The following is a 72,089-nucleotide window of genomic DNA, read 5'->3' as shown; positions in this document are numbered from 1 at the left end:
GTATTGCCTATCACCCTGATGTTTGTTTAAGTGTTTACTATTCCAGTAAATCACGGTTGAACTAGATTTAGCAAATGGTTGATATTATTAATATAGGGGTTAGGGTTAGGGTTAGGTACCGCGGCTCCATAGAAAGTACAAATTACTTTGTAAAGTAGGTTTGAGACTGCTCTGATTTGGTAGAGCAGTCACTTCCTTTAAGGGCTTATGAGTAATGCCTTTGGTCATACAAGGTGGGACACTATTGGTGACAATGACCAGGGCAGGTCAGCAATGTCCATTCACACCATTATAAACCAGCAGAAGATTCATGGCCATGTAGGGCAGAGACTAAAGAGCTCTTGTATCCATCTTGGCCTCCCCTGCCACCAATCAGTCCCACCATGTGGCCAATGGACATTGAAGTTGAAGGGCTATCGAATGCATCAACCAGTTGGCACCATTGACCCATCGATGGCCTGATGTCCACTTTGTGTGAAAACCCCCAACCGTGGAAAAAGTGGAAGCAGAGAAAAGCCTCAGATGACACATGCCATTCTGTGGGATTAATAGGGCGTAAAGAGAAGGAACAGTGGTATGCTGTTAGTCTATGTGACTCTCACCTCACCATCCATTGTACAGGTGATGCTAGCCAGGAGACTAGTACACTCATCTGTATCTGAATGGTGGGACTGGCTCCCTGGTGATTATTCAGTCCATGGACCTCACTGGCTGGGGAATAGTAATAGACAAATTTGGTGTGTGTGGAAATGATGTGTGGTAAAAGAGAATTGCCACTGGGAATAGAACCAAATCCTTCCACTTTAGCTTACTGACACTTAGACAATAGAGACTACAGTAGACGTGTGTATATTACCAAAGTGAAATAGCTCGACCCGTTTTTAACTGAATTGTCAAAAGCCAATTATCTTGTGGTGAAATCATGAAAAAACAGACATGGGTTTATATTTGAATCACACACTCTGCCTTTAAGGTTAAAGAAGGACACAATAACAATAATTTGTCTACGAAAAAGCAAAAAGGTCAAACATGAGGAATCAGAGACATCAGCTGTTGCTGGGATTGTTGTTGTGATGTCTACACTGTCACTCTTGTAGCACATTGAATTACAAAGACTCTCTGCCTTTCAGCAACGAAGAGATTAAGCACTTAAAGTGACACGCAAGGGCATATGGGTGTCGGTGTTTAAACAGTAATGTGTGTCTGTGTGGAAATACCCATTTGCTGTAGTAGGAATTTATACGACTTATTGCTGCACTGCACATGTATTTTAAGTGTACATGTATGCATGCACTGTCATGATAAATGACAAAATGGACCAATCATAAAGTTACTTCCTATAAAGCATGTGCAAGAGTGTTTTTTGCTGTGATAGAATATAAACAGGAGTTGGCAACAAATATAGGGAGAAGCTGTGCGAACCAGTTTAGTATTATTCTTGTTATAATCATCATTTTTATGGGGCATTTATTTTTGCGGCTTTAAAAAAATCTAAAATCCCAGTTCTTCAGTTTTCTTTAAAGATTTCTCAGTTTGTGTTTACTGGTTCGGGCCTCCTCGGGGGCACTAATGATTTCCGAACAGCGGATACCGATGCATGTGTAATCATGTCAGAAAAATTAGCGTTTATACATGAAAGTTAAGCAGGAGAACACATTAAAGATTTTTTAAACAGCTCCCTAGTAAGGAGTTTGGTGATGCGATCAATACTAGTGGGAAAGCGATGAATTATGGAAAGTATCGACGTGGCTGGGATGTGTTTTGTAGCATACATATCGGCTGGCTTATAGACCCAACTTTCTAATAGATTTAGCAGAAGATCCAGATTTGTAGCAGGGTTAGGGTTTCAGTTTCACATTTACAGATCTGTGATGTGGATGAATAATGGCGCTGTGCTGCGTGTGCTTGGAAAACACTCCAAGGAGACGCACACCATTTTCAAAGTAAACAAAGTAGTCACAAAAGAAGTGCATCGACACCTTTAATATGCAATGGATGGAGATGTCCTCTTAAAGCCTAATAAGCACAGAGTTTTGACACATTTATTATTATTATACATTGTATTAGGATTGGTAACAATCCTAATACAATTTTTTCTGTTTCCTCTTCATGTCAAACCTTCACTGTCACCTCGTTTCCAGTCTCTGTCAAAGTCTAGTTCGCCTGATACACTGGCAGGAAGTAGACTCTCATCCAGTGTGATATGAGAGCGCTGACCCCAGCCCACCTTGGGGCCCATCCTTAGGGCAAACCTCACCCTCACTACTCCCACACATAGTGAGTGTCTGGGCAGTGCCCAGAATCACAACATCATGTCATCCGGTGCCAAGTCCCCTCTCTCGCCACCTCTCTCGCCAGCCTTCCGCTCTTGCTTTGTTTTCTTTCACTATTTTTTATCAGTCTCCTGTTTTTTTTGTCTCCACACAACTTTGAGTCTTTTATAGAGTGTTTTTACAGTAATAGCATAAAGTTCACGCACATCTGTACTCTTAACTGAGTATTTACAGTTTACACATATTGTGGATTTCACAAAATCTGTATTGACCATTAGTGGACTTAATAAAAAAAACATAACAAATCGCTTTCAAAATAATGCTTGATCTATCAATATTTTTGTAATTTTTCCCAAAACCTTTATGAGAAAACCTTCTGTGGATTCATATTTTTCTTTGTGAAATGAAGAATTCATTATTGCTTACATTATTCGGTTGAGGATAGTAGTGTTTTTTCTAAAGTCAACTCGTCATATTTGAAGTAAGAGTGCACAGATCTTGTTTACTGGGCTGTAAGATATATTTCCTAATGCCGTTTATTTTTATTTTGGATTTGCAAGCTAAGGATACAATTAATCACCTGCAATGAGCTGAAGGTGCCAGATATGCCATCATCTAGGCTGAGTTTAGAGATCTCGACAATAGTGTACTTTGTAAACTTTTTTTAACTCATGACGCTGAGAATGGGACCTTTGGGGCACACACAATCCCTGTGTAATCCTATATGAGACCTCCTCAATCTCTTAGATTAGGTGGCTGTGAAATCTGCCGCCCATCAGATTTAATTTTAGTTCACAGTAGTGCAACATTTGATATAAACTGAATTTCTCCTGAAATTTTAAAGGCGTTGCATCATGCATCTCTGCAGTGTTGCTGCTGACCAGGTAGGGTGAAGCAAGACCAGCACCTGAGACAGAACAGAATATGATCCAGAGACGCTAATCAGGGCCTTGAATCATTTGGCCTGAGGAATCCGTGGCAGCATGTATGTCCCTACATTCTACAGTCATGAGAGCCAGTAATTGCTTTTCCATTCCAAGCACTCCTCCAGCTTTTGCACTCTTGAACACAAGACTTAGAGCCCAATCTCTTGGGACTACGAAAGTAAATGGCAATTTGAGCCCCACCACTTTGCCAGTAGATAGTGTGGATTATAGTGTTCTTTCTGCTTTGTTGCAGTTCTGAACGGGCCAAAGAGACAGACAGACAGATTGACTACAGAGTAGATGACTGAATCACATACCTGCCGACCAACTGGCAAATGGATGTAACTCTGGCTAGCTAAGTAAAGAGGCTGATAGCTTGGCTGACTCGTCAAAGGAAGGAAGCGTTTGAACAGAAAGATTCATTAGTGCAAGCACAGGGTGGGTAGTTTGCTCAGTAGCAGTAGAACGTGTTTTAAAATGATAGTTTTCTTTTGAGTCACCTGACTGACACTCACTACAAGGGGCTGATCAAGTTTAAGCGAGATGGCAGGAAAACATGAGAGTGGAAGTTAGCTCACAACCTTTTTCCTGTTTGCGACAGTGATTGGCCGAGCAGCTTCTTCATGCTCGTGTCATCACGATGTCGCCTACCGGCTGTAACTCACTGCTTCTCACTCGCAGACACACACTCACACAAAACACACAGAATCTCAGAGATGAATATGAAAATTAAGCATATTTTGGGGAAGAAAAGCTGAAAGCATCAGCACTTTCAGAGTAATTGCCCCCATTGAGTCAATCTGCTTTTCTTTTCCCGTAAACACTTTACATTGCACCTTTACAACTGAACAACTTAGTGCCTTACCTCTTCCACATTTTGCCTCCCTCTGCTCTTTACGTTTAAAGTTTGAGTGAATGTGTCTTTATAAAATATATTTACTCTCTTGTCAGTCAACTCAAAATTTCAAGAACCAATCTTGAACTCAAACAGTGTACAATATAAGCTTTAACTTGCACAGTTTAAAAGAGCTTAAAAGAACGAATGACTGAAATTAATTTGTATTTGTGCGTGCGTGTGTATGTGCAGTTTAGCATTCAATGTGTCGATAGGATACACACAGTTACAAAACAAAGTGGCTGGGGAAAGCAGTTAAAAAAAATAAAGGATGAAGGTACTTATTTCATTTTAGTTTCAGATCTGTGCAGATACTAAGTGCCAACATTTACACAGCAGTTAGTGCAGCCAGCTGCAGAAGCATTTTCATTAAAGCATAAGTGAAAATATGGCTCTTAAAATATTTAGCACTTTGCCTTCCCCTGCTCTTCGTGTTAAGAATGGTGAATTCACTGTTTCCTCTTCGTGTATCTATCTTTTATAACAGTGTTTTTACATGCAATATCCCACTTGAGTTAAAACACCGGCTACAAACTGCTGCCTGTGCTTATCTGACATGCTGATTGTTGGGCTGTGGTTTGTTCAAGTGCTGTGGGAATCTGTAAAATCCAAGACTTTCGGTTCTGTGGATTATTGTTACATCCTCTGGGTATGATTGTTGAGATGCTATACAAGCAGTGTTACCACTGCTGCTGCTGGATAATGCTGTACTGCATTATACTGTCCACTGGCATCTGAAAGCATCATCAGTACAGACGCAGCCAGGCGTTACATTTTTATTTGTCTCAAAATCTTGTTATGCTGGTGGAATCTACTGTGCACAGTCCTAAACACCAGAATATAAGTGCTGTCTAAGAATGAGTAGGAGAAAAATATCGCACCTTCCAAACCTCTGCCACGCAAAGACACACAAACACACAAACACACACACATACACTGCTGAGCCTGAAATAGTGAGGACAATATGACTCATGCAGTAATGTGTGAATCTTGGGTGTGTGGGTGTCATCTTATATTAGAAGACACAGCCAGCATAATCTCCCCGGACACAATTGCACAGAACACACTAATGAACATAACTATCCAGGTTTAGTGCTGACGCCAGGGACCAGTGTTTAATGCATTACAGTACATTACTGATTACATGCACTGTGTTTAATAACTGTCTGCTGCTCTTCAGCTTGCTTTTGTTGCCTGTTTGTATTGCATATTTAATGAACATAGTGCGTCGGAAAACAAAACATCAGCATTGATTAGCATCATAGGTGTGATGATTCATAAGTGAACAAAACGAATGTAAGGATTTGATATGAAATAATCTTGGATACTGAATGGATAAGGTTTGGATGATAACATATATATTTGTGAAGTCTGTAATTAGTTTTATTGACAATTGGAAATAGCAGATGGTTGAGGCTTTACTGAGGAGATTCTTAATTTTAATGTAAATGGAGTGTATTCTTTTATATATATATATATATATATATAAAGCACCTTTCTAGAATTACCACCTCTCAAAGTACTTTCCTGTACAAATCACATTCATCTCTTCATGAAAACATTCACACAGCGCTTCTTTAGCAGCGCTTTGTCTATCATGTATACACTTTCGGTACATCCATCATCAGATCCACCATTTGGAGTCCAGTGTCTTGCCCTAGGACCCTTTAAAAGGCAGACAGAAGGAGCCGGGGATTGATCTACTGAGCCTCTGATTATAGGACCATCCTCTTTACCATTACTGTGCACCGCAAAATGTTCTCCGATCACTAAATTGGGGAAACAGAGATAACCTGAAACGAAAAGGTAGTTCAAACAGACCGCCAAGGCCCAGAAGTCCCCTTAAATTCAATCAAGCTGCACCAAATTGCACACATATAGGCATCGGCCCAATGAGTGAATCCCTGAGAAATGTCACAAAGACAACTATCTCAAAGTGCTAAAGAAAGTGAGGAAAATCCTGGAATCCACCTCTGCACCCACCTTTGACTGAATCCATGTCAAAATTGAATAGGTTTTTAATGAGTTCTTTATTGGCCCATGTGCCATCAATCCACTGAGTTTTGTGCTGATCATTTTTTTTCATAATCCTGCTGAAACACACACACAAACCAACCAAAAATCATACCATCCAACCAGCCAACCAACCATCCAACCAGTCATCCAGCATTGGCGCAGGTAATGCAAATCCCATTCAGATACAGTCAACAACACCTGCTGTGATTTATGGCTCTACCGATTGTTTCTCTAAAATATGCAGCTTAGCCTAATAGTCACATATACACAGCCACTCCCAAAGCATGGCTGGTCTGAGTGTTCCCCGTCGACAGCCACCTATCCTGTGAATACTGATTCATACAGGCGCTGGGACGGGTTCTCTGTTGAGGAGAATGCCAATTTGTCTGTCAGTGTGACTGACACCAAAGTGGTTAGAGTTTGAATAGACCATCAACTGGGTTTGGGTATAGTTACCATTCCATGAAATTATTGCTGTAACTTCTCTTTTAATACCCACCCTAAATGTTGCAGTGTGTATTGACATTTTAAGAAATTACTACATCTAATCCTGCAAGTAATTGATTTTTTGGTTTGTCTGATGCATGCCAGGCTTTCGGTTTCTTTTGAAAGACAACAGTATTTGATTCTCTCCCACATCTGGGCAGCCTGCTCCACCGTCAAAAATACATTTCCAGGAGAAGCTTTTTCATACTACACAGCTTTTCGATATCTTTCATCATGTAGAGCAGGCTTAAAACACCCATTTTATATAACATTTACTAGTTCATTTATCAGTAACATTTATCAGTAGACGCCGTAGTTACAGTGGTTAGATCTGTATTTGGCTAGTTAGCAGTAATTCAGATTCCTGCAGGTTGAATATCTATCAACCTAAATCTATTTCTCTCAGTCGACTGCATCTCTCTGTCTGTGCCCATGTGCGATTCATTTGAACTCATTATTTCTTCGGGACAGACAGTTTGACTTTGTGTGTGTGCGTGTGCGTGAGTATACAATCGCTGATATATCATGACAAACCTTTTGAAAAAGTCTTTATAGTCAACCAGCCAACCTGAGCATACGGACTCACAGCAGGGTGGGATGAGCCGGTGAGAGAAATAATGAGAGATAAAGAAAACGATTGTGAGGCAGGTCACAACTCATTTAACAACACAGTGGAGTTATATTCAGAGTGGGTCATGACAAAAATGACAAAGCAGTTTTTCGGCAAGAAAATGTATTCATATACAAGGAAAAAGAAAAGTAGAGACAAAGGGATTTACTACATGTGAGACCATGTGTAAGAAACTGTTTCTGCATGAATGCATGTAATGTTTGCGTCAGACAACCCTGTGTGCTAGCTAGAGACATGAATGAATGCACAGTGTACATACTTCCACTAAAGCTAAAACAACAGCGGGTTAGCCTCACTTACACCTGAGCTGGTATAGAGTTGAGTCATCGTGGTTCCTGTGATACTCCCCCGGGGGGGAAGTGACTCCAGATGAAAGCTAAGAGTCATTTACATGATTATCCTTCAGTGAGCAGTCAAAAACAAAAAAGAGACAAGAGGGAGGCAGAAGAACCACTGAGGTCACGTGAAATGGTTGCTATTGTTAGAGAGATGAAAAAAGAGGTTGTACAAATAAATCAACTGCCTGACTCATACTGCTGGGCTCTGCCTGCAGCAAAAAAACAATCTTAGCTGGAGAACGGTTTTCAATAGTAAAAAAAAGAACCAGTACATGACCGTACGTAGCACCTCCTGCAAAACAAAAGATAAAACAAAAATAATAGTAGAAGTAGTAGTAGTAGTATCAAATACCAACTGTTAAACTGATATCGTTGGGTAAATCCTTGTACATTTAGTTATTATTGAAGTACTACCCCATACATCTAGGACATACATTGAAAGAAAATATGATAGAAAGTTGAGTGAAAACTTCATATTGAGAGATGGGATGCTTTAAAACCCTTTTAGACCCTGACTGTTTTATCGGTTGGCTGAGGAAAATCGACCAATCTTAGCCTCAGTATCAAAAGACAAAAATTTGAATTCTATAAATTTTATTTATTTAGCTGTATTTGTGTTTATTATTAAAGTGTAAACTATCAAGCACCAGAGGTCATAAAGATTTAAGAATGACATTTAGGAATCATTGTAATTTTTTGTAAGAAAACTACCTATTAGCCTGTGTAACGGTAATATCATTATTTGACTATGTAATATCAGCACTGACGTTGCCCAACCCCGCAAAATCCTCATCAGTTGGGCTCTTCCATTTCCTGAAGGGGCCGTGCTGCTCTTAGTTCAAAGGAATCAACTGTAACATAACTCATCTACAGCTCGTCTCCCATACTACCACTGTATAAAGATCCATGTTGAGTCATTTGAGTGTTGAGTCATTAGAGTCAACAAGTAATACTTTTATTACTTTTTGGCTTTGTCACTAAGAAAATAACACCTCGTGTATGTGTGTGTGTGTGTGTGTGTGTGTGTGTGTGTGTGAGCCGTGTGTGGAGGCTGTGACTGCAGAGAGACAACCATTGGATGGAATGGGAGATGCAAGTGTGTGTGTGTGTGTGTGTGTGTGTGTGTGTTTGTCTGTGTGTTCCTGTACTTGAATCTTTGTGAGGACCATTTAAAGCATAGACCCTACAGAGAGAGGACATTTTTGGAATGGGAGGACATTTTGACCTGTCCTCACTTTTTCAATGGGCTGTTTGAGGGACAAGGCTTGGTTAGGGTTAGGGTTAGAATAAGATTATAGTTAGGGTAAGGGTTTGATATTTAGTTTGGATGGGTAAGGTTAAGGTAAGGGGCTAGGAAATGTATTAGGTCAATAGGTGTCCTCACTAAGATAGATGTACAAACGTGTGTATGTCCGAAGAATTGTTCTTTGTCTGGTTGGAACTTGAAGAAACACAGTTGATGTTTTTCAGTGAGCGAGTGACAGAGTGACCAGATATAGAGCGAGGAAGTGATGCAAGCGGATGAAAGACGGAACAAAAGCAAACAATCAGTGTGTGAAATCATCCTGCAGGAGATTAAACCTGTGAGTGTGTGTGCTAACTTTAGCGGGGTGAGTGCGAGTGTGTGTGTGGGTCTTCGTGACTGAGGTGGGACAGCAATAATCCGGGTCGCTGAGAGCTTAGATGTGTGTTTGTGAGGACACTGGAGAAACCCACCTGAACATAGCAACTGCTCCCACACACTTCTTCACCCTGTATTTGTTCACAGTGTCAGCCTGATTAATCACTGCCTCTAAAAACCCTCTTACCACTCCCACATCATCTCTCTACAATACCTAAAATGACAGTAGGATGAAAATGAAAATAGTTGGAGCCATATTGAATTACACTTAATCGATAGAAAGCTTCACAGTTCTAGTGCTGATGTTGCATCAACAAGGCTCCACGGTGACTGATCGAAACAGATCTGGTGTTAATTCATAGACCGGCCGCTCTCTGCCAACCAAGTAGGGCATCCTCAGTTTTCAGGCCCGGTGGAACATTGATTCTCTCTTTAGACCCGTGTGAAACAGTAGGTGGAAGTATTGCAGCCATGGTGGCAAACTTGCAGACAAAATATCCTGACTACATTCCTGTAAAATGTTTAAAGGTCACACATTGTGCTCATATTCAGGTTCATAACTTTGATCGAGGTTGTAACTTGTAAAGGTTAACATGCTCTAATGATCAGAATACACATCACTTTGCTCGTCCTGCCCATTGCTGCAGCTCCTCTTTACAACCTCTGTCTGAAAGCTTGGATTTAGCTCCTGTCTCTTTAAGGGCCCCCTCCCACAAAAAGCCCAGTGTTCTCTGATGGCCCACTTGATTGTGATTGGGCAATTGCTTCCAATAAGAGTAGATATGTGGTTCTACTCTTGGTTTACCTGTCTTGGTTAAAGAATTTTTCAATAGAGACGTATATAGCACACAGTAAAAGTGGAAAAAGCTAAATATGTCTCCTTAAAAATGAATCGGATACTGAGGCTGTCCTGACCCCATAAGTTGTTTGCTCTAGCACCACCCCTCGTTTCAAGCAAAGTCTTGTGGTCTTGTCAGCAAATGTCCCAGAAAGACACGTTCAAGTGAACATGACAGGAGTAGAGGAGGTCAGGTTATATAGAGAGAATGGATGGGGTGGATGGAGGGGTCAAGAAAACATTGGACGGAAACATGGAGGACTGCTCTTTGTTTCAATTTTCAAACCAAAAGTCCATGTTGTATCTTCTGACCATAATCGTTTGAGAAATATCACTTAAATGGTGATCCCTTCCTCCACCTGACCAAGTCATTTTGTGGTTAAACCTAACCACACATCTACCACAGCATTGCTAAACCATACAGGGAGTTTGCTGGTATTGAATAACGCCACATAATGTACCAGGACTCCTCTAGTGGTCTCCTTTGAGAGTGAAGAGGTCAACACTCCTTTCAGCAACACAGTGACGCATCGGTGTCTCACAATGAAGCTGCTCTGTATGGTATAAGTTCTGCTGCAGTTTTGACCTTACAGACTATTTCCGTCCTCGTGCACATTACAAGTAGGTAAAGTTGTTCTGGAGAGTCCTTCTCCTTGGCCTGCCTCGAGTCAGCACTGTCCGTCCTGGTCTTGAGTCATGGCAGGATTTTCACCTTCCCTCATAGTTATTTCTTTTCTTGAACCCGCGTCACCTCATTCTGCCAGTCCTCGCCCGAAACTGAACTGTGAACCAAATGTTGACGGTGTTTATCGCTTTCTGTTTCACCTCTGACTTCGTTATGCATGTCTTAATACAGTAGGAAAACTTAAGGAGTTTAACATTACACCCTTTATTCTGAATATTTCAACCTTTATGAACGTAGGATTCATGGCCTGGCGGTTTTATTATGAATGTCTTAGTTCTGACTAGTTGTGCCTAATAATGTGTCACTAACCCGTGCTTTGCCCACACTGTACTCCTCACTGTAGCCCGTATTAGTGCTGGCAGGATAATTGGACACTGTGGTGACCAGGGTAAGAAGGCCGTAACAGCTCTAGGCTGGATTTAGACATGAGCAACCACACAAATCGGACTTAACACCCGACGTGACACAGATGTAGTTTCCACATCATCAGCTCAACATGGCAAAACAGCATCAAAATCGAGGTCAAGCGAGGTTAAAAAATCTGATTTCCTGGGTAAATCCAGCTTCCCACATTTAGCTCTGCGTTTGGAGCCGCACAGCCTCTGCAGCATCTCACTGTAATAGCACAACGGCTCGCAAGCCTTCAGTCGATATCTGTTGCAGGATGCCAGGATCATTGGGTGTGGGAGGGATTGATATGGATCAATCTCACAGGGTGAAGTAAACAAAGATAAGGGCTTACAGTCACAGTTACACATCACTGATCTTATGGTCAAATGCACCGACAGAAGGAAAAATGTTGGTTTATACATTTATGAAATATTTCATTACAGAAAAGAAGGCCACAATGGATTTCTTACAGCCTAGTAAAATCATTTTACTGGTTCAGTCACAGGACACACATACAGTATGAATCAATGTGTGGGCACACAAACAAATGAATGATGATAAAAACGATGATACAAATGAATGTACACGTTCCTGATCACACAAATACCGTTTCAGCCCTGCATGCTTCTGTTCATACAAACGGATGTATTCACAGACACAGAAGAGATACTACTACTACCATAAATATACCATATCTGTGTTTAAAGATGAATGAATATAGGCCATTTCTTTGCCGCTTTGCTACAGCACCTCTTAATCCTGTTGTGGGTGTTGACGTCACTTTGCCGAGATGACGGGAACATACGAGTGTGCCGTCATGAAGCTGTGTTCGTGTAGCACAGAGCTCAGGATGTGTGCGTTTGTTTTAGATTGCAGAGGCATGTAAGGTCAAGCTGGCGAGATATCCTTGAAAATGATAAAATGAAACGTGCAAAGGTTTGTGTGTGTGTGTGTGTGTGTGTATGCCGAGCAAAAGTACACCCGAGGCAGTTGGTATTAACTTTCAGAATTTTTTATTCAAACTACATCTACCTTGTCAGTTATTTTGAGGCTCAATATATCTGGCGAATATAATCTCTGGTAACAATGACCTTTTGGGTTGGTAAATGAGATCATCACCTGCTGTATCACAATGTGCATCATGTTTCTATTATTTTCCTCCTGATTCATTCCAGGGCTGTTACTGAATCTAGGGGTGGTGTTATTGATTTTTTGTTTTGTCTCTGTAAAAAAATTCTAAAAGTGTATTGATTTTTGTAACAATTTATGACGCATTACATTCAGTGGGCTACTAAAATGTGAAACCTGTTGGAATGGGGCTTAAAGCTTATGTCACTGATGGACTTTAATCCCTTTTCTGGTGCTTTATCTCTGCTTTAAAAGGGCATTTCAGGAGAAGATTTGCTCCATGTGATTGTATTTCAGGCTGGATCAGTTTTATTCAACAACACTGAGGGTTTGCATGCAGGTGAGTGTGTGCATCCATATCCTTGTGAATATATGTACTGTACGTGTCTGTATATAGTACGTAGCAATAGGCTTTTGTCAGTTGGTTTGAACCGAGCTGGAGTTTCTGCGTCCTCATCTACTCTGACCTGATCTCGCTTGAACTAATAAACACTCATCACTAGTTATCAGGACCTGATCAGCAAATGAAGTAACTTAGGGTTTGTTTGATTCGCCATGTAAATGACTCAGTGTTAAAATGAGAGGATGAAGACATGATCCGACGCCATCGATTACTAAATAAACACACGATCGTAAGTCTGTCACCTAAATCATCCCAATAAAATATGGTACAAAGGTCCAAAGAACCTGAACCAGTTCATTTTTGGAATCGTGAACTTGCTTCTAATTAAAAAAAAAAGTTACTATGGATGTGAACTATTTCGTTTGAAGTGTGAACTTGCACAACACTCTGTGAGCAGCTTTTCTCTGTGATGAAGATGAACAAAAAAACACACACAGGAGTCGTCTCACCGTTGCACACCTTCACTCCATCTTGAGTGTTTCCACAGCACAGAACCTAACCCCAAACAGTAATGAACTGGCAGCCAAGAAAATATGTCAAACATCTGGCTCTGGCACATGTACATAAAAGAAGACTGTAGCTTACATAAATAGTTTTCTTTTTGAACTTTATCCAATATCCTGTCCATCTTGTTTAATAAATGTTGACCCTGTTTTGCCCTCGACGTAGTCCCAGTTTTTAATTTTGGCCCTCTCTGTGATTGAGTTTGACACTCCTGGCATACATAAATAATAGAGGAGTAGCACTAGCATGCTGATGTTCTTTTAATTATACAAATGAAATTAGTATTACATGTACAGAATAAAAATGAAGAACCTAACTGGCCGTTGTGGGTTTTAAACTTGGCCATGACTGTGTGTACCGTATATAAGGCACACAATTCTTTTAAGACTTCAAGATAGAGATTTTCAGTTGAGTGAGGACCAAATAGGTTTCAGCATCTCAGGGCTGAAGGACTTTTAGACCTTCACGGAAGCATGTTTGCAGATGAAAGGTTTCTTGTTATCAACATGGATTGTCTTTGTTGTGAAAAATGGCAAAGACAGCTCACACAATTCTGTGTGTCATCACACTGATGGCAGTTAATCAAATTGTAATTTTACGCCAAAGCATGTGGTTGAGTTTGTCCATTTTGGACTACTGTAAAAAAACAAACAAAGAAAGGACCGGCTCCTGATGTGAATATAAAGAATTTCAATTTAGAAAAAGCCCATTCTAGGGATAATAAAAACAACAATTTGTACAATTTAGATGAAACACACTACTGAAAACATCTTATTTTTATTATTATTTTATGTTTAATTTATGTCAATAGATCCTTTTTACTTAAATCGTACACACTGAACTTTCAAGTGTTTACCTTAGTTTATGAATGAAAGATGTGTTCAAGTTGTTGACTATTTTATTGTCAAGTTTCACTTTGCACATTTTAGTGTTATAGTGGTTTTACTTTTTAGGTATAGGCAAGAGGAGAAACTGACCTTCAGTATACACTCGGTTGTCAGAAGAATTTAAAATTGCAAGACGTATTGGCACAAAATATTACGAAGGTATTTGGTGTACTCAAGTAACAGATATAAATACAAATTAAAATGACAGTATTTATAACAGCACAAAACAAATGAAAGGCAGTTTCAGTTTGAAGATACAAAAGTAGGTAGCTACGGTTCAACATCACAATTCTGAAACATGAATACAAATTTAATTTATAGAAAACAACAAATCATTTGCATGAGGCCTTTCAAACACTATTTGTTTGCTGTTGTCCATTTATTGTACACAGGGTTATAAATTGATGCCAAAGCTGTGTTTCAGCTAGCATTCCCTTAATCATCTGTGGGTGGATACAGTGTGTATGTAGGCATTGTGCATAGAGGCTCATGGGGGATGTTAAGAGTCAGAACTCATCATATGGATGTCAGTGCTTACGCAGGAGTGTTTGTTTTGGTATCCATGTGAGCTTCTTTATGTACCCCAGAGAACTGCTGACAGTAGGACGTACGTGTCCATGAATGAGTCACTTGGACTGAAATCAAAGGGGAGAGGGAGATAAAGAATAAATAGAAATGACAATGCAGTAAAAGAGGGAAAGGAATATAAAGGGAGTGCAGGACGGACAAAGTCTGGTGAAGTCTTAAATGAGTCAGGATGAACAAATTTGAAGAAAAAGGGAGGATGGTTTTATTTTGAAATAATAAAGGAAAAAGAGATTGGCTGGTCTTCAATGGCTTTATCGATAACAAGAGACTGAATGTTTAAGATCATGATAATTAGTTTGGGAAAAAGGGTTAAATTATTTTTCTTAAATGTGTATGAGATATAAAAGTCTCCTAGGATTTTCATACTGCCGTATTTCCATGTCCTCTGAGTGTGTCAGTGATTTGTGATCGGATTATCTGTGAAACGGTCCGTTGTGCTTCCTTTTCTCTACATTGGGCCTTAAGAAAGACAGGAGATTAACGTGTATTTGCTTCCTGTTATTTGTCTTGCATACAAAATGCCAGGAGGAAGTACACACACACACACAGTAGAGAGAAAACAGAAACACGGCACAGAGACAAAAGGCCCATTTATGCTCAACATTAGATGTACGTATATGGAAAAGGGAAGTTGCGTTCTATCTGTACTCTGCGTTCATTATGTTTGTACCTGTGCGTGTTATAAGCTTAGGGATACAGATAAAATAGACAAAACAGAGTTGTGACCAATATCTCAAGTGAGATTAAAAAAGTTGCTTGGAAACTACAGGCATGATAGTGAGGTTACTTTCAGGAAGAAAATAGCTACGTTTTCCTCAGTAGTTAGTTAGATGGTTGGTTGATTGGTTGTTTGGGCGGTTTTGGGTCTGTCCGTCCAGCCCCATTGTCCCTTAAAGGGCGTAAGGCAGTGATAGTTGTGTTGGTCCTCCCCCCACGTCAGACCTGTCTCTTTCTTCAGAGGTTCATTATTACAACTTCTTCCACTGTCGCCTTGTTCGTTATTGTCAGACACTCGACTCTGCGCTGCCCTCTATTTGATGTATTGCTTAACAACCCAGACAGCATGAAGGATGCAAGGAAGAATATTGTCAGTGAAGGTGACATCATTTGAAAAGGACATATCTCGTTTTGTACACAAAGGCAGCATAAATTAACCTTTATTGAAGGTAGTATTTTCCTGGCCTGCTAGTATGTAAGCAGTTCACCAACTGGCCTTGTGATTAGTCCCAAACAAGCCTCTTGCCTCTCCCTATTCTGCAAAGTCACAGGGGTCAGTTTTGGTGTTCCAATTTCTGCTGGTGGGACCGGACCTTAATAGCAAAGTTCAGCCAGTTTGAAAAGAGCTGACAGCGGCAGAATAGGAGATTGGGCTAATAAATTAATTTGACATTTATATTGCTTCACAAGAACAACAGGAAATGACTTTCCCTTTGGAGCGTCATCATATTTACAGTGTCCAATCCTGGACTGTCTCCGTATGACTCTCTACGGACGGGACAAGTGTGTCAGTCCTAAACTAGTCAGGCGTTGGACTAGTGGCAGAAACTTGGACTATGGGCAGAAAAGGTCTCTGGTTCGTCTCTGGTTCGACTCCACGGAGAAACAACAAAAAGACGAACCTGGATTGATCTGTCCAAAAATCCAAGAGGATTCTCCCTGCCCTGTCTAGTGCCCCTGAGCAAGGTACCTTACTCCCCCAACATCTGCTCCCCGGGCGCCGTACATGGTCGCTCACTGCTCTGTGTGTCCTTCTGCAGATGGGTCAAAAGCAGAGGTTACATTTCCCTACCTACATGAGTGTGCATGTGTTTGGGACAAATAAATGCATCTTAATCTTAAAAAGCCCACTTCCTCTCCTCACTCCACAACTGCCATCGTCGTTGGTTCTGTAAACCTTCCTCTTTCCCCTCCGACAAAAACCCATCTGTCCTTTTATTACTATGATGGTACAGAGCAAGTCAATAGTTGGAGGCTTTTATGCTCTCTGTCCCTCAGTCCTCTTCATAAGTATTTATTAATGCAGCCGTGAATCTACTGCATCTGTCTGCCTGTCCTCTATTTTCCTGTAGTTACCATTAAAAGTGCTGCTCTGTCTGTGCTCTGTAACACAGTACCCCCCCTGCACACACACACAACCCATCTTCAGCCCCTTTCTTCTGGTAAGAAGCAAAGTGGTGCTCGCAACGCATACCATTACTTAACAATTACCCTTTCAGATGGAACTGCATGACTATTTATGGACTTCCTCATTTATTTCAGCCAGGCAGCAAAATGCTGATCGCCTCTAAAAATTTCCATTTGTGGTTCCACCGAAAGTGGATTTATTATAAGTGTTGAGCGGCAGTGTGACTCTGACTGTTTGTGCATCTTAGGGTGTGTGTCTGTGTGTCCATGTGCTCGTGTGTGCGAAGGACAATAAACCTCATAACATTTGTCTATAATTTAAAAAAATTCATTGCACACATTCACACATTCAAATCCACCCATCACAGACCTGCTGTCTCAGTGGACATGTAATGAAGGAACAACTAAAGGTGAGTAAGGTCAAATAACTAAACCAATGCACTACTACTACTACTACTGGAACAACAACAACAACAACTTGATTACTTTCATTAATATGTTGCTGTGGTCATTATCATGTACTATTATGCATACATTTAAAAAGAAAACAGATTTTTGCCATGTTTGAGGGAAAAAACTGTATGAAGGATCAATGAACAAATCTAAAATCTATCCATGAAACCCTTCAGAATATAATTCCATTTTTCGTTTTCTTACAAAAGCTCAAATGTTTGGTGTTTGTAAGAAAATGCCTCTGAAAATATGTTAAATCTATAAATTGTCACTATAAATTACTATTTATGTACAAGTATCTGTGGAGTATCACGTGCTACACCTCTGTACACAGCGCACAAACACAGGGAAACAGGTACAAGGACAAAGTGAGACAGGGAGAGAAGGAGGTTCCTGTGTCACATGATAATCAGCATCTGTTATGTTTTTCAAAAGAACCATATGTTTCCCTCGGGGGGGCTGTAGACGGCAACACAATCGAGGGTTCAAGGACATACTGGCTTTACAGGGAAATCCTACAGTTAGATTTCTCTGTTTGAGTAACACTCTCCTAAGTGTGACCCTGCACAGCAGCACTGCTATGTATGCCATTGCCACCCAGTGGCATTGGGTGAACGGGGATCCATTATTTCTGTGCACCTCCAGTGTGCAAAGTCTGTCACATGGCTATATTGTATATTTATACGACTGTTACATCTTCCCATGCAAATTAATGTCTTGTTGGTTGTTCTTTGGAATATATATGCAGTTTTACGATATTATAATATATAAGTAATCTTTTAAAACCTTTTAGACATATTTGTGATCTTACGTAACCAGGTTTTTCGATCAATACTATTAAGATCAACACAAAATGAGGTGTTTCATTACTCTTTAATGTCCCCCCCGCTTCCCCACAGCTTTAGTTCAACCAGGCATCTAATCCTGTTTTCCCCAGAATATCTCATTATCTGATTTAATTAGACTTTCATTTTGGGTAATGGAGTTGCCCGTCTTGTGCATTTCCGTCCAGGTATCTGTGCATTACAAGTCGGGATAACTTTCTTTCTATTTTATTCGGCTCCGGTCATTGCACTTAACAAACTGCGGTCATGCTGGAGTTTGAGTATGACTTTTTATTTTTTAACTGTGAATTTGGTCCATCTCAACAGGGAAGTGACACATGATCCTTGATCAAGCATTTTTCAGGAGAAAGTGAGATGCAAGTTACTAAGGGTGTTTTGTATCTTACTGTAACCTCATTAAAAAGATTAAAGGATTAACGTGAGAACACATAATAAATAAAAGTGCTCATGTAATCATACACTTTCCGAAATTTATTTTTTGATAGATAACTAATTAATTATAATTTTTTTTAGATATCTCCATATATATAAATGTGCTGCATTTCATCATAACCAAGGTGATGCAAATGACCAGTGCCACAACTGAAATGGTTCATCTAAGACTGTTTCCCTGTCTATTTTGCTTTAGGTTTTGGATGGTGAAATCAAGAAACCCACTTCAGAACAAACACACTTTTCCCACAACAGAGAACGCATATGATTATTAACACCAATGCTGTTGACTTTGTGTCACTAGTTTGACAAAATAAACAAAAGACAAATTAGTGGATCAAATGGGTTGATTTAATGGAGAACTATCAAAGACCAGAAAGACAATGGATGAACAGCAAAATGGAGAGAAATAAAATGCTGCTCTTTCATTGCAGATCTGGTTGTGGTGCTGAATGGACAGCTCCCACAGCCTTTCTTTTTCTTTTCATTCCGAGTGGCTCTGCAGTACAGGACCCATATGGAAGACTAAGAGAAAGGTACAGTATGTTCAGAGGGAAGGTCGTTTACGACAAGAAACAGTCAAAACAGGCAGCAGTTTCCAAAATAGGTTTGAACAAAGGCTTGAACAGGAATCAGAAAAGGTACGGTACACTAGAGGCTAACACGAGGAAAGTAGGAACAAAGTTTTTTCTTGGGGGTCTGAAGGCAGGGACCAAAGGACTCTCCTTGAACTGTTTAACGCAGCTCTATGAAATGTGGGATGGATCCTCATTGTCCTGGGGAGCTTGAGTCTCAGAGCAACAGGGCTAATAATTTCCGATATAGGGAAGGGACCCACAAAACAAGGGGACAATTTATGAGACTGTGCGTGTAGAGGAAGGTTTGTGTAGATTGAGGGTGATATCCTGAAGGCAGACTTACAGTGGCTTCCAGACCTGAGAAACAAACTGGGGACCACGACCCAACACAAAGTCACTGGGGAAAACATGGAGACAAAACGAATTTAACAGGATCATCTCCTCTGCCATTTCTTTGGCGGAGGGTAACTTATGCATGGGAATGAAGTGCACCATCTTAGAAACCAGTGTTCCCTTCAGAGGGGGGTAGACCTGTGACATGTCAGACCATGGACAGTGCGGCACTGGGAGCGGACGCAGGAGACCAAAGGGGCGTAGGCGTGAAGTCTTGTTGCGTGCACACACCGGACAGACAGCATATATTCTCCCACCTCTTTCTCCATAGAGGCCCACCAGAAACGCTGCTTGATGACAAACCCTGTCCTCTTACTTCTTAGGTGACAAGAGAAGTGAGAGGTTTGTGCCCAAGGGACGACCTAATAATGAAGGTCAGAAGGCACAAGCAAGAACAAAAAACATAAAGGATTTGCACAACTCCAGAAAATGTGTTATAATAAAAATCTACTGGGAGGAACAGGCGAGAGATTGAGAAGAGCAAACACAGGTTTTTTGATTATGGGCCTATGAGTATAGTCTCTTCCTTGAAAGCATCCACAGCAGCTACCTGGCCTTTTTATCTATGTTCCCTCTTTTCCTCTCCTGTTTTCTTCATCCTTTCCTCCCTTTACTGCAATTTTTATTCCCATGCAGGCGCCTTCTAATGTAATTTGCTCCATGATACGCATTATCGTGAGTAAAATTTTCAAAGTGAAATTGAGTCTGAATTGCCATAAAGTGCGTTAGTGGGGAAAAAAAGGCCTCAGGTAAAGGAGTCTGTGCCATGGCTCTCCACCCCCTCCACCGCTTCCTGATCCCATCTGTTCTTTGATTCTTCTTATTTCTCATCTTTCTTTCCACCCTATCTCTTTCTCTCTGTCTCGTAGCCACCTCTCAGAAGTGAGAACAGTTTCTGTGCATGTGTATGTGAACGCTTGTGTGCAAGTGTCATTGTCCTCATGGAGGCGATTGCTTATGACTGCAGTGACACAAGGCTGTGCTTGATAGAGCTTGCTGATTGAAATGCTCCAATCCTCCAAAGGGGCCTCTGCCATCCCCTCCACACTTGCCAATGCTTATTGCGACGCCGTGAGCCTCACAACTTTGACTGTGCGGCATGTGTGCGTCCTATAGCACGTCCATGACTGAGCTGTGTGTTGAGTATGTGTGTGTGTGTGGGGGGGGCACTTCTCCTCACAGTTGTAAATGTGAGGTAGGTCAGATCACACATGTGAGGAATGGGCTGCTACTAAGGTCAGTCTGACCGTGGCGTTTCATTAATCGTGCTTCCGACTGCCTGTGTACAAATCTACCATAATATTTTGCATAGGTCATGATGACAATGTCTTGGTGAGAGACATTGGGGGGTTGTGTTTCTGCCAAAGATCTAGGGTGTGTGTGTGGATGCATATGCATTGGAATATACATGTTGTGTCCTGAAGACTGCTTTAACACACACTTGTCTTCTGCTTCCCTCTTGGCCTCTGTTCTAAAACTCTCTATACTTTCTCTTTTTCCCATCCCTTCATCTATAACTTCCTTGTCCTCATTGTTATTTCTGGGACTGTAAATAGCAGACAGAGATCAGACATACTGGCGTTCTTTTCCCTCGTGGTATCAGGACCATTGTACTTCAACAGCTTTGAAACCATTTGTATGATCACCCTTCTTTAACACTAGCGCAGCCCAGTAAACTGTTTGACCCTTCACAACAAATTTTTTAAACTCAGAATCGGAGACTGCAGAGTAGTGATCAAGTGATGAAGCGGCGATAAATAGGTCTTGCCAATGTGCTCAACCAATGAGGAGTCTGTCTGAGTTGTCAGTTATGACATCAACATTATAGCATCAAATAACTAATCAAAGACAAGCCTGCCAGAAAAATGTGTACCTGGACATCCCTCCTATGGGACGTCGGTGTGATAAGTAATACCTCAAATTCAAGTAACCATGGCAGGATTTATGACATACTGCATCCTGCCACCAGGAGGCAATTGAGATCCTTTGGCTTCTCTTTTGGTGAGCATTCTGGTCGTAGGTGTTTATATAAAGTCCACGGTCTTGACAGGTCGTCTGCATTGAGAGCGGCAAAGACTAGCTTCCGAAGTGGTACCTAGTCACATCATGAGCTTAAAAACAAGATGTGCTAAATGTTGGAGCACCTTGGCGACAAGTCCGAAATGGTAGGGGAACAGCACCCATTCAGACCGTAGAGGAAATAGAGGTTCCTCAAAAGGGAAGTGGAGAAATGGGGGCTAGAATTCCAGAGTTGGAGGGAAGGTTGATTGAACTCCAGCCCTTCTCAAGCTGCAGAAATGTAAGTGTCTTTTCCTTTGTTTTTGTCAGCTATAGCCATGATTGGCTCTTATTGTAGAGCTGTACAAAAAGGGTAATCTTGTAATCAGTACGTCTTGTTTGAGATAATTTGTGAAATTTCTGCACCCAGCATCTACATTACAACAATAATAGATACAACTTCTTCTTCTCAAAGTCACAAACGCAAAGTCTTATGAGGCTAAATGCAGTGCCTGGAGTGGTATCTGATGACAGGCCCTGAATAGCGCTTGGATATTTTCCCATGTTTTCAGACTGTCAGTCAAACACAGACTGAGGACGTTATCTGGGGGGGTGTGTCAACAACAGTACCCTGTCCATGTCTTCCTTGAAGGCCTGGAACAGGAGGCTCCTTCTCTTTTCAACAAAAAGCCATATTCCTCTGATGCAGAGTCCTTCCGAAGGCTTGTGAAAACGGCCTTCATCAAATACTCTGGATACAGATATGTGTTGCTAGGAAGACAACGTAAAGCATCACCCTGTGTCTTGGAACCATAAATGACATGTGTGTAAGCATTTCTCAGGTCTAACATTACAAATCTGCCCAGTTGCATCAGTTTCAAGCTTCTAGCAAAGGCTGTTGTTCTTGTGCCTTTATTACTTCCTGAATCTTCACAGAACTGCGAATTACAATATGACAATATTTGAAATGCCTCCAGACTCCAGAAAATGTTCTGATCTCTGTCTATGTTTACAGAACAATTCAATCATCATATCAATGTTGAGTATATGTAGGGCAACCACTTCAGTAGTAAAGGCATCACTATAACAGTAACTGTCAGTCAGTCATAGTTAAGCAATATTCATTAATATAATTATCATATTCGAATACTCATAAGAGCAACGTTCAGGTAATATATGCTTGCATTTCCTGTAGAAGGACAAATTAGCCATCCTTTATGTTTCTGTTAACCAGGTTATGGTATGGATAAACGATAATCAGCATAATGGCCTCCTAGTAGCTAACGTCACGTATCATCAATCAGGTTATTATTGCAGTGGGTCTCGACCTTTTCCTCCCCATGAAGGGAGGCGTCTCTAATCCCTTCAGTCTATAGTGACACGGCAGCAGCCCAGAGTCATTCGGTCCATATGGCTCTGCTGTATCCAAGGTATACATCTAGCAAGAGTCCCTGAGCAACAACAGTTTGGTTGAATTATGGCCTGTGAGATTTGAATAGTCTAGTCTGCTCTTTGAATAATAAATTCAAGTGAATCGGTCGCTGGAGCCACGATTCCTCCCTCAGCGTCTTGTAACTGCATGATCCAGATCACCATTTCTGATTAGTCCCTCGTGAGTTCCACTTTTCATTTCATTTGTACAGTGTGTGTCAGCCCACATGGGCTTTGTCTCATGTATGTGTAAGTAGATGTTGCAGCTTCAGTGATCTCATTCACCACCTCAGTAAGAAATGATGACTCTTAATGATTCTGTTGCACTTCTTGTTCCTGTAACCACCATGGCTTCGATGTTTGTATTTGTTTTCTGAAATACCTGAAAAGCTATTGGATGGAATGCAACAACATTTGTTGCACAAAAATCGAGTGTCATTACCAGCTCATAACTTCAATTTGCCCACATTTTTTAACTTTGTAATGCTACTGATCTAATGGCAGTACCCTAAGCTATGCTTTGTGTATAGTGATAATTCGCATGCAAGCACTCTTACATGCTAATCCAATATAAAAGCATGGTATACAGTTCATCATTAATTGGTCTTATCATTGTCCAAATGCTAGCATTCTGAAATCAGCATTTAGCTTAAAGGAACATCATGCTCAGCTGTGGACTCTTGTAGCCTGATTATTCTAATAAGGCAGACAATGCTTTTTTTTTGGCATCAAGCCCTTGTGGACAACCTACCGACATGCACATTTCAAGGACGTCTGAATGTTGTCCCTGCCGTTCACTGAGAACTGATGGCCGTGCACAGTGACGAGCATATTTAAACCTGTTTAATCTAAACAGCTCAGAGGCTACTACAAATGGCCAAGTTGACAATGCTGCTTATTGCTGCTTCCACCTGATGCTGTTTGGTTGCAACCAATGCATCAGTCTAACATTTCTCAGTTGTTTGCTGTGAGATGGACTTTGTATGTTCACATTACTTTGAAATAAACTGTTGATACTAAACCAGTCTATCACATTCATTAATAAGACTTTGGCGGCCTGAATATGTATTTTGAACCACTGCTTTACTGTGGAGCTGCATCAGTGTCCAGTCATGACTGTGATGTGTTGCCTGAGTGATTGACTGGCTCCCCCCCCCCCCCCCCTTTACATTAGCTTCTAGTGCAGCATTCAATACCCTTAACCTCTCAGAATTCTGAGAACACACCAGAATCCAAAGTGCCAGTTACCAAAAATTACATACACTTGCTTTCCTGTAATGTATTCATAGAGAATGTAACATTCATATAGTTAGTAAATAGGTTTCGTTGAGGGGTTGTGCTTTAAATGTACGTGTGTAGTCTATCACTATGGACAGGGATGTGGAATCTCATGAACGATAGAAGTGGAGATGGACAACTCAATTTCACCTATGGCCACATGCAATTATATGACCCTATCACAAATGAAAAATAAGTATATATTAATTCAATATTTTCACAAAATATATATATATATAGATGTATTTTATTAATTTTGTATCATTCTTCTCATAAATACCTTATTTCTGGATTGATGACCGAGATCAAAGGTGAAGATCCCTGTTACCTCAAACATTCTGGACATAACTTTTTTTGCTGTATGTTGCACCGTGTGACACCTTTTATGAAAATCCCTGGGAGTCAGAAGAAATAGATTGAGAGTGGACATTCAACCAGGCAAACAACCAGAAGGCAGTAATTCTAGTCCGTTTATGTAATCTCTCAACCTCTATATCTCTAATTCACCCTGTCACCCAGTGTCTTTGACTGATTACATGTGGCTTCAGTTCCACATCAGTGTTGAAACCAGATGTGAAGTTGAATAAAAGTTTAGCCCTTGATGTAACTAGCAGATTGAAAATAAATGAACTGTTATTGTTCTGTTCTTTTTCTGATGAAGCCTAATGTGCCCCGCCGAGAACAATGTGTGTGCACCTGGGATTGTAAATATAAGCAAATGGCCGTACATATTTAGGGACTGTGCGACTATGTACTATACATGTTACTACGTGTGTGCAGTTTCTATTGAGGTGGCCCATGTGTTAGTGCCTTTGACAGTTTGTGGTTAATGTTTGCTTCTTTCACTTCTTTGTCTTTACCTGTCTGCTCCCTCCAATCATGCATTGCACACACACACACACTCTCTGTTATTGTATGTTTTCTGTCAAAGTTACTCCCGCCTGTCCCCTACACACTGTTTCAGTCCAAGTGTATAATCAGAATCAGAATGGGTTTTGCCTGTGTCCTCCAGCTGAGATAGAAACTCTCCACTAAACCTTGAAATAACTTAAGTTAGTTCACATCAGAGCTCTATGACATGACAGTTTTAAACCAAGTGTAGTTCTGTGAAGTAAATCCTCTGCAGATAAAATGTTTTGAAACCATCTATTTCCTCGAAAGTGATGATCAGCAGTCCACTCTGAACCATTTATAGACGTAAACATAAACTGGCTGGTTCAATCTCACACGGAAACACATTAAACACTTGTTGTTATATCTGTAAGTTTGTTTTAAAACACTGCGTGTATGTATTTGAATCATTAACCCCTTTGTCAGCGCGCTCACATCACAACACATCCACGCAAAGTGACATCACTCACACATCATTCTACTGCGTCTTACCCCCGCAGCTATTCCAAGTCTCACCCACAACATTTATTTATGTGCCTCAACCCTTACCTTCTGAGTTGTTAAAAGATATCTAAGTGTTTCAAACAGTAACACCGATTTAAAAGGTAATATTCTTAGAAGATTGTGAGAGCACACAGCCCCCATTGTGGATGCAGAATCAGATGCTATTTTAAGACGATGAACTGCTTCCTTGGAGAATGTATAAAATTTGATAAACAATAAATGGGCAGCATTCAAAAGAAGACATTTTTAATGTGAGCTGATTCATCACAATATTATTTAATTGGTGGTAGAATAGGAATCTGACTTCCGTGACATATTACATTTTAAATATGACATTTAATTGCACATTTATGTTTTATTTTATTTACTATCAAACTGTATGAAACACATTTCGTTGCATGTTTATTGTAGCTGCATCCTGACTGAATGTTGTATAAGCTCGTATGTACTACTTACTGTACCTTTTTGAATTAATACCCAAGATCTGGACAGGAAGTGATTTACATCCCACCAGTTCTGCTGTGTTAACTTTTGAATCATACCATAAGTAATTGATATCCATCACCCATTTCAAATAAATGCCTGGCATTTGCTCGTATTTGTGTAACAGACTCAAACAATTGAATAACGGTTTCAAAATCAATTAAAAGGTTGCATTGCCTGGGAATCTTTTCTTTAGAAAACTTTTTTTGCAACTTTATGTTTATTGAACAAATGTAAGATTCCGGTTTTACAACATTTTTAAGAGATTGCATCCCTGCTTCTTTGCTCCCAATTTACAAACCACAAAACTCCACTTTCATACACGCACAAGTTCACACTCAACAGCCAAATCTTTCTCAAATACATATTCACCTTTATTCTCATCCATTTCCCCCTGTCCATTAATTATCTAAATTCTGTTGACAGGGCATTATCATGCTGGGACAGTGTTTTTTTTTATAACCCTTAGTTTTATTAGTTTCTATAAATAACAAATGATCTAGACTTTTTTGTTGATGTAGGCTACTCTGCACACACTGTGCAAGTTGTCCTCACAGAATAAAAACCTTTACGTCACAGTTAGTGTAGCCCATATTCACTTCCCACTCAAACACATCTTAGAAAGTCTGAGGCAATCAAGCTACGACTTGTGAATGCGTCCTGCATGATAAAAAAAAACGTTCAGTTTGACACAAATCTTTATTTTCTAGGGTTTGATAATCTTCCTCCCTGCTTGAGGCAGAATATTGAATTCTTTCCAATATTTGCGATCACGGAGAGGAAAAACAATGCAGAATAGACAGGCAGGAGTGACGGGATCTGTGATGTCATGCCAATGCATCGCCTCAAGGTACCAAAATGACTAGGAGGCTGACTGCATTCAGCGGTTTATTATAACAACAGCGTGAACGTAATTTCTTTCTTATTGCTACGGGTCATTTGAAGTACCAACTCCGATGCAGACAACAAAGCCTATCAACGTGTTTCATGCTCAAGGCAGAGAAGGGGCAACAGCTGAGATGATTTGGGGGAAAGTTTGAACCTTAATCTTTATCAGACTAATCCCAACAAATTATGACCTCTAAAATAATCTGTCATTTAACTACACCACCGTACCAAAGGCACGGCTTTTTATTTTCTTTTTTGGAGTCAAAACTCATGTGGTTAAATAGGTCAGATTTTTTCCAAAATCATTTTCTATTAGCAACATCTGTTCTCCCAAGTTTGGATTGGGCACCAGGGTGTACACAGCTTCAGGGCAGAGCTTGCTGATTCTTACTGTTACCAACCTCTTTAGCCAGAGGGCTAGAGGTGCCTGATAGTGTGTGAACAAAGTATGCCAGTCTTTTATCAGGTGTCCCAGAAGATGGTTGGTACAAAACTAGGAAAGAAGAAATTCTGTAATCTGGATGATTTTTAACTTTTGGGTTACTAAGTGACCTACAGATAAAGCTTTGGATAAAGGATGTTTCAAGCCAGCTGACCCAGGTGCAGCAGAGAGTTAGTGAGAAAGACGCATAGAAGAGTGTCGTATAGTTTCTAGATCTCAAAAAAGGGCTTTGCACATCTATCCTTGTTAGGACACAGCATGGCTTTTTATTCAATGTACAGCCTCTCTAAAGCTGTATCCCTTAACTTAACCATGGCCAATTCATACCTGACCGTAACCTCACCAGAATTACCATCTTATCCTTTACCTTAAAGTGACAAAAGGCCATATTTGCTCTACACTCATGCTCCTCCTACAGATGGGATGTGAAACTCACTGTCTTAAATCAGAGTTGTGGTCTTCGCCACGCCCTAACACCCAGCTTTACTTATGTGAAATATGTTGACAAGCTGCAGGAGAAGAAACCAAATCACAGCAGCCAAAGAACTGACACCGTATTGTTTTGGCTAACTTGCCAGTTAAACCTCGAAATGGGTTTACCTGGCTTCACCTCCACAGTTCAACGCCAAACAAACTCAACAGTAGAGGACATAGCAAGCAAAGGTTATGACTTACTTCTTCAATAGTAACAACACTGCCAACACAAAGGTCGGCATCTGTCCTGCTGTCTATGGCCTCTTTAAGCTCTCGCCAACGAGTGAAATATAGTCCGATATTCACTCTTATTCGGTTTCTTACCACCAACAGGGGCTCTGTCATGGTGTCCACACTGCAAATGGCGACGTATGCCGTAAAGCAGATCTCAAAGTTCCAGCACAGTAAACAGGAGTTGCAAAGTGAAGTTTCAAGCGCCAAGGGAAACCTTTGCAGTGACACACGTGCTTTTCTTTAACTACAAGTTTGTGAACCTTCAAAATGATTTTGAAGCTGTTATTTTAGAGTTTAAAAATTACCTAGTTGCTTTAACCAGGACTTCAGAAATTACGTTTTAGGACCAGGCTTTGGTCCCCATGAGGTCTACTGGTCCTACAAGGTCATTTTTTATACTTTAAAAGGTCCTCAAGAGGTAAGGAAAATGGGTATACACACCCATCTACACACACACACACACACACGTCTTTTCACCTCTTCCTTCCTGAGAGGTTTGCTTCTTAAATTTACACACTTCATATTCAGTCACACTCAAATCAGCTCGCACAGATACACAGAGAGCATGCTCCCTCAGACACTCACACACAATTCAGTCGCTATGGCTCTGTGTGTTTTATTATTCCTCCCTTTTTTACCACTTTTCGCCAGCACTCTTTGGGAACCTTTGCTCAGGGAAACTAAATCTGTAATCAGCTTAGTCGTGTTGATGCATCAGACATTTTTAATCAACGGTATTGAAAAGAGAGCAGCTCAACGCTAAGGCGCTTGGCAAAGGCAATGCACCGAGAGGAGAGGAGAGGCTGGAGTGATGAAGAGGAGTGCACGTTTGTTTGTTTTTCGAAATCCATATATCACATTATTTATTGAGAGGATCAAATGAAAAACATCTTTAGGGGGTTTGAGCACTGCATGGCTGCTCTGATTAAAGTCGATTCTTTCTTGGAACGAGCAGTGAACAAAAGAGCAAGACACATTAGAGGGTGACACTGTAATCAACCGAGTTTACCTTGAATTAGAGCTGCTAATAAGTGAATCCCTGTAGAGACGTAAACACAAAACAGCGCTGAGACCTGGTGATAAACAACTCTTTAACCCTTCAACTCAATTCCCAGGCGAGCTGAATGAAAGTTTCCATATTTTTGATGGAAGAAGTGAGCATGTGTTTGATTTAGAAGATGCTATGGTTGCATTTTGATCTCCTTTTGTTAGATTTAGAGATGCTCTCCCTCACTTGGCACTTGAAAAAGGAAAGCGCCGCTTTGAAGCGAGGGGAGTCAGCGTCGAGTCAAGCGTGCAGCTCTTTGCATCGTGAATGCAGAAAGAGGTTAGAACCACGGCAGCAAAAACTGTCGCTACAGCTTCAAACAGCATCTCAGGGAAGCAATAGTACTCCGACAGCAACATTATTCAGCGCTATAGCTACAACTAACACTTTTGGTTGTATTATTTAAACTGTTCTTTAAGTATCATCTTTTTCTCCTAGACACAGTTAATAAGCCTTTACTAAAATAGTTGAACTGGCATTTGCTCTAACATTCAGCATGATAAATCTGTTTAAGTTTTAACCTGATTTACAGAAAATCTGTAAAAAAAAATGCAAATTTAAGCAGATTTCAACCCCTGGTAATATGCAAATATTAGGATGTCGGCACAATGAGATAAACAACTGTTGAGACTTGTGGTAATAAATCACTGGAGAAGAAAAGGAGTTCAATTTTATGAGAGTTGAAACTAATTTGGCCAAAGTGATTGAAATATGACATTTATATTAATTTCATGATTTATAAGTTGAAATTTCTTTATATATAGTGTGTTCATTATATAGATGCTCTTTCTCTTCTCTCATGGAGCAAAATCCAAAGCAGATGTTTAAATTACATGATTCATGTCTCCTCACTAAGTCTGTTTCCTTAGCTCTCTGTCACTTCTTTTGACCCCACTGTGATCCAGAGAAAACTTCTACTGACACAGAAATCTGTCCAGAATAATTCTATCTTTCTACTTCAAACTAATAGATTAAACCAGTGATGGAAGGGTTTTTTCACCAAAGCGTGGGGACTTGTCAAGACCCAGCAAGGATTCTGCAGAACTCTTTTTTTATGTCTCATCAAATAAGCCACCTCATAGACCTGCTGGCCAAGGAGAATGCCAATCTTAGAACAGAGTACCACTGGAGGATCCAGCTGAGCAAAGACTTGGAGGAGCACAAACAAGAGCTGTTTCGACAGAAAAAGCTGAAGCAAATGTTCTTTAACAGAGGAAGGAAAACAAAGCAAGAGCTGGAGCAGTTACAAAAGTACAGCAATGCAGAAGCACTCAGCGCCACAAAGATCGCCTCTCAGGTAAACAACACCATCAAGAGGAAGAAGATAAAAGATCTTCAGAAAGATTACGAGGAGCTGAAGGTGACATACATCATCAACCAGGAGAAGTCCAACACCGAGTTCCAGGAGGAGAAGATTAAAAAGAACGTTCTCCAAGAAGAGCTGGATAAGCTCAAAACTTCTCATCACGAGGTCTGTCAAAGTCATATAACCAACCAGGAGAAGTTGAAAACCGAGCTTACGCAGGAGAAGAAGAAGAAGAAGAACGATTTCCAAGAAGAGCTGGAGAAGCTTGAAGCTTCTTTTCAGGATGTCTGCCAAAGTCATACAATCAACCAGGAGGAGTTCAACAGCGAGCTCCAGGAGGAGAAGAGGACGAAGAACTCTCTCCAAGAAGAGCTTGAGAATCTCGAAGCTTCTTGTAACGAGGTCTGCCAAAGTCCTGCAACCAATCAGGAGAAGTTCAACACCGAGCTCCAGGAGGAGAAGAGGATGAAGAACTCTCTCCAAGAAGAGCTGGAGGATCTCGAAGCTTCTTGTAACGAGGTCTGCCAAAGTCATGCAACCAATCAGGAGAAGTTCAACACCGAGCTCCAGGAGGAAAAGAATAAAAACACTCTTCAACAAGAAGTGGAGAAGCTCAGGGCTTCTGATTATGAGGTCTGCCAATGTCACGCAACCAAACATGAGAAGTTCAACACCAAGCTCCAGGAGGAGATGAAGAAGAAGAACGTTCTCCAAGAAGACCTGGATAAGCTCAAAACTTCTCATCACAAGGTCTGCCAAAGTTATATAACCAACCAGGAAGAGTTCAACCGCGATCTCCAAGAGGAGAAGAGGAAGAAGAACGTTCTCCAAGAAGAACTGAGAAATATCAAAGCCTCTCATCACGAGGCCTGCCAAAGTGTTGCAACCAACCAGGAGAAGTTCAACACCGAGCTCCAGGAGGAGAAGAGGAAGAAGAACGATTTCCAAGAAGAGCTGGAGAAGCTCAAAGCTTCTTATCAGGAGGTCTGCCAAAGTCATGCAACAAACTGGAGAAGTTTATCAGCGAGCTCCGGGAGGAGAAGAAGAAGAAGAATGTTCTCCTAAAATATTTGGAGAAGTTCAGGGTTACTTCTGATGAGGTCTTCCAAAGATATAAACCTTATGATTCCAGAACTGAGCTCAATGAGGAAGAGGTTGTCTCCAATGTTCTCCCTGATCCCAAACCCAAGGAGACGGGGCTGCCTGAGAAGACGGAGAAACCAAAGAATGCTTCATTGTGTAAGAGAGTCTGCCACCTTTGGGGTTGTGCAGGAAGCAGAAGAGGTCAGCGGCACCAACATCCCCCAGCAACTGAGCTGACTTTACCTTCTTCACCTGCTGTGAGGACTGTCAAGGTTAATGGAGGGATTTACAATTTGATTTCCAAACATCATAAAAAATAATAATGTCCTCACAATGATAGTATTGCACCAAATAAAACAATTAAAAAAAATGTCTTGCATATGTTGATGTATTTAAGATAAGATACCTAAGCACCTTAAGTACACTAAGTGTCTTAATTTATCCGCCGTAGAGGAAATTCACAATATCAGATACATCCTCCTGCAGAGCCTGAGAACGGTTCCAGATGTACACATGCAAGAGTCATGGAACCACAGTTTAGGCCAGTGCATGCACTTGGTTCTCGTGGTTTTCCAGGTAGGCATATGTCAGACTCTTTATTTATATATCACATTTTATTTTTTTCTATAAAAGGTTTTTTTTCAATATAAACATTTATTAATTTTACACAGCTCTATCCCTACATAAAATACATTAATCAGCTGTATGCCTGCAGACATGCAAATATACAGACACTGAAATCTATATCTATATCTATGTAGATATCCAAGAGACTTATTTATTTGTCATGAAAAGACACATGTCCCAATCGATTTTTGTAGATGTAGGCCAATCGTAGTGCCGGGGCTGCCCTTTGAGGATTGCTAGTTAGTTATTTCACCAAGCCCATTCCTTAAAACCATCTGAATGTCTGCGGGGGGGCTGTAGCCGTAGTATGAGGGAGATAGACCCATGAACACGGAAGTTGCAGAGATTTTGTGGTTATGGCGAGTTGATGAACTTTGACACCATTGGAGTATAAAATGAGCACGTTAGAATACCCTTGTTCCTACTATATCTCAAACACTGGGCATTAACATTTAAAAAATAGGACAGCATCTAACTTCGATCTATGTATCGATCGTCCATGAATTTATCAAAGCTTAAGACCTAAACTCAGTGACCAGACACGAGAGGCTGCAGTGTTTATCACAGAATATGAACCAATGGAACACTGCAGTGAATTTACTCCAGATTTTATCTAGAATCTGAAACCCCTTCAACACTGCTACCAAAATGAGGAAGTACGTTGCTGCTGTAACCAGCTGAAATAACCAGAGAACGTGCTCGGATCATTTTCTCCTCTAAACTGATGATTGGTTATCGGGGTGAAAAGTTGACTTTAAACCTCCAGCACGCTTCTACTCCATCACTGTATCCACCTCTTCATCCTGCACAAGACGATTAGTTCCTCCCTCACCTTCACTCGTCATTCAGGGACAATAGACAAGGTCACTTCTTCCCTTTATCAGTTTATTTATCACAGCGTGCCCCTCAGCGACACACACCGTCATCTATTCTCATTATGCCAAATATGCAGAGAGGAGCAGAGAAAGTCGACTTCCCTCCGGCGTGGGGAGAAAAACTAATTTCCACCAATAGAAATTACGTTAAGCAAAAACCAATTTAAGATGTGTGATAGAACGCATGACTCCTTTTCCAGATTCACATCACAGGATCGCTTTTTGTTTTGCTCCGCTCGCTTCTGCTTAAAATCCCTGCGTGGTGAATTAAAAACCAGAGAATGTTCTGTACGGCACATTAGCACACAGTTCACATGTGATGAACTTTGATTTACTCAGTAATTAGCACGGCAGACTGCAAGACTCCAGCGTGGTGGCGTCCCATAATCACCACGGAGTCACATCATCTGACGTCATCTGGTCCTCCGATGTCTGTCCTGCAGTGCCTTGCACCCACAGCGTCTCCACACAGGAAAATACATATGTAGATTAAGTATTACAGGGCTGTAGCTAACTCCAGGTCCACTAAGAGCTCTAACACACTAACAGTCACAACTCTCTTAACATACGTTCCATCATAAATAATATCTCTAAAGCCACTTTCCGAGATGTTTCCGGAGGAGCTGAATTTGAGAACATAGCTGTCAGAGTCACTTGCTGCAGACAATTTACAGAACTTAAATGCCTGCGAGCAATTGGGCGAGTTTATTTTGTTTCTTAAAATGCAACGGATGCGAAACTGAAAGAAGGCAAATATTTCCTGATGAAAAGAGAGATGCAATACACGTACAAGATTCAGACGAAGACGTCAACTTGGAAACAAAATGAGATAAATGATAAGGGCCAACACCAATGTTCATTTGTAAACACATTTGCTTGAACAGGATATCCTGCCTCCTGCATGATCTAGCAAAAAATGTGTTTTATCGTATTGTTTGCAGGGAACACTTTGATCCCTGACAAGAACTGGAATTGTTGATCAAACTGAATCGATTCCAAGGACAGAGGATGTTGCACCTTGTTGATCTATGAGACAAATTGTGATGGGTGAATATGGGCTATACAAATAGAATTTGATTTATCAATTGATTGATTGAACTAGCAGGAGGTAACATTCTGTCATGTGTCCCGTCGCATTCACACTCCACAAAGGAGGTGGCCCACACCATGGTTGTGTTGGTCCACTTTCAAATTTGAAGGTGGACGCTGTAAATTGTGCGAATCAGCAAATCATGGCGTACACACAAAAATTGGAAAATTAAGAAAAATACCTATTGAGTGTTATTTCCTCACATATAACACATATTTTCTACTAGTTCCCCAAAAAGTCTTTGCTTTGCCATTTTAAACTGTATCTTACAAAAACATAAACTGAAATGTAACTTAACTGTAAATATATCTGCACATCCATCTCGACCTAATTGTCCCATACTGCTGCTGAAGTACTGTATACTCCCCCAAGCAGCACACCACAGCAATACAGTAGTTTTCTCAACATTTAATTTGTGAGTATTTATCAATCAGAGTGAATGAGTTCCAGAAGTAGGAATCGTTGTCACCGGAGGAACTGTGGCGAAAGAAAAGTGGAAGTCTGCTCCCCGACAAGGTGGTGTTTATTTTTTGCTTTTCCACAGCTAAAAATGATCCCCGTGCCCCGTGATAAACCACAACTGAGCGTTAATGTGATTTCAAAGAACATTTCCAGGACCTTTTTCAATTTCCATGGAATGATGCTATTATATTTCTCCGCTTCCACTCATCAGTAGCCTGATGAAAGCCGGCTGCCTCTCCTTGTATCATTCAGTGTCACTAAATCCGTTCTCATTTTGAAAGTTTTTAGTCCTTCATTACCTTCTCTCAGTGACTTTTTTGCATATTTCCTCTCTCTGCCTCACTCCTCCCGGACTTTTCTGTTTATTGTTCTTGATCAGAGGGAAATCCTCATTCTTTTTTTATCAATTGCTTTTTCTGTTTATATCATCTAAATAGCCCTGTCGTTTAACTGCCCAAGGGTTTATTTACCCTTCAGTGTCTGAACCTTTCCCCAACTGCTGCTGTGTTCCATCATTTTTCTCTTCTCCCACGTCACTGCAGCCCGGGTCCGTCTCTTCCCGCACCTCATTTATTTTTCTTTCTGTTTCTCTTCAGCTGTCGTGATTTGTCCTTCCCCCTAATCGTCTGTCTCATTTGAATGATGGGTGTCTCCGTCTCCCCTGACAGCCGAGGTCAGACTCATTCTCACTCTGCCACGGTGTTAAAGAGCGCTCTCTGGTTTAACTCCAGGGGATGTAGCGGACGTCTCTCACTGTGGGTTGCAGTTTTTCATGGGCATGGCTACGCGTGCGGATGACGTTTTTGATGGAAGATACAGTCAATGGGAACGAATTGCTAAGAAAAGAAAAAGAAGGTTTTCATCTGTCCTGTAGCAGCTGTTTTGAGATAGTTTGAGGTTTATGTGATTCAGGTTGTTGATAATTGTGTAGCTTGAATTACAAATGTGCACCTAACGAAATTGCTTGTTTTGAAAAAAAGCCCCTGCATCTGCTGTGTTTTTATTTACTTTGCATTTTAACTTCGCAGCTAAAGAAAACATTTCATCACCCCATGTTAAACTCAAGTTGGTGCTGTTTTTCCTAATTATGTGCGTTTCAAATAGGTATATTACTAAACATTCTTCTTTTCTTATCTATATTTCTCTCTCTGCTCTCATTTTTTCTTTTTGTTGGACCAGAAATCAAGTAAATCATCAGAGCCAGCACATATATCTAGATTCCCAGAAGGAAGTGGGTCACGACACGTTACAAATGCTTTGTAAAGACACTGTATCATCCTTTTTCAAGAACACAGGAAATATCAGAGTGGACTTATCAACCATATTATGAGTGGTAAAGGAGAAAAATTTGAATAAAATCTCCAAAAGATATAATGACATATTGAAAGGGTCAGGAAGTCATAAGAATATTTTGGATAAGAGAAAAGAGATTGTGCCAAATAATGATCCAGCTAAGATGAATGCATATTGTAGATCTTATTGCATGGAGACCACAGCAGGGCACAGGAAAAAACAAATTCATTAACCAGTTCTGAATGAATATAGAAGGACAAGATAACTCATCATATTTGTATTTAACCAATACTTCTCATCCAATTGAATTGAATCAGGTAAACAATTTGTGTCCTGTAGCCATTGAATATTTCCATGTCTCATTTTAGTGTAATCGCTGAAAAGGCGAAAACAGTATTTCAAAGCACATACATGTAACTGACTTCATTCAATGTTAGAATATATTATACCGTGCAGAATATAAAATATATATTAAAAAGACAGTTGACTTTAAAGGTCCAGTGTATAAGATGTGTTAACTTGTGAACATCTAAATTGTATGAATTGTTGTTTTCTTTACCACTCGCCGCCCTTCCCGGTCTCGTGAAACAAATGTTAGCTCCTCACATCGAGTCATAGCCATTCCTTTGACAGTGTGTTCAGCCTTGAAAAAGACCGGGGGTTGGTAATAGTAATTTCACATGACACTCGGTGGGAGGTGTTCTCTTGATTAATGAAGCTGTCGCTGTCATGTGCATTAATCACAGCTCTCCACGTGACATCTGTCTCCAAGCGTCATGTCTGAGAACCAAACTGTGGCGCTGACACAAGTCAAAACAACCAACCTTGTGTGAGTCGGCTGTTTATCATTCATAGTCATGATGAGCTGTGAACACATCAAATCAAAAACCCTCAAACAAAACAGGATGTACGAGTGGCTTGAGTCATCCAGTAGAGTGTGGACAGAGAGCCTCACTTAATTAGGAAATAACAGATGATGCTGTTTTAAATGCTATATATAATTAATGTCAACATATGGTCAGTCCCAGAATAAGACTGATTAACAAACTACACCATGTAGGTTGACTGTATACTATTGTTTTTTTAGCAATGCTAGCGCAGTGTGAGTCACACTTCCTGTTTAAAACAATAACCGATTGGTTTGAAATGTCTCATACAACAATACAACTGTTCAAAATGTATATTTATCCAATAAAGCCAAAGATGGTGAACATGGTATTATAGTGTTTAAACATGGTCATATCAGCATCATCACTGAAGCAACCATTCTCCATGTTCTGATTTTCAGGACTTAAAAATGTAATTTATTAGTCATTACCTTCACCAAGGAGGTTATGTTTGCACCTATATGTCTGTTTGTAGGCTTGTTTGTTGGTTGGGGTATTTATCACTAGAATTACGTAAAAAACTAACTTGATTTTCAGCCTACTAGGTGGAGAAAGGTAGTTGAAGATGTGGCTCATGGGGGCATATTTTGGAATTTCTTTCTTTAATTATCTTTTAGAACAAAAATACTTTAAAGTTATCAGATCGCTCCCTTTTTTCTTTTGTTGACTATTCATTGTAACACCTAGATGCAGTCAAGTCACTTCTTTTTAATAGCATGTTTTAAAAAAATACTTTCGGTCATCACAGCTGACCGAAGTTCAGAACAGAAAATCAAAGATTATTAAAATCTATTGTTACAAGTGTACAATCGTTGGGCCTTGCCAGAGTTATGTACTCGACTGAGTGCCATTCAATTCGTATTTATTTATTCATATAATATTTAACCTGAGCACACTTCTTCGGTCCTTCACAGGATCCTTTTTATGTCTCATATCAACAAAAATGCAGCAGAAAGAAAATTCTCTTCACTAAATATGCTGCTCGCAGTTTAACTACATTACTTTCATTCTTTCCTTTTAATCATTGACAGACATAAGCTTCAAGCTACAACAGTCACTTTAAAAGCTCAAGTATTTAAGAGCATTCTGAACTTACCGGGCAAGACAAGTCAGTTTTATTTAGATGGTGCCAAATCCAAACAGAAGTTATCAAATGGCACTTATGGAGCAGGTTTAGACTGACCTATGGATTAGGTCTAGACTGACTTATGGAGCATTTCTAGACTTACTTATGGAGCAGGTCTAGACTGACTTATGGAGCAGGTCTAGACTGACTTATGGACCAGGTCTAGGCAGACTTATGGACCAGGTCTAGGCAGACTTATGGACCAGGCCTAGACTGACTTATGGACCAGGTCTAGACTTGCCCGTGAACCAGGATTAGACTAATTTATGGACCAGGTCTAGACTGACTTATGGACCATGTCTAGACGTACATATGGAGCAGGCCTAGACTTACTTATGTAGCAGTTCTTATGGACAACAAGCACTTGGCCACAATTTACTGCAGTAAATCTGAAGCAAACAAAGGCTCAGTGTATGCGGCCATCTGCCTCGCCCTGCCTCGTGTTGAGAAGGAGGGAGCCGAAGGAAAGAAAACGTGGTCCAATGCACGTTCCTCCCAATGAAGGTATAGTAACGGTAATAGAAATATGAGTCTGTGTATGGGAGTGTGTGCGTTTGTTCGAAATAATAGCTTGACATTTATCAAGTTCATCTTCAACTGTAAAGAAAAAAAAAAAATCTACATTGATGCATTACTCAAGGTTTTTAAATAGCTGTTCATTTCTCTCCAGCTCTTCTCTCTCAGTCGCTTTTTTCAAATCAACGCCCTGACCTTTGCAAGGCGACAGTGTTTATAATCTCATTACTGTCTTCAGAGTCAGAATTATAAGCAATAACACAGTATGCTCGACTGTTAAACTCGTATGATGACAAGAATAAATATCATTCAGTGAGTGCTAATGGGAGCTGTGAGATTGTTTGCCATTGACACTGCAAATAAGAGTGTGTGTGTGTGAGACTTGAGTGACTGTCACAAGACACTGGCCACACATCGAAAGTCAAACTACAAATAAATTCCTAATGAGCTGCGGTATGCACACTCAGTAACACAATATATCTACCACTGATTTTCTCTTGTTTTTGGTTTAGATAATTTTTTTTGTCTAATCTGATCTTTGCCCTCACTCTTAATATAAGCCTCTTAATATACACTGAAATATGCGGCTATCCTTGAAATTATGAACCCACATATAACACAGAGGGTATAAGATCAAGAGAATTGTGTGTTTAAAGAATGTTTGTGAATTTCTATCAGATATAACATTTAAAATCTCAATAAATGAAAATACTTGAAATAATACACCAAATTAAATCAATGGTATTTCCAGATCCTAAATGATCAATACATGGCCTTTAATGATCAGTGCAATAAAACATACAAATCCAGAGCATCCCTGATTGTTTCACATTGACGTTCCATTTACAAAATTCACATGTTTGAAAGAAAGACAGGAACAACAAGAAAAAAGAAGGCAAATTAACATGGCTTTGAAAAAAAATGTAGGATTGGAGGTTTGTTAACCTCAGATCTTTAATATTGTTTTTCCCCCTGTTGATTGGAATGGCCCATCAGCTCGTTCAGAGTTCCTGTTCTGAAAATGAAATTCCAATATAAAAAGAAAAAAAATTGTCAGCATTGTCTTAGATTGAGTTTAGGGTTCAAGCTAAACTATTCCTTTAACTAAACAAATCAATCCAATCAGTTGTGGAAAATAATTAAGTTAACTTTAATACCATATGTAATTATTTTTTTGTTTAGGTTTGAAGTATTTGTACTTAATGTGAGTATTGCAATTTTAGACATTCTCCATTTTATTGTGAAATAATGCACCTTTGTATTCCACTGAGTTTTTGTTTAACTTCTAGTGGATGCTTTTAATTAACAAAAGATGTGATTATTACAGAATAATATTCACAACAGTTTGAACTAATTGGTAAAAATTATCCCACCACAACCAACTGCAACATTGAAATCCCTCTTATTTATTACTGCATTTAGGGCGGCTGTGATTCTGGGAGTTAAAAGCGGTCGCCCTCTAACCAAAAGGTCGGCGGCTCGATTCCAGTCTTCCCCATCTGCATGCCGAAGTGTCCTTGGGCAAGATACTAAGATATAGAATGAGTCTGTGTCTGAATGTTTGGACGGCCCAAAAAAACTGTACTGTAAAGCGCTTTGAGTTGTCATCAAGAATAGAGGAGCGCTATATAAGTAGAGACCATTTATACAAATACAGACCATTTAATAATATTCAATGATGAAGAAAAATATTAATACAATCTAATTATTATGGACAAATAATGCACTAATCAAATAAATGAATTATAACAGTAGCAGAGACCATGTTTTGTTCATTCTTTTTTATGAATTTTTTATATTCACTAAACTGTATGAAAGAGAGTTCTCTTCCCTCTAGAAAACCAGTAAAGCAGTAACCAGTAAAATGAGAAGGAATCCGTAATTACAGCAGACTATAATCCCATTTGCATGTACACAAGACTGGAGATCATCTGAGGAGAGAGAAGAAGACAAAGAGATTTTAGTCATCTCGATTGACTCCAACATGATTTTGCCATCATACACAAAGTTGAATGTATACACGTGTGTGTTTGTGTGTGTTTCCTTCTCAAAAGGTTTTGCGTAAGTCTCAGAAACAACTGTAGTTGGAGTAAAGTCACTGTGTGATGGTCTACAATGTCAACAGCAAGATTCCACACATGTAAGGAATATCTGTAGAAAACTTCTCTATAACAAAACATTCACTGGTAAAACAGAGTCTGGAAATTGAGGCCACACAGTTGACATTGCTGTGTATGTTACTATAAATTCTCTGGCTGTGTGTGTAATGAGCTCAGTGGAGGAGAGTATGTGTTATTCAGCCTGGGATCAGTGACCAGTGAAGTGATGACTGACCCTCCTCTCCTCCCACTCAGACCTCCCGAACTGTGGGGAAGTGGAGGGGCAGCGAGCCTGGACACACACTTCCTCTAAACTGTGCCTCCTACAACAGAAAGCTATCCGGTGTCTGTGTGTGTGTGTGTGTGTGTGTGTGTAGGACACAGAGAAGGTTTGTGTGTGTCTAACCTGAGACCCTCTGTAGACTAGGTATTAATTTGTTCCACAGCTGGCACTCTTGAGGCTTCATCATTGTCCTGTGTTCTGGAGGGCTGTAGTTCAGAGTCACATAGCCCTGCTGCTGAGGGGTGAACGTGGGCCAGTTAGATCCATCAATCCCTGGTTCCCTGACAAAAGAGACAGGCCGATCAGCACAGTTCAGCTGTGTCATGAGGGCCCTCACACAGTTGGAGCCACCGATCAGACTATCAGATTATGCGTACCCTGTTCGGGCAAAGTTGGCCCAGTGTTTCATAATCTTCTTAGTCATGTTCACTTCATTCTTCGTGTAACCCAGGGACGCATTCAGAGGCATCCCAAAGACAAATTCAATCTCGTAGCCGTGCATCACGCCCATCCACGCTGGCCAGGGGTTGACGGACGACCGGTGGTCAAACAAATACATGTAGGTCTTGCCACCATGTTGTGAGTACCTGGAAAACAAATGGACAATATTGTCATCCTGCTATGCTAGAATATAAAACAGCTGCTCTATGTGCTGGAACAATAACAACAACTGAAAAGTATCGGAGGGACAAAGCATAATCTGCACATGCTTTAGAAAACCCCAATTTAGCAATGTCAAATTGTTAATACTATGACGATGTTATTTCAAAGTGACAGCTGTGACTTGATTTTACATTTTGATGAGTAAAACAAGCAAGAGTAGGGAAATAAGTCCTGCACCGGAGTCTCCAGACTTTAAAAAGAGCCTCTGATTCAGAAATGCTCTTGACCAGGGCATTATAGTTTTCCTTTTATGTAACTTTCTGTTTTCTTGTTTAATTTTTCAATTCAGCAGCTTTTATTGTTTTGAATGTGTAACTTTCTTTCTGTTTTTATTAACTGGAATACTACATTTTGGTATTTAAGATATATATAAGGGATATATCTCAGGGGCGATATCTAATGGTTTTTCTGATAATGGTATGAAAACGTGCCAATTTTATCAGATTTCTACTAATGAATAAAAAATCATACCTTTATGTGGAATTAATTGTAGAATCTGGCAATATATTTATATTCTTCCATGTCAACTGGTTGAGGTGCTTCCATCATACTTTCCTGGATTAACCTTCTAACTTCCAACAAATTGAGCAACTGAGACTCAGTTAATTAATTAATTAGGCCTTAATGCTAATGCTATGACTCTCATGACTGCTGGTATGAGCAACTGGCTGATGGTCCTCACAGGAAATCCCCAGGAGCTCCCAGACCAGCGAGTGCAGTCACTCCAGCCTGAATCTAAATAACGTATGTTCCCCACCAGACTAATCTAATTATCTAATAAAGCTGAAAATATTAAATCAAAACCCTTTGTGTCATACATAGATTGTCATTACAAAGTTGCCAGTATAGGGGCAAACCCATAGCTGAACCAGACCGCTCATTTACTGCTTGGACCCAACTAAAGCAGCCCCTCACATTTCTTTACAAATTTATTTTACAACAAGACTAAATCAAATTTTGTAGATATTTAAAATCTAAATTTATTTGATCTGAATGAAATTATACTTTGATTTATCAATGTCACACACATGCTGCCCACTGGATGCCATCAATAGAGTGGACAATGTTGGTTTCTATAGTTACGCAGATGATACACAACTGTAGATCACTGCTGAGCAGAATGATGATTACGCATTGTGCTCCATCACTAAATGTCACTCAGCAATAAATACATGGATGAGAAATAATTTCCCAAAGACAAAACAGTCTCCTCAAAATCAACAAGAGAAACGAGTGAAAAATAATCCAGTTCAGATAACTCCTTGGATTAAATCAGACGAGTCAAGTTTCAAGGCCCAAACCTCGTTTTTTCCACCTTATAAACATAGCAACGGTTCGGCCATTATTAAATCAGACAGATGCTGTAAAGCTTATTCATGTCTTCATTCCCACCTGACTGAATTACTGTAATGCACTTTTTACAGGCCTCTCAGAGAAAACAATAGAGGGACTCCAGGTCATTTCGAACTCTGCTACTCGGTTGTTAACCAGAATCAAGAGGAGAGAGAAAACATTAGTGCTGTTTTGGCTGCTCTGCACTGACTGTCAAAAACAGGATTTACTTTAGGGTTATCCTCTTCACATACACGGCTCTGAATGGGTGAGGACCAAGTTACATGTTCCCTCTAGAACACTGAGATCATCTGTAGCAAGTCCAGAGGTTCCCGACAACAGCAGAAGGAAAAAGTAGACACAGCTTTTGGAAACTATGCTCCATGTCTTTAAAATAAAATTTACAGCAGTTCTCTTTGCCTAGGCTTTAACTAGCCCGCACTCCTCCGCTCTGATATATATACATTTTTATCAATTTCTTTCTTTTCTATTCTTTAAATTTAACTAAAATCAATGTCTTACTACTGTGAAGAATGTCTTACTACTGTTTGACTGTTTCCTGTGCACTTAGCTGTTACAACATCGATGGCTTTCACCTCCTGTTGACCTTTATTTGTGCAACTGTGTGCTGGATTTGATTCCTCTTTTTGTAACAGTGATGCCAGACAGCAGACGGTCCTCTCTGAGCCATGTTGCTGTGTAACCCTCTATATTGTATGTAAAGAACGTTTAGCATTTCTTGTATGAAAGGTGCTGCGCACATCAATTTCTTCTTCTTCTTCTTATTATTCGTATAAGCCCTTCACTGCTGTAAGATAAATAAAAAAATAACTAAAGCCTTCCCTGTAGATTTCTGGTATTGTAACCTCCTTGTATTTTAACTTGTAACAATTGTAGCTTCAAAATCAAACCACCACCATTTAAATGAGAAAACACAATTTACCTTTGAGCAAACTCAATCACTGGACAATTGAAAAGCTGGTCTCCAACCAGACTACCCAGTAGGTCCCGATTTTTCATCCTGTTATCCTCATCCGTCCAATCAGTGTACTGGAGAATGGCGGCTTCTCTCACAACCTTACTTGCGTATGACATTGTGTTGGTGACTCCCTGCAGAAACTCGTTCCTGGTGATCAGACTCTGACCAGTGAGGTTGAATCCAGGCATTCCATAAAGTAGGAAGTAGGTCCCCTCGTCTTTGTTGACACCAAGTAGCACTTCTTTCTTTGGGAGTTTACCGGTTCTCAGCAGCACCTGCACAGAGAAAAAAGGATGATTTGTTGTTTGTTAAGCAAAGGGATGTTTTACAAGATGCAATCACAGCATTCATTTTTTTGCTTTTTACTCAGTGAACATAGATTTCATAGTATAAAACTAGGCCACGGTTGGCTGAAGTATGTTCGGTTCCGTCTTCTGCAGGTTACATCACATAATTATTATATCAACTCAATTCCAGTATATTTGTCCATGTGTTGCAGGTTTCAAAGAGTAAATAAAGCAATAAACTGCTTTATTAACACCAGACACTCTAACTTTTGTATTGCCTTCACAGTTCACACCACTAAAACTACATTCCTTCTTAATTGACTGACTGGGTTTATCTTCATCAGAGATAAAATAGTGAAAAGGTACAAGCGCGTTCGCCTACTTCAGGTGTATCTTGTAGGAAGTCCTTATCAACAACAGGAACAAAGGGCAGGCCTAAGACCGAATCCTGTGTGAGGTCGTTGTATTGCTGCGATGTGATTTTCCCAGCGTCAGCCTTCTGCAGACAAGTTTCCAGTTCAGCTGATTTGGCCGTGGGACACCCCAGTGACTTTGCCAGCATCAAGGCCCTGGATATTGACAGTGAAAGGGAGTAACATAATCAATAAAAGCAGCGATAAAGAGTAATGAGAGAAAGATGGCCAGGGGTGATGTCTGAGAGAACAGAAAAAAATAAGAACAATACGTGTGTTTGGGTATGGTATGTGTCATGATTCTGGTCAAATCTATTAAAACAAAATTTGTGTCGTGTGACATGAATTTCTCAACCTAATATTTCGGCAATAAATTGTAAAGATGTTTCGCTTGTCACTTGAAAACAATTGATATTCTGGTTGTTTTCTGTGTTTTCTTGAATAATGACAATCGAAGATATTTTTGCATCCCTTGAAAAATCTCTCAGATTACACCAACTCCCTTTTATCAATAGGATATTAGTTTAGCTTGTTTGGCACGTAAATCAGACACAGGAAAATCTATTTGACTGATTATTTCCATCCTGGTAGTGTGTCTGAAACAAAAGTTTGTCTGAAACAATCTCTGTCAAATATTTTAATTAACATCATTATGTTTTGCAATGTAAGGAGTGTTTTGCCATCTGTTTCTTTTTCTAGTCATAATGCATTGTTTTCTGTTCAGTCATTTTTGTACTTCAGTCATGCATTTTTAAGGTAGTTATGCTAGCAACTTAGCATAGCAGCCGTATCGCTCTGAATGCAAGGCCACTGTGCATGTGAAATAACATATCTGGGGACATCAAAGGTATGATCAGTTTTTGCAAAAGGGAGAGATATCATCAGCAATGTGAACTTGCACATAGTTAAGTGATAAGTCAGCAGGATTCATACTCAGGGTACTTTAAATATCCATATGTAGATTCATTGAAATGTATTATTTCACCAAAAGTCAAACCTGTCTAACCTTGACCAGCTGGTAGAGGTCAATGGATTACCAAAGTCAACAGATTCAGCCCCTGGGGGCCATGAATATAAGCAGTTTGTAATTTAATGCCGATCCATCGGATAACTGTTGAAACATTTCAGTTTGAGCTAAAGGCCAGGCTGACAGATCAACATATAAAGGGTCTGTATTTTTAAAGCTATCTAAATGAATGAATAATATGTAAACTACCTGTTCCAGGACTCAGTCTGGCTAATTGTGGCCCAGGGTGCATTGGGAGAGGCACTCTCCATCACGGCCCTCTGAAAAAGGGCATGGCTCCCTGGGGACAGCAGGTGAAAGCCCACAGATGCTGACCCAGCACTCTCTCCAAACAGAGTCACCTGGAAACAACAGCACATCAAAACTCCACTTGATATTTTAAGATGGGGTAAGCAATTTAAAAACAATTCACTTTTTGTCAAATTCTGCTTATATCTCCTCACGGCCCGCTAGATACACGGCGTTACAAATACTGTTAGCCACCAGATATTAAAGTTAAAAGGATGAGGAGGGTGAAGAGGTCGTTCTCTTTTTGCTTGATAGGTCGGGTACATTAGTCAAATTTTGGTTTAGTAATGTGTTGAGCACTTTGCTAATGTTTGTGGCGCCTGATTTAAACTTTTTGAGAGAGCGAGCATTGCCAATGTGCATTCATGAATGTAGGGGGGTGAAGCTTCTGAAGAACCAGGGAAAGGAGGGGCAACTTTGCTTTGGTCTTGAGTTCCAATGTCAACAGTGCTTACTCCACCTTTTAATGATTTGACTAAACAGTTTTTAAAAATTTGATTTCTTGATTTTTATGTGAGAAGACGAATACACCTTACCTTTGAAGGGTCACCTCCAAAAGCAGCAATATTATTGGCCACCCACTGGAGGGCTAAGCGCTGGTCCAGCAGACCTGCGTTGCCGCGGATGTTGTTGTTGTCAGGAAGAGAAAGGAAACCAAAAGCTCCAAGTCTGACGTTGATGATCAGAAGAATGAGGAAAGATGGCCACAGCATTCAACTGAAGCTAAAACCCACATTAATGGCATCTGTGTGTTTTACTTCAGAATTTTTTCTTACCTGTAATTCATTGACACCACAACAACACCTTCAGATTTAGCGAGGAAGCGGCCGTCATAAAGGTCCAGAGAGGACGTTCCTTGAACAAACCCGCCTCCGTAGATCCAAACGAGGACAGGAGCCGGCGCTGGGGGCTGAGGCTGGGTTTTATTAACATGTGGGGACCAGACATTTAGGTACAGACAGTCCTCATTCAGAGGAGTGTTGGGGTTCCACATCTCTGCACCTTTAAACCCTGCAAAGAAGAATCACGTTCCTATAAATCCTCACAGGTACATTGTTGGTACAGTTTTAGATCTGTAATACGTTAATGTTCAACTTCATTGTGAAGCTTTATTGCAAGCAACAGTTGTGATTATGTAATAACTGAGTTGACTTATATAACCCTTAATGACAACAAGCTCTCAGAGGGCTCCGAAAGCCATAAACATGGTCCGGCTGATCTCTTTTTAGTTTTTCCTTTGAAATGGTTTAACTTCAGTGCCTCCTGTCCTTATGTGTGCTGTAATCGATATTTGGAGTATGGTTTCTGTGTACATATGCATGGCATTTGTTGTAGCTGGCTTCCAAACAACCCCTGACAGGTGGCGGTGTCTATAAATAGCAATGTATCCATAACCCAGTGCCAATCCATGTCTTGGTGGGGGAGAATGGCTGCAGTTGGTGCATGAGTGCTTATGGGTGTGTTTAAGGCACTTCTCCAAACAGTTTGAATTCTTCCCCAGAATTAATTAGCGTCAGATATATATTGATAAGTGTTGTGTCAGACCCCAATTCATTTCAAGAGCACATACAAAGCACTCTACACTCCAAACCTGCAGAGGGCGACCACACAAGAGATGGTGGTGAAACCCAAGCCCAACAGGAACTCTTAAAGGGGACCATATTTGCCTCCGCACCCACTGGGAAGGCATGGCACAAAATGTTTGGATGCAGTCAACTAGTCTTAGCACTTGCTCCTGGGAAGAAGGAATGACCACAGCTCCTGATCAATCTGAAAGACGCAACTGGTAGGAAAGAACAGCTTTGATGTGGATGGTGCAGTAAGATCATGCTTCTCCACGACTGTTGTTAATTATTATTATTAATTTACAGTTATAAGTTGAATAACCTTAGCATGCTAATTTGAACTTTGTTGAAAACTTTAGATGGGGTTAATTAATTAATTATGATGATACTTTATGTAACTCAGAGTCTAGGTTAATTGGAATTGTTTATTAATTCTGAACTTGTTTAAGAACTAAGGAACTGGGGTCATTTTGAGAGGAAAATGTTTAATGGTTTATTAATTTATTTGAGACTAATGCATGTCTTTTTCTGTTTTCAAAGGTTGTCAACCTATTCATTCTATTCGATTCCTTGATTTACTTATGTCCACTGAAAGAATCAAACATCAAGAAAATAAAAAGTGGAAGAATAAGAAGAATTGAGTTGTCCTTTGCACCCTTCTATGGTTGATCAAGCAGTTTGTCAAGTTTGGGCAGAGATGTGGTCACGAAAACACACAGAACTTGACAATAAGCAATGCAATCACTTTCACTCCTGGCATGGATGCATATGGGGTTATATAATTGGTTCTGTGCAATGCAAATATAATTTCCCCTCACTTTTCCCTCACAAAAATAAACATGGCAGGATTTGTTCCCTTGTGCACCTACAGCCCTACACCTGTCTAGTTTTTTCCCTGTTGATGTCTTGTCACACTTTGGTCATTCAGGTAAAACACACCAAAAAAACAGTTTTAACGTTTCAACTTAAACATGCATCCGACCTGGAAAGGCTGTATCCGGCAGCTGGTAGCAAGAATTCGGGAATGCGATAGCGTCTTTCACCACTTCCCATCTCTCTACTGGCATCGGAGCTTTGAATCGCAGTTTTCCCAGCGGTGGTTTTCCATAAGGAATCCCAAGAAATGCTCGGACATTACCACCGAGCACTGGAAGCAACTTCCCTCGAACTTTCCCATGACTTGTATTGATTACCAGGTCATCTTGAGTGATGGGTGATGCAGCCAGGAAATGAAGCAGCAGAAGAAGAGTGGCAAAGTGCATATACGGAGGGACCGTCGCCATAGAAAATCCTAGGGAGGGAAAATATGTTCACACAAACACTATGATTAGTCTTCATCTATCTGCTCTCATTCCAGAAGTCTGTCTGTTACTCGCATTTCTCGAAAAAAAACGTTTATCCTATCGGCTTCCCATGTTAAGGGCACGAGGAGGTGCGGTGTCGAATTCGGTGAGATTTAAACTCTCAATACATTCAATATGAATAAACTTTGTGTAAACAGGCAACCAGCGATCTGTAGCAGTGGCGGGTGGGACTAATCAACTTAAGTGAAGATAGCTGATTCTCCAATTGGGGATGAGGATAGGGTCAGGGTCCAGCAGCAGCTCTTTACTTGCGGCTTTACTGCAGGTCACTTTTACAGTTCCAGAAAGAGAAGTGCAACCAGGATCCCCACAGGTCAAGTAAACAGCCAACTCCAAACTGGCAGGAGTCGAACAGACACTGCACTATAGTGTATTAAAAATATAGCTTTTTTGAAAATGTTATTAAAGAATACATTTTATTATGGTCTTTAGTCTACTTTCCCACTGAGAAGTTATATTTTCATACACTGTTTTACATTTTTTGCAATTATTACAGCACCGTGGCTGCTCGCACCACACATCCCTATTAACTCAATTGAACATAATGATTCATATTTTTGTATTTCAGTGCTGTACATTCTGTATATCCTTTTTGCTGTAGCGCTTTTCTGAGCTAAGCATATCATTGCTTTTAATTCGGCCTTTGGGGTGCCGTCTAAGTTCACTTGAAGTATATGGAAGCAGCCATGTCTTTTATTAAGGGCAATATCTGGGTTGAAGGATCAAGGAACACGAGAGCATTCATCTATTCAGTAGTGAAAATCCCCAGCATGCGTTTATCACTGTTCTTTATAGTGAGCCGGTAGACAGGTGGGTTTACAGCATTGAGATCCCCACACCTTTAATTCATTAAAGGTCCAGAGTACAAAAAAGAATTATAGCAGAATGGCGTATGTGTGCTTGCGTGTGCGCGCGCGCGTGTTTGTGTACCCGGACAGAGCGAGGGAGCAATAGAGAGAGAGTGGGGAGGTGTCACTGAAGAAACTCGTATAATCCTGGATTATTCGGAACATTTAGGCCGTCACCAATAGCGCGCTTCAGCGCTGCGGCTCCCTGCGTAAAAGCCGCGCACAGCTGGATAGTGAAGGTGACGCGAGCCGAGATTCACACACGCGACTTTAAAAATAAAAGATACGTTTCCTGCTGGTGTCTCTACCAAGTTTATAAAATAAAAACATGAGTGGCGTCTTACCTTACAAATGACGGTTTTTGTGCGCCTGTGTGGAGCGGATGAGAACGCAAAGCGGTGATGAAGACGAAGGTGAAGAAGGCGTGGACTCTGAAGCCCTCAGAGTCCGTCGGACAAGCCCTGTCCACCACCCCCAAACACCACCGCTGCTGCCATGGAGGATCTATTTCATATTGGACTCTCTGACCCCCAGTGCCTCTCCAGGAATCGGTTAAATATATAGATATAGGGATACCAGTGAAAAAAGAATTTATTAGTAAACTAAAAGTAAATTATCCACTTTCAGAATCCTACTCATGTATAAATATCACGAAATTGTGGAGAAAAATCCTCATGCAATTATAAATTTGCACACTAGTTCAATATGTCATTAATTTAAACTCTTTGAAAAAGGTACTTTCACTGTATTATACTATAGGTAGATGTGGAAATAGTTCAATGGCTTTGCTACTTTAAAAGGTTGTGCGATAGCGGAAAGTTAAGTTCCACAGCACATAAAACGAAATGAATGAAATAACAAGATTATTACTATTATTCTGATAAAAGTGTTTGCGATTTTTTTTAAATCATTAACTGAGATGTCCCATGGGAAAATAATGAATGAAATAAAAAAATCTACAAAAAGGATGTATCATATGAACACATGAAAATGTCAAGTTGAGCCTTAAAAAAAATGAATTAATCCATGGGTCAACCTAGTATCCACAGTTGCATTTTATTTAATTTTATATTAATGAAGGGCCAACCTTGCATCTGCTATTCTGCACTGTAATTAAGGTATAAATACTGTACTATTCCATATATATTTCTTACTGTACATATCTATTTATTTACATTCCACTTTAAATACGCACAATACTCGGCACTTTACTGCCTTTTTTTGCACTTCTGGTTAGATGCTAAACTGCGTTTTGTCTAAAAATAACAGATAGCAGCTTGAAATCCTTGTCCTCAGTAGAGTTCATATACAGTACCTCCACCCAAGCCCAACAGTCCCCTTATGAAATCACATTTTAATTCAGTGGATCTGCGACTAACTTATAAATATCAGTCCCCTAAACCTTTCAGATTCACCCCCCCCCCCCCCCCCCCCCCCCACCCCGAGGGTCTGTACCCTCGGGGTTGATGCACTTATTGTAAGTCGCTTTGAATGAAAGCACCCAATTGAATGAGTTCTTCTCTGACTAATACTTTGTCCTTCCACCAAGTCTCGTGGTATTCCATTCATTCGTTTTTATAGAATCTAGTTTACAAACAGCCAAACGGAAAGGGGTGAAAATGTAAAGTCCTTGGCGAAGGTAAAAGTGCCATTTGTCTGATTTGAATACACAAGCATCTCCCAGTGTCTCAAACCCAAACCATAATAAAACTGGTTCAAACCGACAAGGTGAGACGTGTGGGACTCCCAGACTTCATTGTGAAAGTCCTGTGTGTATGTCCACCAGCCTGATCTCATTCACTTGAAAAAACTGTTACGTGACATAATCCAGACCAATCCAAATTTGATTCCCTGCTAATCCATCTACCTTTCTCTTTTTCTTTCTCATATTGTCGGACACTTAACGACTCATGCTTCAATAACCTCCAAATGTTTAAAATTCAGTGTTGACTTAACATAATTTACTAATTCAAACTACTGAGTTTCTACTGCTCTATATTAACAGACATTTGCGATGCTTAACCTGAAAATAAATAAAATTTTTACAGTTACTCTGAGGTGAATCCAGGTTTAGTAATCCTTCTCCTGTGACCTCCGTGTAAATAGAAGTGGATGTTGCAAGATGCCAGAGTCTAGTCCCCCCTGATTATACCACTTCCTGTTTCTGCCCCTCGTTTCTTTCTCACACTACCGTGTGCTTACTCTATCTGTGGCTTTTTTTGTCATCTTTGCTTTCCTGTTCCACTAATCCCGAGGCCAAAGCTGGAGAGAAAAGTAAACTTCTCTTTGTAATTGTTAAGGCTGTGTGTGTGCAGCTCTGTGTTTGTGTGTGTGTGTGTGTGTGCGTGCGCGTTAAGTGACTTTGTAGCCTGTGTGTATTTGTTTACATGTGAGGAATTTCCCATTAGGTGTGTGTGTGCATGCTTGGGCGTGTGTGTGTTTGTATTCATGTTATTTATAGAATGGTGATGTGTAGTTGGATTAACAATAAACAGCCTCACTGGGACTCTCATGCAGCGACGCACATACAGACGGAGGCACACAGGCTAAAATGTTCCACGATTATTTTCACGGTGACTGATGGACGTAGACATATGGAGCATTAATTATTGTCTGTAGCTTTGAAGTAAAGGAATATGGCTTCATCTGCTTTACCCTCTCACACAAGAATATCAATATATCCCAAAATAATAATTTGACTGAGCATCAAACTGGCTGTGATTTAAATTGAATACAGGCTGTGGTGGTGAAAAGAACGTGCTGCATTTTCCAAATACACATATCTAATGACAGCTTCTTTAATCACTTTCCAGGCAGCAGTTTACAGATCAACAGTTTTTGGAAAAAAAATATACGTATAGTAACAATATATTAGAGCAAAAGAAAAATAGATGTTGTGTGTCACACCATTCAAATAAGAAACGCTAGTAGGTGTCTGCATGTGATAGATTCTCCGTCCATTAGTTATTTCTGTGCTTCTGTTCAACCTATTCTTAGATGTTGCACTCCGTTAGAAAATGACTCATACACAATAAAACAGGGAAGCGTGAATGCTGTAAAAACAAAGTTCTTTCGAGGATTCATGAATTTATCCTGAAATATACTTTAATTATCGAAACATATTTTTTATTTCTGACAATTTTATAAAATGTAGTTTTTATTTTTGCTTCAATCGTTGCTTATTGAGAGTGGTCTCTGTTCTCTATTAATATAGTAACATATTTCCCTCAAGAAATAACCACAGGGAAATATTTAACCTCATTCTTTAGGCAAGGACCGTGTGTTTTTCTTTTCTGTCCCTCTTTCCGTCATTCTCTCTCTCCCCTCTTCATCTCTCCATCCCTCAACAAAACAGCCAGCTGTAACGGTGGACATCAGCCCGAGAGAAAGGACGCAGTGGGTGGCCTGACTCTAAGTACATGTGCAGCTCAACGGGGGGGGGCTGGAAAGATGCACAGACCGAGGTGGGAAAACCGAATGACAAAATAGATGGAGCGAGGGAGAGAGAGAGACAGAGGCAGCAAACACTTGTTGAAGTTTGACAGTGCCGGCTTCGAACTAACCACACACCTTTGGGGCTTAAGCTGTTAAAAGAAGAAATGACAGGGATTTGATAGGAACCTATGAGGGAATCTTCTCGCTATCAAATTCCAAAATAAGCTTTGGACCGGAAAGTTACCCCTCCTCCACTCCCAAATACATGCAGACACTGACACTCAGACAAGTTAATTCCACCCATGCCCTTTTAATGCCAATCTTCTGATATGAGGACAGGGATAAGCAGTAAAAAAAGAAAGAGAGAGAAAAAACATTTATTCAGTTCTTGGAATAAAGATTTAGTCAATATCCAATCATGGTGTCACAGAGAAGGATATTGGTTAATACCATGTTTTTTTTCTTCTGTTTATCTGATTTATTTTAATATATGCATGCATGTGTCTGTGTGTTAGTGTTGAATGTCTTTCTGGTGACACCAAACTGTTACTTTTACTTACTGTTACCTCCACCAAGTAGAGTATGGTTTCATCAGTGTTAGTGTGCAGGATTTCCTAAAAACGACTGAACCTATTTCTTCTAAACTTGGTTTGGGGACAGTGTAAGAGTCAGGCAGGAACCCATTACGTTTTGGTTGTGTATCTGCATCAGCGAGTTGATCCAGTTTTTAAATTGTTTTTATTTGTTTGGTATTCAGTCTTGACTTTGCTGCAGATCCCTATGAAAATATATATATGAATTTAAATGTGGTTTTATAAGGGGACTGTTGGGCCTTGGCGGAGGTATGCACTCCACTGGATACTTTTTTAATTTAACTTTTTATAATTTTAGTTTATATTCCTTCTTTACATTTAAGTTGGTTTATGACTAGAACTATTGAAGCCATCTATCTCAAGCGTTGCTCTTAAGTCCTCATACACATTGTTCTTCCTCGCACTCCCTTCCAGCTTCTCTTGTAGATTCCGATAGTGCCCTCAAAACATTGTTTTTTTTCCACAGGACACTGCTGGCCTGACCTTTCAATGCTTTTAGACAAAGCTTTTAATCAGTTTGCCATGGCCCCTCCATTAGCCAATGATGTCAGTAGCTCAAACTTCTTGTACCACTTCTTGGTACCGTGTTAATGGAACAAAGGAACTTGTGTCACTGAATCAGCACCACCACACATCCACTTAAAACAATTACAGTGTGGTGCATACATGCTACATGTGAATGCAGCATACACCGTATTAATCAGTTAATGCTCCTTCATCTTCACAAGTAATAGAGCACCTGTCCTTCACTGCCATAGAATTCACTAATTGGCCGCACAGAATCAGATAGAGGACAGAGACAGGGTTGGTTGGCTTGGGTGAAGGGTTGCTACTTAGAAGCTGGTGAACTTGAGCTTCTAAGTAGAAGCTCAAGTAGAGCTGGAGTTTGAGATGGAGACTGAGGACGTCAAATGAGACCACACTGGTGTATCCCCATTTCCATCCACCTGTTGGCAGTCCCCTTCCTCGAGGATAGTAAGGTGGCACATAAAATACAGTGGCTTGTCAAGCTTCATCGAAACGTATTTAGGTTTTAAAAATAAGCAATTGAGAATAAGTGGAAAAAATTGATAGATCAAAATGTTTGACGTACTTTGTTTACAGCTCATCAACACATAATCACCAAAGTTTTTCTTGAAATCTGCGTTGGTTATTTCATCAATGTGTCTCTGCTTTTTTAATCATGAAATATATATATATATATATTTGTGTCGCGTGTCTAGGGACATCTGCTGGGCAGGTGAAGTATGACAGGTGTCTTTAGTGGTGGGCAAACAGGGACAGAGGGGATGGCAGGTACGGAGGAGGGAACAAGAGACAAGTCATAACTGATGTAAAAAACCCAAATCTTAGATAATTCTAGTGGGGTTTAACTCTTTTAATGCATTATTAGATCACTCATATATGTAGCCTTATAATGAGCGGCATTTGTCATTGCTGGTTGAACCTTTTGGAGGTTTTTTAATCCCTTGCAGCCACTAAGAACAGGATATTAAGGTCAAATGAGTGTCCACTTTACAGCTATCTCTGTATGTCATTTTTGGATAATTAAGCCTTTAAGACCCAAAAGGGGAAACACAGTCATCTCCCACTGCCACTTCAGGCTGCCTTTGAACCAAAACAACATCTTTTTATTTTTGTCTCGATGCAATCATGCATGACATCATGTTACTAGATAATAGGTCACATTCTCGGCTAATGCCCACATCCATATTCGGGTCAGGCTTCACTCTTCAGAGTAAGTCAACATGGTCCTCATGCATGTCACCGACAGATTACCGAGGATTTATCCAGCTCATGCTACAGTGCGCTGGTGGCTGAAAGGTTAGAGTCATGTGAGTGCAGCGTGAGGGCAGGGTAGCATGTGGACAGGAGTTTTCTGTGTGTGTGTGTGTGTGTGCATGTGAGGGAGAGAGAGGGAGGAAGAAATAGGATGATAGATTATACAACCACTTCAATGGTATAAAATTTCATTTGAAATTCTACTTTCAGCTCAATCTTGATAAAACACTCATGTGTCTTGTGACCCATTTAGTGTTCCATTGGTTTCATACCTACCCCAAACTCACTGGTTTCTCACATGCACACACACACACACACACACACTCATGTGCATGCATGCACACACCAAACGGTCTTATCAAGCTGCTGTGTGTCTGAAGTGTTGTTTTTATATTGCAGCCATATTTCATTTTGGCCTACTTTCTTTAAATTGCCTATGGGGTTTTGTATGGGGAGAGGCACCATCACATTTATATATGAGATTGAAGGAAAAGAAAGAGAGGTGGGAGACTTGTTTATGTTCTTATTCATTTTGCTTGCCTCCATCCTGCTCTCCGCTGTCCTTTTTCCCATTGTGTTTCATTTTCTTTACTGCCCCTCTATTCCTCTATTTCATGTCATTAACGTCTCTCTCTCTCTCTCTCTCTCTCCCTCCCCAAGCATGTGCCTCTGTGCAACGTAATTTTAATTGCTGTTTAGACTCACAGGTGAAGTGAGGAATGATGAATGAGAACATCGTACAAAAGGGAGGGAAGAGAGGATGGTGTAAACTCTCTGGACGCTACCCAATCTATTGTTTGATGGTGTTTTAATGCGGTGGGCTGAATCAAATTTGAAAGAAAAAACATTTCTTTAATTAAACTAGAGATTTTTCTCTAGTATCCCCCTCTCTCTTTTTCCACATGTATATTTCATGAAATGCCACCTCTTTCAAAGCTGTTCACATTACTTCTGCTGAGTTGGGCAGAGAATACAAAATTGCTCCCTCCTCAACAATTTATTTGCTTTCCTGCTGTTGCATCAAAAAATTCAAAATGTTTCATCTGACTATTTCGCTCTAACAAATGGCAACTCCCTGGAAACAGAGAGCGTGTGAAAGGAGAGGGACGGAAAGAGCGATCGCAATCATCTGGATTAGATTCATTTTAAGGTTAATTTTGATTGATTTTAAGAGTAGAAGAGGACATTCACTTGCACACACACAGTAGTACACTGCCTCGCACACATGCTCAAACACCCATGGACATAGGTCCTCCTTAAGGTTTGTTTACTGATAACCCTTGTATGGTGTCTGTGGGACCTGTATTCAATGTTTGCTAAAAGAAAAATGATGCTATAAATTTTTTTTTTCAACCTGAGACTCATTGGCCTTGGCTCATTTTCTGTGATGAACATATAAAATAACATATATTCAGTGACTTTACACCCCCCCTACACATTTATATTACATGTGATGTTCTGGTCCACTGGACCCAGGACTACGTAAAGTGTTAAATTGTACATTTCAATCACCTCTGTTCCCACATTCCTGCACATTTTACTGAAAGTTCTCTGCCAGTTTCTGCATCCCACAAGGTTTCTGTTGATTCCCCTTTGGATTTGAAAACTCCAGCACGGATAATAACCCAAAGTATGCAAATAATGGGTTTGGTCCATCTCATTTTAGCTTTCTACGAAAACACGCTGTCCCTCCAAATTAGTGCAATCCAGAATGATTTTCGTAAAGAAAAGTTCGTAAGAAGGCTTGATGTCCTGCACATGAGTCTCTGCTATCCGTGTCGGCCCTTATTGCACCTTATTACATTGGTAACCATGCCGGGTGGCTAAAGTGCAAAAAGACCATTCAATTTCATCCTTTTTTGTCATCCAAATGTTGGCTGCTGATGGCCTGGCCTGTATTTGGGACTGGCTGCAGATTAACATTTTATGTAGCTGGTTGATGGTCAATCTCATCCTCTTCTAACCCAAACTCACTGTCAGACTCTGAATTGATAGAAACATGATCTTCATATTCTCTAAACTCTTCCCCTTCATTGTCTTCCAAAGATTTTCTCTATAAAAAAATCATTTCTAGATAATGTATCTGTTCATTGGGGCTTGTGTGTAGACAAAAATAAACATCAATACTGATGAAAAACCTTGTTTCATATTCGTTTTTTTCCAATCATATCTTGAATGTAATTGATGTTTCTTTGTTTAATTGCATTTCATCTCAAAAAACGAAAAGCACTTTTATTCATGAATATGATTTAACAGGGGTAAATGACAAATATTAACCATATATGCTGTTTATATTGCTTGTTATTGGGATAAAGTTAACATCTGTTAAGTATTTTTACATATATTGTTGTAGTTGTATTGATTGAAAGACCGAATAATGCGGTGGGTCCACCAGACCAACGAACATTGGCTGAGTAACCAAAACATGAACACCACACAAGGGTTAATATATTACCATAAAAAAAAAAACTAATCTTAAAATCATTTTAGCCTTTGACACAGTAGAGGCTGTTTTGCATACAGACTACATGTATCTGCACGTTGTGTGCGTGTATGTACTGAAGTCTTTTCCATGCATGTTTATTGATATCATCAATCCAAATTTAAGCTACATCCTCAGTGTTTTTACAGAGCTAGATCCTACTTGTACTGGTAGCTGAGTTTGGGGTCTCTCCAGAGAATCCGCAATTGTCAGTGGAGCCTGCTTACAACGGAATAATGAACAGGTACAGGAGGGGTTTAGCGAGGGTGGTTTATCCACTAGGTCACCGACAGTTATTCTCTTCGACAGATGATCAAATAAAAATGCAAATGCTAAAACAGATCAACATATAACAGTCAAATATATTATGTCAGTCATTTATTTACCTTGGCTGCCCGACCAAGTGAAAGTCCATGTGTGATTCAAGCTAAACATCAGTTGGAAAATATAGCAGATAAAAGCAATTTAAAGTAAAGTTGTGGAATTAAAATGCAGCTGTGTCTAAACAAGTCCTAATGGAAGCCACTGAAGCCACAAATTGTCACATGCTCCTGACATGGCATGCATAGTTAGTTCCGTGTAGGCTGTGTGTGTGTGGGGGGGGGGGGGGGGGGGGCTTATGCAAGCCATGCAACTTTTTTTCCTGTTAGATTGTTTAATACGATTTGTGCTCAGCAACTCACCAGTGAAATCAAGTCCAGCTAAAGTGGCCCTAATAGCTGTGATGACGTTCCATTATAATTGATTTTTAACAATCTTAAACACTATAATAGCAAAAGGGAATATGGTGAAAAACTGTGTTGGACAATCACTGATGACTCTCGTCTCTATGGTACTTTGGTTTAGTTGCTTTGGGTCAGTTTGGTGACCTGGATTGACTGTACCAGGCTCAGTGCAATGGCTGGCAACCAATCACACTGTGAGGGTGAGTGGTGCTACTGGCGATAAATGACAGCTGCCCATCAGGGCACTTTACCCTTGCGTCATGTCCCTGCCCGTTTTGGGAGGAAAACATATCCTCTGATTCGACTGGCGGCAAATGAAAATTCCGAGGTTGTTGCTTGTTTAACAGCATAATTTCCTTCTTTAGGTATCAGGAGTTGAAATCTTACGTAAGTCAAACAATTAAATATGTTACTTTGCAAATCAAGGATCAATGGTCATATCTTGATATACACAACTTCAATCTTCTGGTAGCATCTGGTACTTTTACCTTTCTTACGTTATCTTTAATTAACCTACTAGCTAGACTACAAGCTTAAATTGGGGTTTCCTGTTTTGTATTTTCTCTGTACATGGCATTCTGCTGTATTTTAATGTTATTTAACCCATTATTAGTTGTGTCAAGGGAACATATTCCTTTCTGTTGGCAGACTTTGAATATTGCTTTGAGAAATGCAAAGAGTAAAATACATCCACGTACATGTTCTTCCTTCATATGAGTAAATTATTTAGAAAAAAAGTATCGTCATACCTTTTTATTCCATTTCTCAGTACTCTTAGTAACGTTCCATTCATTGAAATTAATTTCACAATGCTGTCAATTATCAACCCTTCTTATGTTTTAATCTTCACAATGTGCTGCTAATCCACCGATGCGAATTACTCAACAGCTTTGTTGTAGAGATAGAAATGAATAATGTTTGACGAAAGTGTGAACATGTCATGTGTGAGTGGGAGAGAAAACGTATGTGTTGTGATAGAGGGAAGGAGCATGTGTTTGTATTCACATTGCATAAATAGGTAAAGGTGTATATTTTATTATATATGTAAATATATACGTGTGTGTGTGCATTTATTTTTGAATGTTTTTCATGTCTATTTGTTTTATTCCCTCAAACAGCACTGCCCTGCTGGCACAGTAGTAGGGATGGTTAACTCTGGTCACCCAAAAGGACCCTATTAAATTAAATACCAGAAAGGGTTCAGAGTTCACCCCTCACTTGGATTTCATACTTAAATAAGTATGAAAAAGACAGAAATACAAGGAGCGCGAGAGAGGAGATGAGATAGTTAAGAGAGGCAAAGGGGGTTTCGATGGAGTTGAGGTCAAGCACAAGCATGTGGAAGATGTAATACAGAAATGGAAAGTGAACCAGTGGAAAGACAAATTCAAACTACAGACGGGAGGAGAAAGAAGGGTCTTGTGTGCATTAGCAAAAGTTCCCACTCTTTCTCAGATTGTTAATTTAAAAAGTCAATACTACAAATACAAAGACATATGAAAATAAGGCAAAGGTGTACTGTGACCTGCATACACAAGTGCATGACACTAATGGATTCATTAAAATAACATTGCCCGAAGTAAAATAATTCAAAGTATAAAGCCAGAAGGATCACTTCAGGAGTCTGCCAAAATATGCATAATTGATGAGATAGATGCAGACTCAGACAGATTTATAAAACATAGCAATTTATTATACATACCAGTGAACTTCTTTCCTTTTATTTTAGGACAGTGGAAAGCAAAAGACTGCACAAGGGAGAAACACAAGGCTGGCTAATGAAATACTTCTGAACTATCAAGTAACCATACATCAAAACATAACTTTAATGAAAGGGAACAGATGTTCAATTATAAAAGTTAGAATTAAAGCTTTCCCTTTAAAGAGATGCTGATCTGTTTTCTGAATTATTTGATGTAACGCAGAGGGATGAATTATAGAAAATAAGTTATAGGCATTTGACCACTACAAACAAGAAAAAATTGACATTATTTGGTCTGTTGGTTTGAAATCAGTTTTAGCAGGGCAATCAAACTACTAAGATTCTAAAAGCGATTAGCAGTTTTGTGAGTAACTAAAACTTCTCCGTTATCAATGGTACAATGATGTAGTGATGTATGAATGGACCTCAGAGGTTTAGGGACACATTGGTCATTCTTTGGAATCAAAGCCCAATGATCCATCCAAACCTAGAACTTTGACATTGAACAAGTTTGTGACACCCTAGATTACGGTTAATGATTGTTGACCTCAGTCTGCTAGATTGGAATGTACTGTCACAACTATCAGACGGACTGCCACGGAATTTTGTACAAAAATATTCAGTCACCGTATCAATGCCTGCACCCACTCCACCTCAAGTGTCAACACAAACGCAACAGGTAAAACTATAGGATAGCTTTTGTGATTGTGCTGCATTGGCCCTGTTTTTCAACAGCCGCTGTCATTGCAGATGAGGCCTACTCAATTTGATGATGTCGTCATGTTTCCTCAAGAGCCACCCTGGCATTGACATTTGACACTTGACCACTGACATTAGTGTCAGACACTATGATGTATTCTGGTCATTCTATATACCAATGGCAATGACCTGCATACATGACATTGTTATCACCATTGGGAGTAACCTGAGACTCAGTGCCTTCTCTAAATACATCTGGACATTTGGAAAGGACGAGACAGGGAATGAATCGCCAACTGAGACAAGTGAATGACCCGTTTTAAAATTATTTTCCGCAATATCTGATGCAAATAGTAAATTAGAGGCTACCTAGAAGAGGTTACTTGTCAGAAGAATGTTAATTTACAGTAAGTTTTTCGAAAAAAATAAATAATTTTCCTGCAGAAGACCATACATGAAGAGAAGAACTACAGTAGGAAGGTGCAGGTGAGGGGCATGTCAGGCCACAGACAGAGGAAATGCATTAGACACAAAAAATTATATTTTTAAAAAAGATTATTACGGATATTATATTTCCTGAATACACACTGCTGCCGATTTAATTTGCAGCTCTGGGCACACACACAAGCATACACACAGTCTCTGCAAGTGTCTCAGAAAATTTTCTGCGTGCAGGTATTTGAAATGTCATTTGTAACTCCCACTGTATTAGTGAGAACACATGGAGTGAAAGTCACGGAGGGAAAGCCTCTTTTGCAGTGACAGCACTTTTTAACACAATAGAACCACTGTGCAAAATGCCAAAAAGCATGGCTGCATAATGTGTCTTCATATCAAACTGTAAATATGGAAGGAGAATGCTTTTTTGGTCCAAATGAGGATTTTCTATTATCTCTATTTGGAACATCTGTTTATTGGAATTTTGCCAATTTTCCCTTTTTATATCACGTCTTCTTTTCCAACCTTGAAATTATTGCTCATCGTCACTTCCCTGTGTCACAGGAATGGAATAAGGTAACCTCTGAACACACAGTGTATACAATGTATTTCTACATTTTGTTACACACTCAAATAGTACTCAAGTACACACTTAATTAATTCATCTTGAATACGTTATTGATTTAGTTTGGACAGAAACTTATTTCTCTAATTGCTTCAGAAAACTTTGAAATCATTTCATATTCAAGACCAATATGGACTTGACTCATTTATCATAATTATGATGGATTTTTATGAAAGCTTGCCTTGTTGCAGATACAATTATCATCATGGTAACCTTGTGGTGCGCACTCTCTCACATTTTGACTCTGCTTAAACCAATGGAAACCTTTGAACATTTTTCCTTTTTGAGAATACGCATTGAAAGAAAATGAGTCTACTTCTGAGACAAAGAAACAGGCTGCTCAGTTGCATTCAAATCTATTTAAATTATCTTTGGGAATATTTGCCTCTCTGTGAATCATATTGTTGAGCCAGGGTTTATATGTCCTTGGGACCCCAGGGGTTGTTGTCACAGAATCATTCAATCAGAAGTCATCAAACGGAAAAAAGGAGGTGAGAGCCTGATTGAGTACAGTTCAGAGATCCTTTTAATTTGTCTTCGCTTGGAAAGAATGACCTCACCTGAATCATGCAAACTAAAGGTCATTATTTGAGCATGGCCAGGAAGGGACGCTCGCAAATGAGCTGGTTGGCTGGGCCTACTCTCATGGGGCTCATTCAAGCTTGGGTAAAAGATACGTGGTTGGGCCATAATTAGTAACAGAGCTCAGATATCTGGAAGAGTGGAGCAGCTGCCTATTTGTGTTGAGGGGAGACAACTGAGGATACATCCCTGTGGAGATATTCCAGGGATGTCCAACTGGGAGGAGACCCTAGAGCAGAGCCAGTCACGCTGGAGGGATGGCTCATACCATACGGCTGAGAAATGCCCTGGGATCCCCGATGCAAATTCATGCACTACTCCAATCTTGCCGGCTCAACATCAATTACCACATATCCATTACTACACTCTATTAATACTTGTCTACATCTAGTGTAATATTCCAGGGGATCTGTTTGCATGAACTCAATATGAGATTTATAATTATGTTTTATTTAGTGTAATACCCTGAAAAGAAGAATTGTTGTGTCAAGTCCAGTAAAAAAGATTATTATTATGCCTGAGGGGTGTTTTGTTTTACAGCTGGCAATCACTCTGACAAAAACAGACAATCAGTAGATACAGTGTAAAAATCAAAAAGAGGCCGATGGCAGCAGGGACAATTGATATTGTAACTCTCTTTTAAGAGATTGAACAAGTCTGACAGGTCCTTCTTTAAAGACCTGATATTATAGAGATGAGATAGGCCAGTTAGTGCTCGCATTAGCTTAGAATGAGCCCTTTATATCCCCAGAGCCCACCATGTTGCAGTATAGCCCAGAATGGACTAAACACTGGTTCCAGAGAGGATTTTTTTTTAACATTACCCGAAGGCCAATGTTTAGTCTCCTACACACTGAGGTGAGGGACATTCAATTGGTTGCAATCTGCACATTCGCCACTAAATTCTACATGACCCTATCGGTACACAGAATGTATTTCCTTTGTTCAAACATTGTATTTGCGATGGAACAGTTGCTCACATGGTAAAACAAATGATAAGTTACTATTTTGTTGTTGTTATCATATTCACATGAAACCAGGTCAATTCATCAGAAGTATGTAACACATATCCAATACAGGATATCTGTCTTTTTGAGCACTGTATGTGTGAAGTTGATCGCAAGTGTGGACTGCTGCTTGTACTTGTGTGCAAGGGCTTGTGAGAAAGGTGAGAACATGTATTCCATTGACAGCATTGGTTCCCTGACCATGAGCTAATAGTCGTATCAAGATGTCCCCCCCCAAGATGCATCCTATAGAATGAAGTGCCTCTTGTGTCTACCGAGGGAAAGGTAAATAATGGCGTTTCAAAACTCTCCGTCGAACCTCAAAGCGTGTTTTGCCTAAAGTATTTTGTATTAAGTGTAATTACCCCACTTCAATTATATTTATAATCGTGATAAAAACTACTGTCTTGTTCAGCTAATTACTGACCACTTAAAATGAGCTAAGGACCAGATATTAACAGCTGACACAGAACTCAGTCATTTGTCTATCTGTGTATGTATGCGTTCCCAGTCAGCACACACACAAACAAACACACACACACATCGTGACAAACACTAGGACACAGCCACAGGAGGTTGCTACATTCCATTTGTATTCCACTTAGCTGCGGAGACAGCAAGCATCTATTGTTCACGAGAGTAAATACACAGCAAATACATTAATAGAACAATAATTTCTGAGGTATTGCCAGTGAGCAGGATATGATCCCCTTGGACTTAAGTCACAGTTGTATAATAAGAATTCAATGATTTGGGAATTGTCAACACTGACTCTGTTGGGGGTTTCTTTACATGAGCTACTACAACTTTTTACAAACCAAGCACCAAGCTGAATTCTGTGCTTGCTAAAAAATATCATTGGATAATAGTGTTAAATCTTTGTCAGCCAAGACGGTTGAAGAAAAACGGGAAAAAAATGTGTTTAGTTTGAGCCTTTTCTCGTAAGAGTAGAGTTACAATGCATTTGGTTTTACCCATGATATTGTCAACGGATCCATGCTTCTTTTGTGTCTACAATGCCATTGTGTACGTCTGCAAAGAATGTATTACCCCATAATGTGCTGAAAGGTTTCGCCCCAAGTGATGAAGTCAACTTCTGACACCATGAGCCAACACCTCCTGGCCCTCACCACCAGAAGTGTCTGTAAGACAGTTCCTGCAGCCTTTCAGCCAGGCTCCACAGCCTGACACCTAACACGCTTTGGGAGTGTGTGGATGTAGAGCGGCAATAGCCTCTCTGTGTCACAGCCCATATCTGGGGTTAGCAAACTTCACAAGAGTGGAGGGGAACGCTGTTGTCTAATGCCACGGTTCTGCTTGACTCTTGTTAGACACTAGAGATGAGCCGGATACTCGGCTGAAACGAGTATCCGGTACGGATAAAGCACTTTTGCCGAGCACGAGTATTATACGAGTAATACGAGTCAATATCTGTGCTCGGACTGAATGAAAATCCTCACACAGCGTCACAGCGCTCCTCCCCTTCACACACCGCTCTGCTCACTCACTCACAGAACAGCTCTCTGTCTCTCAAGAACTCAGGTTCGCGGGTCTTTTCCGTTAACGTTTAGGGTTTCTTCAGCTTGAAGTTTGTTTTTATTTCAGTTTGTACTTACTTATTAACCAGTAGAGTTCTGTTAAACGTGGGTTCGTTCAGACGTGGTGCTGGTAGAAAGCGACTCGCGTAGTTTTTTTTTAAACAGTTTATTTTTTTTACTTCACGCATTGAGTGTCTGACTACTCTCTAGCGTCTGGCTACTCTCTCTCTCTCTCTCTCTCTCTCTCTCTCTCTCTCTCTCTCTCTCTCTCTCTCTCTCTCTCTCTCTCTCTCTCTCCCTCCCTCTCCCTGCCGGTCGTTGGAGTTTGAGTTGGAGTAAACCGTCAGTTGGCTCTAACCAGTTTTATTTTACTTCACGCAGTGTCTGACACTTTCTAGGTAGCAGTGGTATAAAAAATATTACAAATTAAGCTACACACACACATTATATATTATATATATTATATTATATTACATTTCACTTCATAATTGCAACAGCATGTGTTGTATTCATTGTTGCAAAACTTTTTCTGTAAATAGTTCGTTTGCTATTGTGATCAAAATCATTGATCTGAAGCTCAATGCTGATGGTGTCCTTTAATAGTTTTCTAATCAGCAATAAATATAACAATTTCTGATCAACCCATATCAATTGCATGCTTTCAAGACAACCCGACCTACTTCCGGGTTAAATCACACCCACTTCCGGGTTAGGCCCCGCCCACTCCGAGTACGGATATGGATACAGATAATTCATATGGTTAACAGATACAGATACAGATAATGCTGTACTCGCTCATCCCTATTAGACACTGCACTGCACTGCACTGTACATTGAGGTGAACGGTACCGTCCGATAGAGGTTCAACAGTGGAAGTTAACAATCTTCAGGACAGAATTGTGATAATTGCTGATAATTCAGATACCTTGTTGGCATCATTTTTGGAGTGAAACAATATTAAATCATTTGAAAGTGCCCACCCAGACACTTATAAATATTGTTTGTATGCAGGAAACACAGCAGTAAGCCAGAGAAATAAAACAGGCTAATGAGGGAACAGGTACATCTGAAGGGTTTTTCACTTTTCCTTTAATTAGTGATAAGCTCAGTTTGCTTTGTTTTAGAATTTGATCAGTGACTTCGTATGAGTTGTCAGACAATCAATTTTGTCCGCACCCACATTGTTCTGAGAAGAGGTCTCAATACAACAATGTCTGTGTTGGTGTAGAGAGTCTTCAAATGTTTAGAACTGAGTGTAATTACACTACGTCCCCACTTCAATTATATTTATAACCATAATCAAAATGTTATCTTGTTCAGCCAATCAATGGCCACTTAGAAATATCATTAATTCGTTGGCGTCTAGTGAAGTCACAATTAGTCATATGACACAATTAAAAACAACAAGAAATTTGCCAAAGTCCTTTACAGTCATAAGAAAGAAATACAAGTATTCACCTATATGTTGGCCCTTCCATATGATGACGATCTGTCCAGGGTGTCTCCCAACTCTTGCCCAATGGCAGCTGGGATTGGCTTTAGCTCCCCAGAGGATAACATTTATAGAGAATGCATTGATGGATTATTGATAGTGGTGCAGGACTAGCATGGAACAAGAGGCTATTTCAGTCACTTGGGGCCTACAGCAGAGAAATCAATGTCACTTACATTTTAAGACAAGAATGGGGGACTGTTATGGAGCAGGATGTTGTGAGGATGGCCTATTTGACCTGGGGGCAGAATATGGAATCAGAAAATCAATTATATAATGATAGGGTGGACCATTGTCAGGGATGCGCCATATAGAATAATGGACACAGGCACAGAAATAAAAGCACAGACACTGATGACGACTGTCGTGGTTATTAAAATGATCATTGATCAATAACAAGGACGCAGAACTGACACAAAGCTCACAAAAAAAGCTACCCACTGTCTTAAATCACTACAGACAGCATACAACTTTTTATATTATTTTAGAAGTGTGTTTATACACACTATTGAAATATTTTCTTTTACCTGAATTTTCAGAGACTCCCTGAGTTGTAAATTCATGTTTTCATGACCTTCTGTCAATCTATCCTGCAGCATTGACTGATTTGTCCCTAAACCGATCTGTGACGTCAATATCCCTCCAGTGTCTTCACCTCTCTCTGAACTCTGACATTCAGTACGGCCTGACCTCTGCATGACCCCATGACATGGCCCAGGCACACTCACCGACAGCACACAGCTCACTTCATTACTAATGGATGTAACCGAAAATAAAAAACTAATTTGGAGACTCTAATTTTTTGGCACTATTGTTTTATGGGGTCAGCTAATCTGGCACATTTAGAGAGGAGCAATTATCCCAGGCTCAGCTTGTCTCCTGTCGAACGTGGAGGAGAGAGAATAAATAGATGGGTCACGAGAGGCAAAGTTATTTCTTGTGAGGTCATTGGGTCACTTGTTGACATTAAATGTGGATCAGATACATGTGATGTGGGAGTTGAACTCTACTTACCATGAATCCAACTTTTCACTTGTGAAAATACTGCATCAGTATGGCTCAGTTCATGGTGCTGCATCCGCTTCTTTGTTGTCTGTGTGTTTCTCTCAGTTTTCGAGTTACAGTTTTGATAATATCCAACATATAGAATACACACAAACAGTAAACGTTTCTTTCCTCACAAATGTTTCCATGGCCCAGTGACTGTGAGAACTGTGTGTGTTGCGTCAGGCTTTCTGTGTCGAGTGGAAGACAGACAGGCCAATTACCCTGCAGTGGCAGTCTAAGCCTGATCCCTCAGCAGATGGGTCACAGGGTGGTGTCTAACCCAGGCTTGGCGCACACCACGGGGGACATAGAGGTGCTCTTTGCACTCTTGTCCTGTCACTGAAACCAATGCTGAGACGGCAAGGTCAGACACCATGTCCACTTAATCTGCTTTAGAGGTAGCCAAGGGCATGTCAACACACCTTGACACATCACGCATGTATAAATATGGACTTTTATAGGACTTAAAATATTATATTTTAAGTCATTAAAAGATGGGCAATAAAACATATACAACAATACTCTCTAAGATAAGACATACAGCATGCTTGTAAATACTAAATGAACCATGCATGGGTGTAAATAGGTGTATTTATACGTCTTAGATTGAATATTGGTGCATGGGCCAAACAATCACACTGTTTATTCAAGTTAATATTCTTCCTTCAAGTTTGGTTTAAATTTCTTATTGGATGCTGAAACATTATGATTGACACCTGAGACTAACTTGCAATTGGTTGTGTATGTACATCACCTCATTGATGTTGGTCCAATTTCTCCTGCGCAGACTGTGGTTCCTACTGACAAAGTCTGTGCAAGTCGTCAGCGTTTGTATCTAGTAGTTAGCTTCATTTCTGGATAGTGGGTGGAAGTGACGCACACACATAGACATTTACAGACAGAAACAGGTCCAACCCATTCTTGCAAGGATTTGTATAGTATGTGTATCTCTCTTTCTGTCTCTCTCCCTTTCTGACACACACACACACTTGATTGTGAGCAGCATACAAAATTTGTCATTTAACTGTACCATTGCCTTATGTCCTTCAGCCATGTCCTTACCAATTCCCTACTCCTCCACTCTTACTCTCTTCTCTTTACCTCATTCACTTCTTTGCTGCCACCCACTATTTCCCTTTTGCCACTTCTTCCGCCCCTCATCCCTTTGTGCATTTGCTATTTCTTCATCCTCTGTTGTTCACCATCTCTCACCTCCCTTCTCTCTGGACTCATGAGTGAGAGAAAAGAAGGGAACAAGGAAAAAGAGAAATAATGGAGGGAGGGGAGGATACAGGCTCTGGGATTTGAGCCAGCCTGATTATCCTTTGGTTTGTACTGTGCTGCATGAGTGTTCCTTGTTCTCAATCTGTCTGTGGGTGTGTTTGGCGGTGGCTTTTTGTTTGTTGCTGCCTTTACTGTTCGACGTCACATTTGGCAGACCAGCAGGCCTGAAGCAGCAGCCTTAGGCCTAAAGGCTATTTGAGCCAAACATAGAAACATGCAGAGCAATGAGGCGATCATGTGCCATTTGTGTCCTACTTCCAAACAAGGTTAGAGCCATTTAAAAAAAAAAATGAAATAAATACATCACTAAAGATAAAGATCGCTTGCGGTCGTGTGCCCACACAAAAGAGAACATTTTTATATTCTGTTCTTTTTTCATTGTTATTGAAAACAAGTGTGCTTCCAGGCCAAGCATTTTCTTCTTGGCAAACCCAATGATTGCAATTGACTAGTCACCGTCAACTCTCCCTGACATACAGTGCTAGAAGCTACCTCACACCCTAAAGGCTGCATTGCTTTTTGGACTTTTGTTTTAGAGTTTATTACTATGAATACCATTTGTCTCGCCCCTACGTGGTTATAATAAACCCTCTGCAGGCTTTGGTTCTATGATGTCTGTTCGCTGCCTTATCAGCTTTCACCTTAATGTAATCATCAGTTTACAACACAACAATGCAGATGTCAGTGTGGATTTTGTTGTTCATGTTCCCCCTGTGTCTGTGGAGTGGCTTCCCACCCCATTCCAAAGACATGTGGATAGGGGTTTTGTTCTTTTAGATTCTAAATTGGTCGTAGGTGAGAATGTGGGAGTGAATAGTTTGACTGTTGACTGGTCCAGGGAGTTTCCAAAGTCTCGCCCAATATGAGCTTGAATTGGCTCTAGCACTCCCCACAACCTTCTAAGGATAAGTGGGATATTTGATTGAAAATACTCTATATGTGGAAATAGCTTGAAGAGGTACAGGCTGATTTCATCAAAATTTCGTAGGAAATGCTACTAAAAGTAATGCACTAGAATTCGTATGAATTCCACTAAATCGTGAGTCAGGAGGCTGGGGACACGTGACCTATGCGCTTCTCTCTCTCTTCGTGAAAACAAAAAACATGGCGGACATTCATCTAACCCTAATATAAAAAATACATATGAAGTCTGCACCAAGGTGATTCAGCAGAGTGACAGCCGCAGGAATGAGCTGTTCCTGAACCTGCTGGTCTGGGAACGGAGGACCCTGTAGCACCTCCCAGAGGGGAGGAGGGAAAACAGTCTTAGGCTGGGTTGTGAGAAATTGGTTTGGTAATGAACAAAGGTGTATCTAACTTGGTCCAAAGTGAAACATATGATTGTATATAAAGCAAACATACATATTGTTGGGCAAGAGTCCCTACTGAACTAACCATGTGGTGGGGTCCACACAATGGGTTGTAAAAGTGAGGCGCGGGGGCCAGCCCGAAACCAGTTCTACCAGTTTCCACATTCCAATGGGCCATAAAGTGCTCCTCTGAGTGGGGAAGCAGACATCTCGGCAGGCCTAGGAGTCTCCCCCTGGTGGTGGAAAATGTCCTGGGGATCCCTTGAGACTCCGCTGAGTTCCAAGCCCCGCCCACTCAGATCGATTCCTGACAATTCAATTGGCCGATGTCCTATGACCAACTCCTCAAGGAGGAGGACCTCTCAGGTAATTTAAAAGCCCTGACACCCCAAAAATCTTTCCCATTTACCCTGCACTGAAGACGTCACCAGGACCCCTCCGGGTCTTTCAGATGATTTAGTTGCTAAAGGGGGTAACATCCACAAAAGTTTGTTTTATTTTTCATCTTTAATTTCATTTTCTTTTATTTCTTTATTCAGTCGACGTTTTATTTTGATAGGACTATTTTTGTTTTTAATTTGAAAAGACCGCGCACAGGAACTCGCTCGCAGGCCGAGCTCAGAGACTTTCTTTCCACAATCCACCACTGCGCCACAGCTGTTAATTCCTGCAGGACAAAGCATCATTCTGTCGCAGAAGGACGAAGCAGAATCCCGTCAAAGAAGACGAACGACGTTTAATACCGTTCCAAGAGCAAGAGAAATTTGCTCTATTCGGCCCAGCGCTAACCTCCGTTGCAACCACGAGACCCACCGGAGCACCGCTTAAGAGGCCAGGACTTCACTCATTTGTTTTCAAGGAATCCGCCCGTTCGTGCACGCATCCTGAGGTTCAACAACACGATCATTCACTGGACTTCCGGAATATCCGCGCTACACGCGCATGCAACACTGCGAAGGTCACAGTAAGAGGCTTTATTGTCTGGGCAGAGACTAGTATTAAATACTTAGCTTGTCATTTTATTTGAGTGTATGTATTATGAAGATCGCCGAATCTATTTTCAGCCGTGTTACACATGGCGAACTGAGACGTCACATCCGGTTCCTTTGTCTGTGTTTTGAGAAATGCGCGGTAACAAGCCGGCGCTTCCTTTTAACGTGTTACCGTCAGAGATATTGTGCGGAGATTTAGTCTGTCTCTGACGATGTTTCTGATCTCTCTCTCTCTCTCTTTTTTCTCTTGAACCTGATTTTATACACGTCCCGACCTACACTTATGTTACATGGCTAAATCTTGACTAAAAGAGCCTAAATTCATCTCGACGCCGTTGGCGCCATAACCAGGAGATAAGAAATCTCTTTGTCTAAAAAGTTCCTTTGTGTAACTGGCGACCGACCGCCATCTTGTCTTCGACCTCATGTCGTCACCGGGGTCATAAACCTCCATCTTGAGATTACTTGAACGTAACCTCTTGATTTCGGCCAGACGACGTCACCACGTGATCTCGTCATTACGCCATAGCCACTCCCCCTTCTCTTTCTTACACACACACACACATAGAGACACAGACAGGCAGACACACCCACGACCACACACACACACATAGATACTCAGTATCACATGTGTGACAATTGTGATAAGTGCTGCTGCTGTTGTTGCCATCTTTGAAATATTGGAGTTTGTTAAATGAAGAATCATGGAATAACATTAACTTTATTTCCCTTTAATAAATACTAGAGATTTTTTCATTCTTGATTGATAACTTTATTGTTTTCATTAATTATTTAACCATTATTAATTGATAACCGTATCATTTCTAATTAATTATTT

At 40.2% G+C, this 72,089-nt stretch overlaps 1 protein-coding gene across 1 annotated transcript; it reads right to left on the bottom strand.

Moving 5' to 3' along the window:
- Window positions 1–39,127: 39,127 nt before the first annotated feature.
- On the bottom strand, window positions 39,128–49,984 carry LOC128440074 (acetylcholinesterase). The gene is made up of 10 exons (XM_053422651.1): window positions 49,863–49,984; window positions 48,289–48,597; window positions 46,518–46,752; window positions 46,278–46,410; window positions 45,643–45,794; window positions 44,396–44,582; window positions 43,691–44,001; window positions 41,130–41,339; window positions 40,876–41,033; window positions 39,128–40,301 (listed from the first exon to the last, which is right to left on the bottom strand). Exons 2-10 carry the CDS (start codon window positions 48,587–48,589, stop codon window positions 40,204–40,206), a joined length of 1,785 nt encoding a protein of 594 aa, XP_053278626.1. The 5' UTR covers window positions 48,590–48,597; window positions 49,863–49,984; the 3' UTR covers window positions 39,128–40,203.
- Window positions 49,985–72,089: the final 22,105 nt, after the last annotated feature.

The sequence above is a fragment of the Pleuronectes platessa genome, chromosome 5 (assembly GCF_947347685.1).
Source record: "Pleuronectes platessa chromosome 5, fPlePla1.1, whole genome shotgun sequence".
Taxonomy (NCBI): domain Eukaryota; kingdom Metazoa; phylum Chordata; class Actinopteri; order Pleuronectiformes; family Pleuronectidae; genus Pleuronectes; species Pleuronectes platessa.
The sequence above is the reverse complement of the archived record's forward strand: the minus strand, read 5'-3'. Positions and strand labels throughout refer to the sequence as shown.

Bases quoted from the DNA above. Each gene is read 5' to 3' on its own strand.
- LOC128440074 (XM_053422651.1), bottom strand. From the start codon at position 48,589: ATGGCGACGGTCCCTCCGTATATGCACTTTGCCACTCTTCTTCTGCTG. The intron at 45,795-46,277 runs GTAAGGTGTATT...TGTTGTTTCCAG, and splicing joins TTGGAGGTGACCCTTCAAAG to GTGACTCTGTTTGGAGAGAG. The intron at 44,002-44,395 runs GTAGGCGAACGC...TTCTCTGTGCAG, and splicing joins TCCTACAAGATACACCTGAA to GTGCTGCTGAGAACCGGTAA.